The 72,089-nt window shown below is 39.6% G+C and overlaps 1 protein-coding gene across 1 annotated transcript; it reads left to right on the forward strand.

Moving 5' to 3' along the window:
• The first annotated feature begins 16,507 nt into the window (after positions 1-16,507).
• Positions 16,508-17,575, forward strand: LOC132611914 (uncharacterized). The gene is made up of 2 exons (XM_060326270.1): positions 16,508-16,745; positions 16,890-17,575. Exons 1-2 carry the CDS (start codon positions 16,508-16,510, stop codon positions 17,573-17,575), a joined length of 924 nt encoding a protein of 307 aa, XP_060182253.1.
• The last annotated feature ends 54,514 nt before the right edge of the window (positions 17,576-72,089 follow it).

The raw sequence follows: 72,089 nt of genomic DNA on the forward strand, positions 1-72,089 counted from the left end.
TCTCGCACCCCCTTCGGAGTGGTTTTGAAAATCTAATTAGTAAAATCTCACACCCCCTTCGGAGTGGTTTTGAAAATCAAACTTTATATTTCCTTTAGTATAAAACTAGTTTTCTCGAAATCATTAGTAAAATCATATGCCCAACTCAATTGGCATAACATAAACTGAGGCCATATGTTATATAGCACGCTCAGATATAAGCTGAGGCCATCGCACACTCAGGCATAAGCTGAGGCCATCGCACACTCAGGTAAAAGAAAGACCTTATGAATGTCCCCTTCGAGATTTAGGCATCATTATGGAATCGCACAACTTGAGAATGCCCCTTCAGGCTCAAGAGGTCAAAGAACTCAGGATATCCTACATCAAGGAATGGATTCATTATGGGTATCGTTACGCTTCGTACTTGTCACAGATCATAAACACGTTTCGGGTCAATCCGACTTAGTATAAGAAAGTTATGAGCGTTTGAAGTATAGAACCTTCTACGAACGTTTCAGAAGCTATTATTTTTGGAAAATTAGAGCAACAATTATACCAAGTACCTTTCAAGTATCGTTATTCATTATAGAAACCTCTACGACCATTTTCAAGCAATCCGAGACCGTCTACGAAAGTTAGGGACATTACCACTTACAGAACTCTTTAAACTTTTCTTGTTATTCAATCATACAATACGCTCGGCTATACTAAGTATACTCACATCAAGAAGTGAATAAGAAGCATTAGCAAGCTCGGAATCAAGAATAGAGTTACCCCGAGATAAGTATCATAGCTTACTTAGCTCTAGGACATGCCAAGAGAAAGAAAAGGTGAGCTTTACATACCTGTCCCACGTCCAATTAGCTACGCTCATTCGTCCAAACTTGCTAGTCTACATTCAAGAGAATTGGCATAATCATTAGACTCATCGACATATGCTTGTCTTAGTCCTTCAAATGAATTCATTTATATTCGGCCGAAATTTCGGCAGCATTTCCCCTGTAAATACACCATCCCCGAGAATCTAACTCGGCCAATTTATCAATAACAAATCCGAGAATTCAACTCGGCTATATTATCAACAACAATACCAACAATCATATCTCCAACTTCAACAATTATTTCAAATGCATTCTATCACTCGCAATCCTTTCTACACAATTCGACGGCATTCCTCTTATATTCAATTCAACCACACCTAGTCAAGCTAACATCCATGATTTCACATTCAAGTATTAATCCGAAATCATTCTAACATGATTCAAGAACACTTCAAACAATGCAACCAACATACCACTTCACCTAAAACCTTCCAAATTCAACAAGAACAATGACAACATATTTTCTTTCCTTCCAAATTCATAAACTACATCAACAATTCACATGCTAGCAACATTATTCTCCATAAATACAAGAAACTACATTCAAATCACATTAACTTCTCCAACAAACCACAAACAATTTCAATACCAATTTGAAGCATTAAACCTTCATTTGCACCATAGAATCTACAACAACAACCACTAAAATACTAAGTAAAATTAATTCATCACTTCTACACAAAACAACCATCCATACGGCTTCAACCCAACACTCATATTAACATGAATTTCATTCATTTGTACACTCTACAACACATACAAACTATCCATAACATATAAAAGAGGAGTAAACCTTACCTTTTCCACTTAATTTCCCACTTGGCTAGAATCATGGTCTTGCAACAAATAGTGGTTTACTTGCTTCAACAACTCCTCCATGTTAATAAGGACCTTCCAATTGGTAGAAAAGCTAGAAGAAAATATTTTTTTGATCAAGAGTTCAAAGAGTTCATTTTTTTGCTCCATGGCCGATTGGCCTTCTCCATTTTTCTCCAAGTTTCTCCAATCTTCTGAGGTGAAAAAGATGAGTAATATGAGTAATAAGTCATCTTTTGGGGCTATTTATTTTAATTCCTTGTGGGCCAAGGCCCACACCCTTTTGACGGCCCACTTGGCCCTTTTAGCCCCAAGACCCTTTTTTTTTTATGAATTCATGAAAAATTATTTCCAAATTCCAAATTTTCCCTTAGCCTTCCTCCATTTTTCTATTGGTCATCTTTCGAATTTCCCTTTTTTCCCCTAGTCTTTCTTAATATTTCCACATCAAAATTTTCATGAACAACTTGTGTGCTAAACAAGGTCAAAAATATAGCCCTGCCCTTAACTTCCCGCAATTATCTTGAATTATCCGAATACGCAAAATACGGGATGTAACACTTTCCAAGCGGGTTTAGGGACACAAGTGAGCCTTAGCACAGCATTTCATCCACAGACTGATGGGCAAGCCGAACGTACTATCCAAACTCTTGAAGATATGTTACGGGCATGTATGATAGATTTTGGAGGTAGTTAGGATGACCATTTGCCACTCATTGAATTTGTTTACAATAATAGTTATCATTCTAGCATTCAAATGGCACCGTATGAGGCTTTATATGGGAGAAAATATAGATCCCCAATTGGGCAGTTTGAAATAGGAGAGGCTCAGTTGATAGGGCCAGACTTGGTCCAGCAAGCCATAGAGAAAGTCAAGCTCATATAAGATCGGTTGTTAGCAGCTCAAAGTCGTCAGAAGTCCTATGTAGAAAATCGTCGAAGAGACTTAGAGTTCCAAGTTAAAGACTGGGTATTCTTGAAAGCGTCGCCAATGAAAGGCGTTATGAGATTTGACAAAAAGAGAAAGCTTAGTCCCCGGTATATTAGGCCTTATGAGATTGTGCGCAAGATAGGGAAGGTGGCCTATGAGTTAGATCTACCTCTCGATTTGGAGTCAGTTCATCCAGTTTTCCACGTCTCGATGCTCCGAAAATGTATTGGAGATCCTACCAGGATCGTCCCAGTAAATGATGTGCAAGTGACAGAGAAATTGACCTATGAAGAATTACCCATTGCCATATTAGATAGGCAAGTGCGAAGGCTTAGAAACAAAGAGGTGACCTCGGTTAAGGTACTATGGAGAAGCAGTAAACGAGAGGAAATGACGTGGGAAGCGGAAGAAAGCATGCGATCCAGATATCCGCAGTTATTTCAGCCCTTGGAAGAGGTCCAAGATGAGACGTCAAGATCATAAGGTATGTATGTTTTGCTTTTATGCTTTTGGGTCGTGTGTGGCCAAATTCTATTGCTATTATGTTGTTGCCCTATGAGGCATTGTTATTGTGGGTTGTTGTGACAGGATGGTAGTGCCATATTACATAGGAAACTCTGGCGAAATTTTTATAGAATCCCCGAAGACTTTAACATTTGAGGACGAATGTTCGTAAGGGGGGGAGAATGTTACACCTCGGAAAATCGTCCGTTGGTACGCAAGTGAATGAACTAGTGAGGAGTATGAGTATTCGATGTTTTCATGGGCGTGCGATGGCAGTCGATGATTTTAGGTGAGAGTTCAAAGATGTTAGAGATGGGGGAAGAGGATTGCCAAGAGAAGGCAAAGTATTTGATAAGCATCGGAAAGAAATTACGAGTGACGAGTTAGTAAGGGCTTAATGATGTCTCGGAGAAGAGTTATAACGTCCCTTGGATTGGTATTGAAGTGTTGAACAAGTGTTAATAATGTTCCTTAAGGATTGGAGATCCAACGAGATGACGAAACGAACTTCGGGATCACTGGGGAATATACGGCCAAACATACTGGCCGTATAATTTATTCGGCCCATATGTTTGGGACCGTATAATCAACCCAGATTGGCCAAACTCTCTGGACCAATTGTACGACCAAACATATGGCCCGTACAATTTATACGGACCGTATGTTTGTCCGTATGTTTGGTCGGGGCAGTTTTTGTCCAATAAATGTAAGGGACCAAGGTTATTTCATTTCATTTCTTCTTGACACCCCTTCTCTCTAAAAAATCTCTCTACATATATTCTACAAGTTTTCAAGAGTTTTTAGTGATCAACAACACAAAATAAGTGAATCAAGTGTAAGGAAACCCATTAAAGATCATTCAAGTCAAGAAAACCAAATGGAGAAAAACTAGGGTTTTTGCTCAAGTGGAGTATTTCGACTAAGGCTTGTTCCTACAACATCTAAGGTAAGATTTATGGTATTTATATGTTGTTTAAGGTATTTGGAAGTTGAAATGCTTGGATTTTAGAAGAGTATAGCCAAATGGGTCATGAAAGATGATTAGTGACGTTTTGAGAAATAGTTTGAATTGAATCATGATTGTTGTTGTGTTGTGACATGAATGGGTTATAAATGACGTTAAGATCATGAGATAGGCATTGTATGTGAATGGAAGAAATTGTGTGTTATGGTCTTGAATATGGAAAATTGGAAGTGAATTGAGAATATGGATAATGTAGATGACTAAAGGCTATTGTTATGATATTGTAAATGTATTATTGACGTTTGGGAGTTGAATTACGATATGGAGGAATGTTGTATAAATAAAGGAGATGCTGTCCGATTTTCCCTAGCTTTAGCCATTTATGCTAGTTGCCAATTCTAACGATAGTATGACCTTGATGAAGGTATAAACGCAAGCGTGGAAAGGAACGTGCAAGTTTTATATAGTTGAACGAAAAGGTATGTATGGCTAACCATTCTTTCATAAGGCATGGTTCTCTGGCCAAACGTCTAAACCTCCTATAAGACTATGATTCCCTTCAAACGATTTGATTCTCCGAGCTAGTAAGCTCCCGATGCTCGATGTGCTACGATTGTACTAAGTTCCTCGTATGACGAGTAAGTCTATAGGGTAGATGTAACGATAATGACAATGATAGTAATGATGATGAGAATAAAATGATGCTAAAGATGCTTATGAGCTATTATATGTATGTGTGCCTATGAAGGGCTATAATAAGACCCCGAGCTTATGACGCCGGGTAAGAATATATGTATATGAATATGTATAGAGTATGTATACGATTATGAAACGCGCGCGCACTTCTGCAGAAGGTACGGATAACCCTGAAGCCTTGGTAGGGCCAGGTATGTATGACCTTGAGCCTTGGTTGGCCAAGTATGTATGAAACACCGAACCTTTATGGTCGGGCACGCTATAGCTATATATATATATATATATATATATATATATATATATATATATATATATATATATATATGTGTGTGTGTGTGTGTGTGTGTGTGTGTGTGTGTGTGTCTGTGTGTGTCTGTGTGTGTGTGTGTGTAAATGACATCAATATGAGTACAAATATGTTATAAAAATGAATGTGAAGGTAAATAAATACGGATATGGATGTATGTATACGGATACGCAATAGAAATGGAATGTCCTTGTGGAAAGCAAGTAAGTGCTATGACGACGATATTATTATTATCTCCTATGTTATGCTATCTCATATGTTGACTCTTAATCTTTCGTATTGACATTGATCATGCTTTACATACTCAGTACATTCTTCGTACTGACATCCTTTTGTTTGTGGACGCTGCGTCATGCCCGCAAGTGCACAGGGAGGCAAGCGCGATCCATAGCTATATTTTCAGGGACTACATAGAGGAGCTCCATTTCATTCGGAGCTATAGCTTTTGGGTACTTATTCTTTTGTGTACATAATTATAGGCATAGCGTGGTCCTGTCCCGCTCATGTGATATGTTATAACCTTCGTAGAGGCTCGTAGACATGTGTATGTGGTTAGATGTGTTTGGCCTTGTCGGCCTATATTTTTTTTTTGTATGTCATTTTGTTGGCCTTGTTGGCCCATGTACATTGATGTGGCATAGATGCTTGTGATGATATAAGAAATATTGGCGTCCAATTGGGACTAGTATGATTGATGGCTAGAATGCATGATTTGGTTTATGGCTCACCTAGACATTGTGTGAAAGTATGTTAAAGGGTTGCCCGGGTGGGGTAGCGCCGGGTGCTTTTCACGGCCCTAGTCGGGTCGTGACAGTGTGTTTGTACTCATACTCTTTTGTTGCACCTTTCTTTGAGTGTAGAATTTGTCACTGGTTCAAGTTACCATCCTCGCGAGTGATCTTGAGGTTGCCGGATAGAGATTCCAGGGTGAGCTACTTGCCAAATTTGTAGCCTGGAGTCTCTTCCTTATTATATTTTTTTAATACTCTTGAGACATTATTTCTAGTACTGAGACTTTTACTATCCATCAGACTATGTATTTGTATTACTGGCTCTTGTACTAGTTTCAGACCAAGTTTGGGGTTATCTTGTAGTAGTACTTTCGCACTGATCTTATTTATATATATTAAGATTGTTAGTACAATATCTATTTCGTCAGCACTGATTGATGTTAACTAGAATGAGTTAGTTTAAGGGAAGGGTTCGCCCACTGGTGTGGGTGCCCTCACGAGCTACAAGTTGGGTTGTTACAAGATGGTATCAGAGCCCTAGGCTACCGGTCTTACAAGTAAAAGAGAAATATCTCGTAGAGTCTCGCGGATCGGTATGATGAGCTCCGTTCTTATCTGTGAAAGGCTATAGGACATTTAGGAAATTTCCATTTCTTTCACTTCTTTCGTGCTACTTTGTTAAAATTGGTATCTAGACAATTCAAATTGATATCTAGACGATTCAAATTGATATTTGACTTCTATTCCTATTCTCTCACAGATGGTGAGGACACTTGCGACGGTCGCGAGAGATGGGGTACCAGTACCGGCCGCCAGAGGCTGAGGCAGTGGCTAAGCTAGAGGCTGCGGTAGAGGAGCACCGGCCTGGGGTAGAGCACCTGTGGCTGGCCAGGCCTGAGCTAGATCTTTATCGCCCGAGCCAGAGTTCCAGCATGATGATGAGCACATAGAGGAGGATGAGCTGGGACCAGCCCAAGCTCAGCCAGTGGTCATTTCCACACCCATTCTTTAGGATGCCATGGTTCGCATCATGAGTCTATTTGAGGGGTTGACCCAAGTGGGTGCCCATCCACCTACACCACATAGTTCTCAGACCAGAGCTGGGGGATAGACCCTCGAGAAGTACCACACCAACGGGGCACAGCCTACCGCAGCTGAAGCACCCCGTATTGATGAGATTCCACCACCTGTATTTGTTCCTAGGCCCATTACTTTCCTGACTATGACTCCTGAGTAGTAGGATCTGTTTGCGAGATTTACCAAAATGAAACCTCAGGAGTTTTATAGTACCCCGGGAGAGGATGCTTACGATTTCATTGTTGATAGTCATGAGAGGCTTTACAAGTCGGGTGTGGTGGATTTGCATGAGGTTGATTATGTTTCCTTCCAGTTGCGTGGGGATGCAAAGATGTGGTAGAGGTCTTATATTGAGTGCCAACTAGCTGGGTCGCCACCTCTGACTTGGAACTATTTCCATCACTTTTCTCTAGAGAAGTACGTTCCCCGGACTCTAAGGAATAGGAGGAGAGATGATGTCAATCGCAGAGTATGAGTCCAGATTTCACTCTTTGGCCCATTATACTGTTCAATTACTCCCCACCAAGGCCGAGAGGATGAAGAGATTTGTCAAGGGGTTAGTGCTTCCATTGAAGTTGGCGACTCTACTGCTGGTAGCTTCTAGTTCCTCTTTCCAGTTTGTGGTTGATCATGCTACTGAGGTGGAATTTTTGAAGATTCAGGCTCATATGGGGGAGATGATAAGAGGATACTTTTAGGGGTGAGGGCCATGTGGGCAGGAGTCAGCAGTACCACTCTGCCCCCCCCCCCCTCCCCCCCCCCCCCCATTCAGTTGGCACTTCAGATCTCAACTGGTGGCCCTTCTGAGCGTAGTGGATTCAGTTCTGGACAGACTTCTCCAGGTTCTTAGCATCGACCTGTAGATCGTAGAGGTTATTTCTGGACTTCAGTATTAGTGACTCAGCCACGAGTCCCCATAAGTTGTTATAAGTGTGGTGACCTAGATATTTCGCGAGAGAGTGTCCTAAACCCTGATAGAGTGGAACTCAGCAGGGCTCTCGATTTCAGGCTCCCAAGACTCCAGCACCTTCAGTTAGTAGAGGTTGATGTTCAGGTAGGGGTTATGCGCATCCTAGTAGAGGCGGTTATCAGTCTGGTAGAGGTGGTAATCAATGCGACAGGGGCAGTTCTCAGTCTGGCTAGGCTAGCCGTGGAGGAACACAGTCCGAGGGTGAACAGGTTCATTGCTTTAATTTTCCTGGTAGATGAGAGGCAGAGCTTTCGATGCTGTTATCATAGGTACTATTTCAGTTTTCCATAGGGCAGCCACAATGTTATTTGATCTGGGCTCTACTTTCTCTTATGTATCCACATATTTCTCCATGGGTTTGGATATGATTTTTGATCTACTTGACGTGCCTATTCTTGTGTCTACTCCTGTCTGAGATTCTGTGGTGGTAGATCGAGTCTACCGGTCTTGTACAATTACATTCATGGTGTCGCACCCCGAACCATGGCCTGGGTGCAACACAACACTCCGTGCCTGACCGCATGTGACCAAGCGAACCACATGGCTTGCTGAATAACCATGGGATATGTACTGATACAGAATAAAAGTTAAATATTGAAAATCTGAATATATTATGAATTAAGTAATCATAATCCTGAAAATACTGTTTATATCATGAATGCGGAAATAGTTTGAAAACATAGTAAGGTAGCCAACAAGGCTAGCCCAATTGAATATCTAACATGACATAACTGAACCAGTCTATGAAACCTCTAATATGAGTCTGACTGCTAAACTATTTGCTGGGACAAGGCCCCCGGTATACCTTAACGGTATAATCTGATATAAACATGAAATAAAGCTAACACCCCAAAAAAAGTGGGGCTCACCAACAGCTGATACGATGAACCTAACGAGTAGATCCGTCGTCCGGTAAATCAATACCTGCATCGTGAAATGCAAGCCCTGGGCAATAGGGACGTCAGTGATGTTAGGTGTATTTATTCACTTAACCACCGTATTTTTCCCATGCTTTACTAAGTTTAGAGGAAGAATTAAGCTATATACAAATAACTAATCATTAATCTTGCATTATGAACTAATACGTGGGTGTTTGTTGTAATTAGGGACTTTTGTAAGGAAAATGTGGTGATTCTGAAAAAAATGGAAATTGCACGTGAAATTGTCTAAGTGTCATATGGATGTTGCACCAGGCTGAGCTCAAGCCAAAGCACAACATAGTCAAGCTATGCCTCACGCTGAGCTCAAGCCGAAGAACAACATAGTCGTGCCATGGGCTTCGCTCAGCGAGGCTAGGAGGACACAGTGTAGCTTCAAGATTTTTCTAAGTGTAAAATGCACCATTGACCATGCTGAGCTCAACCCAAAGTACGACATAGTGGTGCCTTGGACCTCGCTCAGCGAGGGTGGACGTCCAAAAGTGAAGATGTCAAGAATTTGTCTAAGGATAAAAAGGACCAGAGGCCTCGCTGAGCTTAGCTCAAAGCAGGCCCTGTCACACTTTAGGGATAGCAAAGCACATGGCTGGATCAAATTGCACTTGTGCTAATTTTTAGACCCGTTTTTTATGGGCCTTGGAAGCTGATTTCTCAACACTATAAATAGAACCGTTGGTCGTTTTTGAATGGCGAGGAACCTATTTTTTCGCACAGAGCAAGGAGTAAGGCTTATCATCGTAGGGTTTTCTCTTTTACCGTCATTATTTCATCTTTTCTTCATTCGAACATGAAATTCCATTGTTGTAATCTGAATAAGAGCGGATAAATTCCCTTGTTCTAGGGTTATGGGCAAAGTATTATTGTTGTCGTATGAACTTGATTTGACATTTATAGTATTATCAGAAGAGTTATTCATTTAATCTTGTGCTAAACTATATTACTGTTTCACGACCAGTAGGATATATCTTTGATTCTTAGAATGAAATCGGGAGAGAAATACTAAGACACAACGAAGGCTAAGTAAAGTGGGATCTAAACCCTGGGAATCAGGGAGCTGATTCACATCTTGAATAAAGATATAGCTAGTTCGCGCTATTTGGTTGATATACAGGAAATACAATTCCATTCGTGTGAATGTTCATGACCATAAAGATATAGGCATGAAAGTAATACGAATAGGTGTCTAAAGAACTCGAGATATTCATAGTCATAATATCAACCCTTTCAATCAATAACTCGACAGTGCACATGGCATCTAACAGTCTACCATCAACAGTACGAGAAGTTGCAGTGCCTCGTGTGGGTAATGTCACATCCAACATTGTCAAGCCCACCATCGAGGGGCATTTTGTACTAAAGCTCCCTACTATTCAACTCTTTCAATCCAGTGGGAAATTTGCAGGGCTGTCACATGAGGATCCTCAACAACACATTCAAACCTTCTTGTAGATTGCTGGCAATTTTGTTACCGAAAGGGTGCCTGCAGAGTATGTCCGATTGCCGTTATTTTCCTTCTCTTTGATGGGATTTCAAAGAATTGGTTACTGGCAGAGCCCGCTAAGTCTATTACCTCATGGGATGATCTGGAAAAAATTCCAGACAAGGTTCTTTCCACCAACATAGATAGCGAGACTCAGGAGGCAAATCATGTCATTCAGGTAGAAAGATGGCGGCCCTTCTGAGCGTAGTGGATTCAGTTCTGGACAGACTTCTCCAGGTTCTTAGCATCGACCTGTAGATCGTAGAGGTTATTTCTGGACTTCAGTATTAGTGACTCAGCCACGAGTCCCCATAAGTTGTTATAAGTGTGGTGACCTAGATATTTCGCGAGAGAGTGTCCTAAACCCTGATAGAGTGGAACTCAGCAGGGCTCTCGATTTCAGGCTCCCAAGACTCCAGCACCTTCAGTTAGTAGAGGTTGATGTTCAGGTAGGGGTTATGCGCATCCTAGTAGAGGCGGTTATCAGTCTGGTAGAGGTGGTAATCAATGCGACAGGGGCAGTTCTCAGTCTGGCTAGGCTAGCTGTGGAGGAACACAGTCCGAGGGTGAACAGGTTCATTGCTTTAATTTTCCTGGTAGATGAGAGGCAGAGCTTTCGATGTTGTTATCATAGGTACTATTTCAGTTTTCCATAGGGCAGCCACAATGTTATTTGATCTGGGCTCTACTTTCTCTTATGTATCCACATATTTCTCCATGGGTTTGGATATGATTTTTGATCTACTTGACGTGCCTATTCTTGTGTCTACTCCGGTCGGAGATTCTGTGGTGGTAGATCGAGTCTACCGGTCTTGTACAATTACATTCATGGTGTCGCACCCCGAACCATGGCCTGGGTGCAACACAACACTCTGTGCCTGACCGCATGTGACCAAGCGAACCACATGGCTTGCTGAATAACCATGGGATATGTACTGATACAGAATAAAAGTTAAATGTTGAAAATCTGAATATATTATGAATTAATTAATCTGTTCCTGAAAATACTGTTTATATCATGAATGCGGAAATAGTTTGAAAACATAGTAAGGTAGCCAACAAGGCTAGCCCAATTGAATATCTAACATGACATAACTGAACCAGTCTATGAAACCTCTAATATGAGTCTGACTACTAAACTATTTGCTGGGACAAGGCCCCCGGTATACCTTAACGGTATAATCTGATATAAACATGAAATAAAGCTAACACCCCAAAAAAAGTGGGGCTCACCAATAGCTGATACGATGAACCTAACGAGTAGATCCGTCGTCCGGTAAATCAATACCTGCATCGTGAAATGCAAGCCCTGGGCAATAGGGACGTCAGTGATGTTAGGTGTATTTATTCACTTAACCACCGTATTTTTCCCATGCTTTACTAAGTTTAGAGGAAGAATTAAGCTATATACAAGTAACAAATCATTAATCTTGCATTATGAACTAATACGTGGGTGTTTGTTGTAATTAGGGACTTTTGCAAGGAAAATGTGGTGATTCTGACAAAAATGGAAATTGCACGTGAAATTGTCTAAGTGTCATATGGATGTTGCATCAGGCTGAGCTCAAGCCAAAGCACAACATAGTCAAGCTATGCCTCACGCTGAGCTCAAGCCGAAGCACAACATAGTCGTGCCATGGGCTTCGCTCAGCGAGGCTAGGAGGACACAGTGTAGCTTCAAGATTTTTCTAAGTGTAAAATGCACCATTGACCATGCTGAGCTCAACCCAAAGTACGACATAGTGGTGCCTTGGACCTCGCTCAGCGAGGGTGGACGTCCAAAAGTGAAGATGTCAAGAATTTGTCTAAGGATAAAAAGGACCAGAGGCCTCGCTGAGCTTAGCTCAAAGCAGGCCCTGTCACACTTTAGGGATAGCAAAGCACATGGCTGGATCAAATTGCACTTGTGCTAATTTTTAGACCCGTTTTTTATGGGCCTTGGAAGCTGATTTCTCAACACTATAAATAGAACCGTTGGTCGTTTTTGAATGGCGAGGAACCTATTTTTTCGCACAGAGCAAGGAGTAAGGCTTATCATCGTAGGGTTTTCTCTTTTACCGTCATTATTTCATCTTTTCTTCATTCGAACATGAAATTCCATTGTTGTAATCTGAATAAGAGCGGATAAATTCCCTTGTTCTGGGGTTATGGGCAAAGTATTATTGTTGTCGTATGAACTTGATTTGACATTTATTGTATTATCAGAAGAGTTATTCATTTAATCTTGTGCTAAACTATATTACTGTTTCACGACCAGTAGGATATATCTTTGATTCTTAGAATGAAATCGGGAGAGAAATACTAAGACACAACGAAGGCTAAGTAAAGTGGGATCTAAACCCTGGGAATCAGGGAGCTGATTCACATCTTGAATAAAGATATAGCTAGTTCGCGCTATTTGGTTGATATACAGGAAATACAATTCCATTCGTGTGAATGTTCATGACCATAAAGATATAGGCATGAAAGTAATACGAATAGGTGTCTAAAGAACTCGAGATATTCATAGTCATAATATCAACCCTGTCAATCAATAACTCGACAGTGCACATGGCATCTAACAGTCTACCATCAACAGTACGAGAAGTTGCAGTGCCTCGTGTGGGTAATGTCACATCCAACATTGTCAAGCCCACCATCGAGGGGCATTTTGTACTAAAGCTCCCTACTATTCAACTCTTTCAATCCAGTGGGAAATTTGCAGGGCTGTCACATAAGGATCCTCAACAACACATTCAAACCTTCTTGTAGATTGCTGGCAATTTTGTTACCGAAAGGGTGCCTGCAGAGTATGTCCGATTGCCGTTATTTTCCTTCTCTTTGATGGGATTTCAAAGAATTGGTTACTGGCAGAGCCCGCTAAGTCTATTACCTCATGGGATGATCTGGAAAAAATTCCAGACAAGGTTCTTTCCACCAACATAGATAGCGAGACTCAGGAGGCAAATCATGTCATTCAGGTAGAAAGATGGCGGCCCTTCTGAGCGTAGTGGATTCAGTTCTGGACAGACTTCTCCAGGTTCTTAGCATCGACCTGTAGATCGTAGAGGTTATTTCTGGACTTCAGTATTAGTGACTCAGCCACGAGTCCCCATAAGTTGTTATAAGTGTGGTGACCTAGATATTTCGCGAGAGAGTGTCCTAAACCCTGATAGAGTGGAACTCAGCAGGGCTCTCGATTTCAGGCTCCCAAGACTCCAGCACCTTCAGTTAGTAGAGGTTGATGTTCAGGTAGGGGTTATGCGCATCCTAGTAGAGGCGGTTATCAGTCTGGTAGAGGTGGTAATCAATGCGACAGGGGCAGTTCTCAGTCTGGCTAGGCTAGCCGTGGAGGAACACAGTTTGAGGGTGAACAGGTTCATTGCTTTAATTTTCCTGGTAGATGAGAGGCAGAGCTTTCGATGTTGTTATCATAGGTACTATTTCAGTTTTCCATAGGGCAGCCACAATGTTATTTGATCTGGGCTCTACTTTCTCTTATGTATCCACATATTTCTCCATGGGTTTGGATATGATTTTTGATCTACTTGACGTGCCTATTCTTGTGTCTACTCCGGTCGGAGATTCTGTGGTGGTAGATCGAGTCTACCGGTCTTGTACAATTACATTCATGGTGTCGCACCCCGAACCATGGCCTGGGTGCAACACAACACTCCGTGCCTGACCGCATGTGACCAAGCGAACCACATGGCTTGCTGAATAACCATGGGATATGTACTGATACAGAATAAAAGTTAAATGTTGAAAATCTGAATATATTATGAATTAAGTAATCATAATCCTGAAAATACTGTTTATATCATGAATGCGGAAATAGTTTGAAAACATAGTAAGGTAGCCAACAAGGCTAGCCCAATTGAATATCTAACATGACATAACTGAACCAGTCTATGAAACCTCTAATATGAGTCTGACTACTAAACTATTTGCTGGGACAAGGCCCCCGGTATACCTTAACGGTATAATCTGATATAAACATGAAATAAAGCTAACACCCCAAAAAAAGTGGGGCTCACCAATAGCTGATACGATGAACCTAACGAGTAGATCCGTCGTCCGGTAAATCAATACCTGCATCGTGAAATGCAAGCCCTGGGCAATAGGGACGTCAGTGATGTTAGGTGTATTTATTCACTTAACCACCGTATTTTTCCCATGCTTTACTAAGTTTAGAGGAAGAATTAAGCTATATACAAGTAACTAATCATTAATCTTGCATTATGAACTAATACGTGGGTGTTTGTTGTAATTAGGGACTTTTGCAAGGAAAATGTGGTGATTCTGACAAAAATGGAAATTGCACGTGAAATTGTCTAAGTGTCATATGGATGTTGCATCAGGCTGAGCTCAAGCCAAAGCACAACATAGTCAAGCTATGCCTCACGCTGAGCTCAAGCCGAAGCACAACATAGTCGTGCCATGGGCTTCGCTCAGCGAGGCTAGGAGGACACAGTGTAGCTTCAAGATTTTTCTAAGTGTAAAATGCACCATTGACCATGCTGAGCTCAACCCAAAGTACGACATAGTGGTGCCTTGGACCTCGCTCAGCGAGGGTGGACGTCCAAAAGTGAAGATGTCAAGAATTTGTCTAAGGATAAAAAGGACCAGAGGCCTCGCTGAGCTTAGCTCAAAGCAGGCCCTGTCACACTTTAGGGATAGCATAGCACATGGCTGGGATCAAATTGCACTTGTGCTAATTTTTAGACCCGTTTTTTATGGGCCTTGGAAGCTGATTTCTCAACACTATAAATAGAACCGTTGGTCGTTTTTGAATGGCGAGGAACCTATTTTTTCGCACAGAGCAAGGAGTAAGGCTTATCATCGTAGGGTTTTCTCTTTTACCGTCATTATTTCATCTTTTCTTCATTCGAACATGAAATTCCATTGTTGTAATCTGAATAAGAGCGGATAAATTCCCTTGTTCTGGGGTTATGGGCAAAGTATTATTGTTGTCGTATGAACTTGATTTGACATTTATTGTATTATCAGAAGAGTTATTCATTTAATCTTGTGCTAAACTATATTACTGTTTCACGACCAGTAGGATATATCTTTGATTCTTAGAATGAAATCGGGAGAGAAATACTAAGACACAACGAAGGCTAAGTAAAGTGGGATCTAAACCCTGGGAATCAGGGAGCTGATTCACATCTTGAATAAAGATATAGCTAGTTCGCGCTATTTGGTTGATATACAGGAAATACAATTCCATTCGTGTGAATGTTCATGACCATAAAGATATAGGCATGAAAGTAATACGAATAGGTGTCTAAAGAACTCGAGATATTCATAGTCATAATATCAACCCTGTCAATCAATAACTCGACAGTGCACATGGCATCTAACAGTCTACCATCAACAGTACGAGAAGTTGCAGTGCCTCGTGTGGGTAATGTCACATCCAACATTGTCAAGCCCACCATCGAGGGGCATTTTGTACTAAAGCTCCCTACTATTCAACTCTTTCAATCCAGTGGGAAATTTGCAGGGCTGTCACATGAGGATCCTCAACAACACATTCAAACCTTCTTGTAGATTGCTGGCAATTTTGTTACCGAAAGGGTGCCTGCGGAGTATGTCCGATTGCCGTTATTTTCCTTCTCTTTGATGGGATTTCAAAGAATTGGTTACTGGCAGAGCCCGCTAATTCTATTACCTCATGGGATGATCTGGAAAAAATTCCAGACAAGGTTCTTTCCACCAACATAGATAGCGAGACTCAGGAGGCAAATCATGTCATTCAGGTAGAAAGATGGCGAGAAACTATATCAGGCTTGGGAAAGGTTCAAGGGTCTTCTCAGAGATTTTCTTTACCACTATTAATTGAATGAAGTTCTATCTAATACATTTATTGAGAGCTTGGATAATCAACACAAGATAGCCCTGGACACAGCTGCAGGAGGGAAAGCTCTTGATATGAGCTATGATGAACTTTTCAAATTGCTAAACAGGTACACTCAGAGCAGTCCTGATTGGCAAGGTGACATAAGTGTAATTGTAGCCAAGAAAGCCGCTGGAGTTGTTGAAGTTGACAGTTATACTACACTATCAGCAAAGATTGAGGCTATGCGTAACGAATTGACGAGGTTTACTACTGGGCAAGCTCAACCACAGGTGAAAGTAGTGCAACAGGCCAATATCTTTTGTGATGTCTGCGGAGAGGGTCACACTAGTGATATATAACATAGGAAGGAGCCAAGGTAACAATAACTAGTATGGAAATACGTACAATGCTAACTAGAGAAATCATCCAAACTTCAGTTGGGGAGGTAACTAGGACAACCAGAAATAGAACTATCAGTCAGCCTAATTTTGCACCTGAACCAAAGAGTAAAATGGAGGAAATGATGAAGAAAATGATGGGATATATTCAGAAGATAATGACCAATCAGCAGAATTTCAAACAAAAGATAATAGCCAAAAATCATACGCGTGACATGAACATATGTAATCTGGATAGGCTAGCTGGTTAGATGGCTGGTGCTTAGAACACAAGACCACAAGGGGGACTTCCAAGTGACACTGATACAAATCCAAAACCACATGCTGCTGCGTCTCTCAGAAAGGGGAGGTAACTAGAGGAATTACCATCGAAGAAAGTGATTCCAACAGAAGTAGAGAAAGAGGCAGTTGCAAAAGATGAGGTTATCGAGATAGAAAGGGTGGCAAAGATACCATTGATAAAGCAGCCACAGCCAGTGGTTGCCAAACCACCACCTTCATTCCCTCATAGGTTGGCAAAGAAGAAGGAAGAGGCTAAGTACAAAAAGTTTCTTGATTTACTGAAGCATTTACATGTGAATGTCCCCTTAGTGGACATGCTGCAAGGGATTTCGAAAGAAGCTAATTACATCAAGGACATCGTAGCAAAAAAGATTCATTTCACAGAGTATGCCAAAGTTGTACTTACTGAGGAGTGCACGTCTCGTATTCAAAACAAACTTACTACAAAGCTGAAAGACTCAGATAGTTTCACTATCAAAATCGCTATTGGAAAGAAATTTATTGCAGATGCATTATGTGATCTTGGGGCTAGTATCAACCTGATACCATCATTTATGTTCAGAAAATTAGAGTTGGGAAACCCAAGACCTACTACTATTGTTTTGCCGCTGGCAGCCAAATCTTTGGCCAGGCCCGAGGGTATTATTGAAGATGTTCTTGTGCAGGTTGGGTCTCTCATATTTTCGGTAGATTTTGTTATCTTGGATTTTGAACCATATTCGAAAGTCCAATTTATTTTGGGGCGTCCATTTTTTGCCACAGGAAGAGAATTGATTGATGTTGCAGCATGGTAGCTGACTATGAGGGTACATGATAAAGTTGAAGTATTTAATGTGTACAAGGCTCTCAAGTTGCCCGAAATTTATGAGAAACTTTCTGCTATCACTGTGGTAAATGAAGACACTGAGGGACCTCTCATTACTTGTCATGACTCGTTGGATAGATCTCTAGTAGGTGAAGATATTTTTGGAGATACAAAAGCGTTCGAGATGGTGTAGATTCTTGATCTGGTAGGCGTTTATATTCAACAGGGGGAGTTTGAGCCACTTCATAGAGAAATTGGGCCATCACCCAAGTTATCGATAGAGGAGCCCCCGAAGTTGGAGTTGAAGCCTTTACCCGCGCATCTCAAATAAGCATTTTTGGGTGAGGGTGAAACTCTACCAGTTATATTGGCAGCAGAGCTCCCTGATGAAGAGGTGAAACTTTCGTTGGAGATTCAAAAACATCAAAAGAAAGCACTGGGGTGGCACATATCTAATATTCAGGGAATTAATCTAGCATTTCCATGCATAAGATATTTATGGAGGATGATCACAAGTCGAGTATGTAACACCAAAGAAGATTTAATCCACCGATGAAGGGTTAAAAAAGAAGTGATAAGGTGGTTAGATTCGGGTATCATCCACCGGATTTCTGACAGCAAGTGGGAGAACCTAGTACATTATGTCACGACCCAGCTAGGGGCCGTGACGGGTACCCGGGGCTGACCACCGAGCACCGCTCATTCTACTACTCATCATACTCATTAAACCTCCTCATTTTTTTCGTTCATAAACTCATAATCATAAGAAAATCATTTTCATTGCAGAACATAAATACTTTTATATACATAAGCCCTTTTGCTATCAAAAGATAATGTACACATATCTACGTATATACAGTAGTGACCTTGTGAGACCATATAACCCACACATACGTATATACGAGCCTCTACTAGAGTACAAGACATATGGACTGGACAAGACCCCGTCGTGCCCAAAATATTTATACATATGTATATATATAAAAGTATAAGCCCGATTAGCAACTCCGGAATAACGGAGTACTTCTGCAAATCTGCTGATAGCTCCTAAAGGTCTGCACCGTCTCCCTGTCTACCTGTGGGCATGAACACAGTGTCCAAAGAAAACGGACGTCAGTACGAATATTGTACTGAGTATGTAAGGCATGAATGAAACAAACATAATACAGAAATCATAAGTCATGAGGTGAAGGCAAAACCTGCGCGACCTTTAAGGGTGAATACATTTCTTACATATATCGCACATACATAATCGTCGTACATGAACCATCATAGCGTATACATCATCATGTCATATAATTCATCATCGTGGTGCAGTAGCTTATCATACACATAAAACATTATCCGAATTCAGCCACGTAGGGCTGAACAATATCCGTATTCGGCCACGTGGTGGCTCGACAGTATCACATACATATCTTCCATATTCGGCCACGTAGTGGCTCGACCATATCACATGCATCATACAAGGATCAATATGTCTCATCATTATCATAGCCATCACATACATCTTATAAGCTTATCATAACCTTTCATTAATGTACACATTTCAGTTTAGAGACAATCTATGAAAATCACATCATATTCGTAGCATGAATTTCGTATAAATATCGCATGATAGTCTTTATAATCTTTGGGCTTAAGCTCATTATTTCCATTATCATTTCTATAGCGTATCTCTTACCTTTATCTCACATGAAATCTTTTATGAACATAGACTCGAAGTTTCTCGAAATATTGGTCATAGGACATACATTGAGGCTTATGAACAATCTTTAATAATGTCGGGGTGACGTAAGGTCGAGAGCCCCCGCGTATATTATGAACGTTTATGAGTATCGTGCCTCGCCTTGAAGGAAATAGAGCATAAGGCGAGTGTTAACAAAGATAACATCATTAGCCTTATAGGAACATCATGCCACAATTTCTTGAATCGCTATACTCTAGCTCATTATCATCACCATCATATTTTCGTATGTAATTCAATATATTGAAGAACTCATACGCTTCGTTTTACAGAAGGATTATACTAGACTTGCAGGATTCATGCCTTTTGAAAGAAAAGATAATCCTTACATACCTTTTCCTTTAGCTATTCTACCACTTGATCATTCCTCTTCAATATTCGCGTCTTTACGTTCAAGAGAATTCGCATCAACATTAGTTAATCGACTATAAGAACGCATGACTATTCTCTAAGGAAAATTGGGCAGAATTTCCTTTGTTTCTACTACTTCTCCCATGTTTCATTTCAACTACCAAACATTCACAATATCATATCAACAATCGTCATTTATCTACATTTACTACATTCCACCATTTTTCTCCAATTTCTCCACATTTACGGGTTTTAGCTCACCATCACATTTTCACATACATCACACCTATTTTATGGTCTACACGTCATTTATAACATATTTATACTCCCAACTCATCAACATTCATAATTCAATCCAACTATCATTCAACTATGGCACTATTCACATTTTATGATCATTTTTCATGTCCTTCTACAATTCAAGCATCTTACCTTTACAATACCTTAAACCACATGCTAAAGTCATAAAACTTACCTTAGATGGTGGTGGAACAAGCCTAGAGTGGAGTTCTTCCTCCTTCCTTAAAACCCTATTTTTCCTTCCTTGGGAATTTCTTGGTTTGGATGAACTTCACTTGAGTTTCACACACTTTGTTTCATGGATTTGGTGTTGTTGATCTAGATCTCCCTTTGATTCTCTTAAATTTTGTGGATGAAATGTTTGGATAAGTTCTAGAGGGTTCTTGAAGGTTTTAGATGAAATATGAATGAAAATGAATGACAAAGCCACTTATAATAATCACAAAATCTGATTTTTAATGAACAGTCGTTGGGGTGTACAGTTGTAGTAAACCACAGTTTACGGGCAGTATACCAGTTTACGGGCCGTATAACGTGGTCGTATTTAATCATATAAAAAACAAAAAGGTTTGCTGGAGGTCATGATGGTTTACGGCTACAGTTTACGGGTCGTATTTTAGTTTACGGTCCGTAAACTGGATCGTATTTTACCATTTAAACTTTGGACAGAAAGTTGAATTTTTTTGGAACGTTGGAGGACGATGGCAGTATACGGTCCGTAAATCACTTTACGGGCCGTATTAGTTTTTACGACCACCGGCTGAATTGAAATTCTACAACTTTCTTATTTCCAAAAATTCATGAATCGTCATTCCCTACTCAATAAAACATATTACACTCATACTCTTCGTTGGTCTATTCATTGTACGTTCACGGAGAAATTTCCGAGGTTTAACATTCTTCCCCCCTTTTGGAACATTGATCCTCGAATGTTAAGTCAGCGGGGATTCTACGAAAAAATCGCTAGAGTTTCCCTTGTAATATGGTACTACCACCCTATCACAACAACCCAGAATATCATTGCCTCAATGGGCCACAACATAATAGCAACATATCTATGGCCACACACGACCCAAAAGCATGAAAAGAAAACGTACATACCTTTTTCAAGCTTAGCTCTTAACTTACATCTCTCCCATTCACTTTTCATCATACAATGAATTCTTTTAGGACATCTCTCATGTCCTTTATTGATTATGCAACCTCGTACTACTAACTCCATAATCCTGTTGTGGTAACTTCTAAAGTTCTATAACTCATGTCTCGTATATTTTCCTCACACTCACATCTTCATAAAAATATATTGACAATATAGTTTGTACGATAAGGAAGCTTTCATCAATAACTAACTTGCTCGGTAACGCATGTCACTCCCTTACTTTTTCTAAATGACCCTATCTTTTCTCTATTCTTTAGCAACTGCTATCTTAGAGGTTCTACCCTTCACACCCTACTTCCTTAAGGCTTGTGAAGGATCGTCCTCACAATCCCCTTTTTGTCTTATCGGTAGTATTTCTAAAGGTATTTCATATAGATTATCAGTGGTGGAGCAGTACTATCCTCAAGGATATATATATATATATATATATAAACTGTTAATACCACATATCGTACCTTATCGATTACCGTCGCTACACAACATAAAACCTCTCAATTAATACTTGTTTAATATGATAATTATTTATTTCTCTTTTCACACATTATTAAAGGTACAGATATACCTGTGACGGCATCGGGAAATGACTCTGGATACTGTCGCTCAGCTAAAGCATATATACGGGGCTGGGTGGCACCTGAAGTACTTGCTCCCCCTCTGCCTCTACCTCGCCATGCCGGAACCGGGGAAGTCTGCCATCCTGGGCGCACCGATGAAAAACCAGCCGCTGATCCTGCGGGCTGAACCGCGTGCCTACCGCCTCGAAACGGGCACTCTCTCATAATGTGACTTGACTGGCCGCAAACATAACAAACATCCGAGCCTAATTGGCATGGTCCCCAATGTAGCTTACCGCACTGGGTACATTGTCGTATAGATGATCTCCTCTGGTCTGAATCACTCCTATACCGAGAGCCCGACTCGGCGAAACTCTGATCCGGTCCGGGATGACTAGAGAAGTCGGGCCCCTGGTCTGCAACTCGTGGAGGTATACTAGTCACCGACTGACCTGAGTGCCTAGAATACGTCTGCCTCGATCCCCTTCTATGGATCTGGTCCTCTTACTTGGCCCCTGATCCATATCACGCTCGCCCCTTGCGAATGTCGTTGCTCTTCGAGATTTTGAGCATGGGCTTGAATGCGGGAGATATCCATCCCGTCTTGTAATGAAGCCGTTAAGCAATCTTTGAACAAATGGGGCCCTAGGCCACTCACAAACCTATGCACTCTATCTCCCATATCGGACACTATAGCCGGGGCATATCTAGCCAATGAATTGAATTGAAGGCTATACTCCCAAGCACTCATATTTCCTTGTTTCAGATTCAAGAACCTATCCGTTCTAGCTCGGCGGACCTCGGGTGGTGGATGAAGGCATCTACAAATTCTTGCCAAACTGGAGGAGGCGCATTCTCTCCTCTTGATAATACCCAATTATTATACCATAAGACTACCACGTCCCGGAGTCTATAAGATGCTAACTCCATGGATTCAGTCTCGGAGGCATGGATAATTTTCAATGTCCTCAACACCTCATCAATAAAGCCTTGAGGGTCTTCGTCCGGCTTTGACCCAAAGAACTCCGGAGGATTTAAAGTCATAAAATCGCGGGCTCTAGTACTAACGACCCTGTCACTTGAACCCGAACCCTGTAGCTGTGCCTGCGCGGTAACTAGCTGTGTCAATAAGCGGATAGCCACAGTTACTTGTTGACCTGAAGCAACCGGGGGACGAATTGGAGCTGGAGCGCCTCCTTGTTCTTCCACATCAGGCGGGGCGGAGGAAGTATTAGATAGGGCCTCATTATGTGACTCGCCCTCTTCTACATACATCGGAGGTTCTCTTTCTACCCGCCTCTTTGCCGTAGTCTTTCCCTTCTGGGCGGCTGTAACTTTTTCCTTTGGCGGCATTCTAAAATCACAACACCCTATTAGGAAGGATAAAAGCTTATACACGGCTCTATCGCACGATCTCATAAGAGGAAAGATGGTCATTTTTCCTAAATGCCCTGTAGCCCCTTGTTTATTGATGTGGCGCGCAACACACCATAAACAAGACTCTACTAGACACGGCTCGTAGACACTTCCAAGGACGAACTGCTCTGATAACACTTCTGTCACGACCGAGCTAGGGGTCGTGACGGGTAGTCGAGGCGGACCTCCGAGCACCGCTCGTTCTACTACTCATCATACTCATTAAACCTTCTCTTTTTTTTTCCGTTCATAAACTCATAATCATAAGAAAATCATTTTACATTGCAGAACATAAATACTTTTATATACATAAGCCCTTTTGCTATCAAAAGATAATGTACACATATCTACGCATATACAATAGTGACCTTGTGAGACCATATAACCCACACATACGTATATACGAGCCTTCTACTATAGTACTAGACATATGGACGGGACAAGACCCCGTCGTGCCCAAAATATTTATACATATGTATATACACAAAAGTATAAGCCCGATTAGCACCTCCGGAACAATGGAGTGCTTCTGCAAATCTGCTGACAGCTCCTAAAGTTCTGCACCGTCTCCCTGTGTACCTGTGGGCATGAACACAGCGTCCAAAGAAAACGGACGTTAGTACGAATATTGTACTGAGTATGTAAGGGATGAATGAAACAAACATAATAGAGAAATCATAAGTCATGAGGTGAAGGCAAAAACCTGCGCGACCTTTAAGGGTGAATACATTTCATACATATATCGCATATACATAATCGTCGTACATGAACCATCATAGCGTATACATCATCATGTCATTTAATTCATCATCGTGGTGCAGTAGCTTATCATACACATAAAACATTATCCGAATTCGGCCACGTAGGGCTCGACAATAACCGTATTCGGCCACGTGGTGGCTCGAAAGCATCACATACATATCTTCCATATTCGACCACATAGTGGCTCGACCATATCACATGCATCATACAAGGATCAATATGTCTCATCATTATCATAGCCCTCACATACATGTTTTAAGCTTATCATAACCTTTCATTAATGCACACATTTAAGTTTAAAGACAATCTATGAAAATCACAACATATTCGTAGCATGAATTTCGTATAAATATCTCATGATAGTCTTTATAATCTTTGGGCTTAAGCACATCATTTCCATTATCATTTCAATAGCGTATCTCTTACCTTTATCTCACATGAAATCTTTTATGAACATAGACTCGCAGTTTCTCTAAATATTTGTCATAGGACATACATTGAGGCTTATGAACAATCTATAACACTGTCGGGGTGACGTAAGGTCGAGAGCTCCCGCGTATATTATGAACGTTTATGAGTATCGTGCCTCACCTTGAAGGAAACAGAGCATAAGGCGAGTGTTAACAAAGATAAAATCATTAGCCTTATAGGAACATCATTCCACAATTTCTTGAATCGCTATACTCTATCTCATTATCATCACCATCATATTTTCGTATGTAATTCAATATATTGAAGAACTCATAGGCTTCGTTTTGCAGAAGGATTATATGAGACTTGCAGGATTCAAGCCTTTTGAAAGAAAAGATAATCCTTACATACCTTTTCCTTTAGCTATTCTACCGCTTGATCGTTCCTCTTTAATATTCGCGTCTTTACCTTCAAGAGAATTCGCATCAACGTCGGTTGATCGACTATAAGAACGCGTGACTATTCTCTACGGAAAATTGGGCAGCATTTCCTTTGTTTCTACTACTTCTCCCATGTTTCATTTCAACTACCAAACATTCACAATATCATATCAACAATCGTCATTTATCTACATTTACTACATTCCACCGTTTTTCTCCAATTCTCCACATTTACGGGTTTAGCTCACCATCACATTTTCTCATACGTCACACCTATTTTATTGTCTACACGTCATTTATAACATATTTAGACTCCCAACTCATCAACATTCATAATTCAATCCAACTATCATTCAACTATGGCACTATTCACATTTTATGACCATTTTTCATGTCTTGCTACAATTCAAGCATCTTTCCTTTCCAATACCTTAAACCACATGCTAAATTCATAAATATTACCTTAGATGGTGGTGGAACAAGCCTAGAGTTGAGTTCTTCCTCCTTCCTTAAAACTCTATTTTTCCTTCCCTTGGAATTTCTTGGTTTGGATGACCTTCACTTGAGTTTCACACACTTTGTTTCATGGATTTGGTGTTTCTGATCTTGATATCCCTTTTATTCTCTTAAATTTTGTGGATGAAATGTTTGGATAAGTTCTAGAGGGTTCTTGAAGGTTTTATATGAAAGATGAATGAAAATGAATGAGAAAGCCACTTATAATAATCACAAAATCTGATTTTTAATGAACAGTCGTCGGGGTGTACAGTGGTTGTAAACCACAGTTTATGGGTCGTATAATGTGATCGTATTTAAGCATATAAAAAACAGAAAGGTTTGCTGGAGGTCATGATGGTTTACGGCTACAGTTTACGGGTCGTATTTCAGTTTACTGTCCGTAAACTGGGTCGTATTTTTCCATTTAAACTTTAGACAGAAAGTTGAATATTTTTGGAACGTTGGAGGACGATGGCAGTATACGGTCCGTAAATCACTTTACGGGTCATATTCTGTTTTACAACCACTGGCTGAATTGAAATTCTACAACTTTCTTATTTCCAAAAATTCATGAATTGTCATTCCCTAATAAGTAAAACATCGTACACTCATACTCTTCGTTGGTCAATTCATTGTACGTTCACGGAGAAATTTCTGAGGTGTAACATTCTTCCCCCCTTTTGGAACATTCGTCCTCGAATGTTAAGTCAGCGGGGATTCTACGAAAAATTTGCCAGAGTTTCCCTTGTAATATGGTACTACCACCCTGTCACAACAACCCATAATATCATTGCCTCACTGGGCCACAACATATCTATGGCCACACACGACCCAAAAGCATGAAAAGAAAACGTACATACCTTTTTCAAGCTTGGTTCTTAACTTACATCTCTCCCATTCCCTTTTCATCATACAATGAATTCTTTTAGGACATCTCTCATGTCCTTTATTGATTATGCAGCCTCGTACTACTAACTCCATAATCCTGTAGTGCTAACTTCTAAAGTTCAATAACTCATGTCTCGTATATTTTCCTCACACTCACATCTTCATAAAAATATATTGACAATATAGTCTGTACGATAAGGAAGCTTTCATCAATAACTAACTTGCTCGGTAGCGCATGTCACTCCCTTACTTTTTATAACTAACCATATCTTTTCTCTATTCTTTAGCAACTGCTATCTTAGAGGTTCTACCCTTCACACCCTATTTCCTTAAGTCTTGTGTAGCATCGTCCTCACATTCCCCTTTTTGTCTTATCGGTAGTATTTCTAAAGGTATTTCATATAGATTATCAGTGGTGGAGCAATACTATCTTCAAGGATATATATATATATATATATATATATATAAACTGTTAATACCACATATCGTACCTTATCGATTACTGTTATATCCCGTATTTTGTACACTCGGATAATTCAGGATAATTGCGAGAAGTTGAAGGCAAGGCTATATTTTGATCTTTTTTAATACAAAAGTTGTTTATGAAAAATTATTGATGTGGAAATATTAAGTAAAGCTAGGGGTAAAAAGTGAAATTTACAAGGTGGTTTATGGTAATATTGAGGAAGGCTAAGGGCAAATTTGGAATTTGGAAAATAATTTTTCATGAATTACCAAACCAAAAAAAAAAATGGTAGTCTTGAAACAAATGGGCCATGTGGCCGTCCCAAGTTGGTGTGGGCCAAGGCCCATATGGAGGCCCAATATATGCTCATAAAAGATGACAAAGTAGTCATATTTTCATCTTATTACATAGAATATTCAAGAAACTTGGAGAAGACCCAAACAAGAGCGCTATTCGGCCAAGCAAGCAAAAAATTTGAAGACTCCAATTGTGATCAAAAAATTATTTTCTTCTAGTATTCCTACTATTTGAAGGTCGTCTTTAACGTGGTATAATTGTTGGAGCAAGTAGACCCCTCTTTGTTGCAAGTTCGTAACCATAGCCAAGTGAGACGTTAAGGGAAAAAGGTAAGAATTAATCTTCTTTTATATGTTATGGATGGTTATGTATGTTGTAGTATGTAGAAATGGATGAAATTTATGAAAATATAGATGTTATGTTGTGGCCGTGTATGTATAGTATTGTGGCCGTGTGGTTGTTGTGTGGTATAGAAGAAGAATGAATCAATTTTATCTAATGTTTGGTTGTTGTTGTTGTGGATTCTATGTTGATAATGAAAGTTTGATGATTCTAGTTGAAGTTGTAAGTGTTGGAGAGTTGTTTTAGAAGCTAATGTAATTTGAATATACTCTTCTTGTATTTATGGAAGATAATGTTGTTAGTGTGTGAATTGTTGGTGTAGTTCATGAATTTGAAAGAAGGAAATGTGTTGTTATCGTTCTTGTTGAATTTGGAAGGTTTCGGGTGGAGTGGAATATCGGTTAGATTATTTTGAATATTGTGCGGACTGTTTGAAGCGTTCTTGAATATTGCTAGAATGGTTTCGGATTAGTACTTGAATATGTGAGCAAAAATGAATTGAATATAAGTGAAACGCCATTGAAGTTTGTAAAAAGAATGTTGCTAACGTTGGAATGCGTTTTGAATTGACTGTTGGTATTGTTGTTGATAATTTGGCCGAGTTGAATTCTCGGATTTGTTGTTGTATTTTTGGCCGAGTTGAATTCTCGGGGTTGTTGTATTTACAGGGGAAATGCTGCCGAAATTTCTGTAAATAAAGTGTTGGTTTAGAATTAAACTCTTAAGTGTTTATGGCTAATGTTTGGTATGTACGAATATTGTTGTAGATCTTGCGAAGCCAAAGACTTAAGTTCGGATTAGCGTAGGAAGCAGGCAAGGTATGTAAGGCTTACCCTTTCTTTCTTTTGGCATGTCCTAGAGCTAAGTAAGCTATGATACGTATCTTTGGGTAACTCTATTCTTGATTCCGAGCTTGTTAATGATTCTTATTCACTTCTTGATGTGAGTATGCTTAGTATAGTCGAGATTATCATATGATTGAATAACGAGCAAAGCATAAAGAGATTCTTGTTTTTTTTAAAGAGTTCTATAAGTGTTAATGTCCCTAACTTTCGTAGACAGTCTCGGATTGCCTTAAAACGTTCGTAGATGTTTCTATAATGAATAACGTTCCTAACTTTCATATGCTAACTCAGATTGTTTTGGAAACGTAGCGTAACGATATCCATAATGAATCCATTCCTAGATGTAGGATATCCTGAGTTCTTTGACCTCTTAAGCCCGAAGGGGCATTCTCAAGTTCTGCGACTTCATAATGCTGTCTAAATCCCGAAGGGGACATTCATAAGGTCTTTCTCTTACCTATGCATTTTACATTTAAATTTGTAAGTCTCGAAGGAGACAAATGAAAAGGGTTTGATTTCATACATGACGTCCACAATGGTTTTTTTTCTAGATGATTTCATGACGCGACTGAGCGTGCTATATAACATATGGCCTCGGCTTAAGTCCGGGTGTTCTATGGCCTCAGCTTATCTCTGAGTGTGCTATGGCCTCAGCTTATGTCTGAGCATGCTATATAACATATGACCTCAGTTTATGTTATGCCAATTGAGTTGTGCATATGGTTTCACTAATAATTTCGAGAAAAATCAGTTTTATACTAAAGAAAACATAAAGTTAGATTTTTTAAAACCACTCCGAAGGGGGTGCGAGATTTTACTATTTAGATTTTTAAAACCACTCCGAAACGGGGTGCGAGATTTTACTATTTTGTTTCATTTACGATTTATGTTTACACTCCATAGCATCATTCCTTTGTATTGATATTCGTGAATTAAGTTGTGTTGACGCCATCATTATTATTATGCCGGAAGCGGCATGCCCGAAGGGGCCGGCATCATTATTATTATGCCAGAAGCGGCATGCCAGAAGGGGCCATCATCATTATTATTATGCCGAAAGCGGCTGCCCGAAGGGGCCATCATTATTATTAAGCCGGAAGAGGCTGCCCGAAGGGGCCATCATTATTATTATGCCAGAAGCGGCCGTCCGAAGGGACTATTGTGATACTATATTTATATGGTGTATTCTAGAATTTGTGTATGTTGTATTTATATTAGGTATGCTAGAATTTGTGTAAGGTACTATATGGCAGGGATTAAAATGCCGTTCTAGGTTATTCCCGGGTTGCTTCTAATCTTATTTACTGTTATGCTTCTTCTTGTTTATGATTCAGTAATGCTTTACATATTTAGTACATATTCCGTACTGACCCCCTTTTTTCGGGGGTTGCGTTTCATGCCCGCAGGTTCAAGGACGCGGTTCAGCAATCCAGCCACCTACGAGGAGTCATCACTGAGAGTCAGACAGCTCCACTTGCGTCGGAGACTGTTCCTGTTTTGGTATAATTTTGTGTATATATTGTGGGCACGACGGGGCCCTGTCCCATCACCTTTGCACGGTCAAACTCTTTTAGTAGTCTGCAAACAGCGTGGGTGTCGTGGTTACTATTTTGCCCTGTCGGCCATTATTTTGTTGTACAAAAGTGTTAGTAGCCTCGTTGGCTTGCCTTGTCATATGTTTTGTATATATAAGTATGCTTTGGGATGTTTGAGTTACAGGTCGATTTCGGTATTTTATTTACAGCTTTCAGACTTAGTTAAAAACAAAAATAAAATAAAATTGAATGCCATATTTGAGAACAGGCAACAGAAGTTGGGTTATTGAATAGGCTAAGCTCGGTCACTCGTCATGGCCCTAGGTTGGGTCTTGACAATTACCGTCGCTACACGGCATAAAACCTCTCAATTCATACTTGTTTAATATGATAAATATTTATTTCTCTTTTCACACATTATCAAAGGTACAGATATACCTATGACGGCATCGGGAAATGACTCTGGATCTTGTCGCTCAGCTAAAGCATATATACGGGGCTGGGTGGCACCTGAAGTAGTTGCTCCCCCTCTGCCTCTACCTCGCCCTGCAGGAACCGGGGAAGTCTGCCCTCCTGGGCACACCGAAGAAGAACCAGCCACTGATCCTGCGGGCTGAACCGCGTGCCTACCGCCTCGAAACGGGTACTCTCTCATAATGTGACCCGACTGGCCGCAAACATAACAAACTTCCGAGCCCAATCGGCATGGACCCTAATGTAGCTTACTGCACTGGGTACATTGTGGTATAGATGATCGCCTCTGTCCTGAATCACTCCTATACCGAGAGCCCGACTCGGTGAAACTCTGATCCGGTCCGAGATGACTAGAGAAGTCGGGCCCCTGGTCTGCAACTCGTGGAGGTATACTAGTCACCGACTGACCTGAGTGCCTAGAATACGTCTGCCTCGATCCCATTCTATGGTCGCTATCAGCACCTATGGATCTGGCCCTCTTACTTGGCCCCTGATCCATATCACGCTCGCCCCTTTGCGGATTTCGTTGCTCTTCGAGATTTTGAGCATGGGCTTGAATGCGGGAGATATCCATCCCGTCTTGTAATGAAGTCGTTAAGCAATCTTTGAACAAATTGGGCCCTAGGCCACTCACACACCTATGCACTCTATCTCCCATATCGGACACCACAGCCGGGGCATATCTAGCCAATGAATAGAATTGAAGGCTATACTCCCGAGCACTCATATTTCCTTGTTTCAGATTTAAGAACCTATCCGCTCTAGCTCGGCGGACCTCGGGTGCCAAGTAGAGGCTGATGAAGGCATCTACAAATTCTTGCCAAACCGGAGGAGGCGCATACTCTCCTCTTGATAATACCTAATTATTATACCATAAGACTGCCACGTCCCGGAGTCTATAAGATGCTAACTCCACGGATTCAGTCTCGGAGGCATGGATGATTTTCAATGTCCTCAACACCTCATCAATAAAGCCTTGCGGGTCTTCGTCCGGCTTTGACCCAAAGAACTCCGGAGGATTTAAAGTCATAAAATCGCAGGCTCTAGTACTAACGGCCCTATCACTTGAACCCAAATCCTGTAGTTGTGCCTGGGCGGTAACTAGATGTGTCAATAAGCGGATAGCCTCGGTTACTTGTTGACCCGAAGCAACCGGGGGAGGAATTGGAGCTGGAGCTCCTCCTTGTTCTTCCACATCAGGCAGGGTAGAGGAAGTATTAGATAGGGCCTCATTATGTGACTCTCCCTCTTCTACATACATTGGAGGTTCTCTTTCTACCTTCCTCTTTTGCCATAGTCTTGCCCTTCTGGGCGGCAGTAACTTTTCCCTTTGGCGGCATTCTGAAATCACAACACCCTATTAGGGAGGATAAAATCTTATACACGGCTCTATCGCACGATCTCATAAGAGGAAAGATGGTCATTTTTCCTAAATGCCATGTAGCCCCTTATTTATTGATGTGGCGCGCAACACACCATAAACGAGACACTACTAGACACGGCTCGTAGACACTTCCAAGGACGAACTGCTCTGATACCACTTCTGTCATGACCCAGCTAGGGGTCGTGACGAGTACCCGGGGCTGACCACCGAGAACCGCTCGTTCTACTACTCATCATACTCATTAAACCTTCTCTTTTTTTTTCGTTCATAAACTCATAATCATAAGAAAATCATTTTCATTTCAGAACATAAATACTTTTATATACATAAGCCCTTTTGCTATCAAAAGATAATGTACACATATCTACGTATATACAATAGTGACCTCGTGAGACCATATAACCCACACATACGTATCTACGAGCCTCTGCTAGAGTACTAGACATATGGACGGGACAAGACCACGTCGTGCCCAAAATATTTATACATATGTATATACACAAAAGTAAAAGCCCGATTAGCACCTCCGGAATAATGGAGTGCTTCTATAAATCTGCTGATAGCTCCTAAAGGTCTGCACCGTCTCCCTGACTACCTGTGGGCAGAACACAGCGTCCAAAGAAAACGAACGTCTGTACGAATATTGTACTGAGTATGTAAGGCATGAATGAAACAAACATAATAGAGAAATCATAAGTCATGAGGTGAAGGCAAAACCTGCGCGACCTTTAAGGGTGAATACATTTCATACATATATCTCATATACATAATCGTCGTACATGAACCATCATAGCGTATACATTATCATGTCATATAATTCATCATCGTGGTGCAGTAGCTTATCATACACATAAAACATTATCCATATTCGTCCCCGTGGTGGCTCGACAGTATCCGTATTCGGCCACGTGGTGGCTCGAAAGTATCACATACATATCTTCCATATTCGGCCACGTAGTGGCTCGACCATATCACATGCATCATACAAGGATCAATATGTTTCATCATTACCATAGCCATCACATACATCTTATAAGCTTATCATAACTTTTTATTAATGCACAAGTTTAAGTTTAAAGATAATCTATTAAAATCACATCATATTCGTAGCATGAATTTCGTATAAATATCGCATGATAGTCTTTATAATCTTTGGGCTTAAGCTTATCATTTCTATAGCGTATCTCTTACCTTTATCTCACATGAAATCTTTTATGAACATAGACTCGCAGTTTCTCGAAATATTGGTCATAGGACATAAATTGAGGCTTATGAACAATCTATAACAATATCGGGGTGACGTAAGGTCGAGAGCCCCCGCGTATATTATGAACGTTTATGGGTATCGTGCCTCGCCTTGAAGGAAAAAGAGCCTAAGCAGAGTGTTAACAAAGATAACATCATTAGCCTTATAGGAACATCGTGCCACAATTTCTTGAATCGCCATACTCTAGCTCATTATCATCACCATCATATTTTCATATGTAATTCAATATAATGAAGAACTCATAGGATTAGTTTTGCAGAAGGATTATATGAGACTCGCAGGATTCATGCCTTTTGAAAGAAAAGATAATCCTAACATGCCTTTTCCTTTAGCTATTCTACCGCTTGATCGTTCCTCTTCAATATTCGCGTCTTTACCTTCAAGAGAATTCGCATCAACGTCAGTTAATCGACTATAAGAACGCGTGACTATTCTCTAGGGTAAATTGGGAAGCATTTCCTTTGTTTCTACTACATATCCCATGTTTCATTTCAACTACTAAACATTCACAATATCGTCTCAACAATCGTCATTTATCTACATTTACTACATTCCACCATTTTTCTCCAATTTCTCCACATTTACGGGTTTTATCACACCATCACATTTTCTCATACATCACACCTATTTTATGGTCTACACGTCATTTATAACATATTTATACTCCCAACTCACCAACATTCCTAATTCAATCCAACTATCATTCAACTATGGCACTATTCACATTTTATGACCATTTTTCATGTCCTTCTACAATTCAAGCATCTTACCTTTCCAATACCTTAACCCACATGCTAAAGTCATAAAAATTACCTTAGATGGTGGTGGAACAAGCCTAGAGTTGAGTTCTTCCTCCTTCCTCAAAACCCTATTTTTCCTTCCTAGGGAATTTCTTGGTTTGGATGAACTTCATTTGAGTTGCACACACTTTGTTTCATGGATTTGGTGTTGTTGATCTTGATCTCCCTTTGATTCTCTTAAATTTTGTGGATGAAATGTTTGGATAAGTTCTAGAGGATTCTTGAAGGTTTTAGATGAAATATGAATGAAAATGAATGAGAAAGCCACTTATAATAATCATCAAATCTGAGTTTTAATGAACAGTCGTCGGGGTGTACAGTGGTTGTAAACCACAGTTTACGGGCCGTATACCAGTTTACGGGCCACGTGGTCGTATTTAAGCATATCAAAAACAGAAAGGTTTGCTGGAGGTCATGATGGTTTACGGCCACAGTTTACGGGTCGTATTTCAGTTTACGGTCCGTAAACTGGGTCGTATTTTACCATTTAAAGTTTGGACAGAAAGTTGAATTTTTTTGGAACGTTGGAGGACGATGGAAGTATACGGTCCGTAAATCACTTTACGGGCCGTATTCTGTTTACGACCACTGGATGAATTGAAATTCTACAACTTTCTTATTTCCAAAAATTCATGAATCATCATTCCCTACTCAGTAAAACATCGTACACTCATACTCTTCGTTGGTCTATTCATTTTACGTTCACCGAGAAATTTCCGAGGTGTAACATTCTTCCCCCTTTTGGAAGATTCGTCCTCGAATGTTAAGTCAGCGGAGATTCTTTGAAATTTGCTAGAGTTTCCCTTGTAATATGGTACTACCACCCTGTCACAACAACCCATAATATCATTGCCTCACCGGGCCACAACATAATGGCAACATATCTATGCCCACACATGACCCAAAAGCATGAAAAGAAAATGTACATACCTTTTTCAAGTTTGGTTTTTAACTTACATCTCTCCCATTCCCTTTTCATCATACAATGAATTCTTGTTGGACATCTCTCATGTTCTTTATTGATTATGCAGCCTCGTACTACTAACTCCATAATCCTGTAGTGGTAACTTCTAAAGTGCTATAACTCATGTCTCGTATATTTTCCTCACACTCACATCGTCATAAAAATATATTGACAATATAGTCTGTACGATAAGGAAACTTTCATCAATAACTAACTTGCTCGGTAGCGCATGTCACTCCCTTACTTTTTCTAACTGACCCTATCTTTTCTCTATTCTTTAGCAACTGCTACCTTCTACCCTTCACACCCTACTTCCTTAAGGCTTGTGTAGCATCGTCCTCACAATCCCCTTTTTGTCTTATCGGTAGTATTTCTAAAGGTATTTCATATAGATTATCAGTGGTGGAGCAATACGATATATATATATATATATATATATATATATATATATATATAAACTTTTAATACCACATATAGTATCTTATCGATTACCGTCGCTACACAGCATAAAACCTCTCAATTCATACTTGTTTAATATGATAAAAATTTATTTCACTTTTCACACATTATCAAAGGTACAGATATACCCGTGACGGAATCGGGAAATGACTCTGGATCCTGTCGCTCAGCTAAAACATAAATACGGGGCTGGGTGGCACCTGAAGTAGTTGCTCCCCCTCTGCCTCTACCTCGCTCTACCGTAACCGGGGAAATCTGCCCTTCCCGGCACACCGAATAAGAACCAGCCGCTGATCCTGCGGGCTGAACCGCGTGCCTACCACCTCGAAACGGGCACTCTCTCATAATGTGACCCGACTGGCCGCAAACATAACAAACATCCGAGCCAAATCGGCATGGTCCCCAATGTAGCTTACTGCACTGGGTACATTGTGGTATAGATGATCTCATCTGGCCTCAATCACTCCTATGCCGAGAGCCCGACTCGGTGAAACTCTGATCCGGTCCGGGATGAATAGAGAAATCGGGCCCCTGGTCGGAAACTCATGGAGGTATACTAGTCACCGACTGACCTGAGTGCCTAGAATACGCCTACCTCGATCCCCTTCTATGGTCACTATCAGCACCTATGGATCTGACCCTCTTACTTGGCCCCTGATCCATATCACGCTCGCCCCTTTGTGGATGTCGTTGCTCTTTCTAGATTTTGAGCATGGGCTTGAATTCGGGAGATATCCATCCCGTCTTGTAATAAAGCCGTTAATCAATCTTTGAACAAATGGGGCCCTAGGCCACTCACAAACCTATGCACTCTATCTCCCATATTGGACACCATAGCCGTGGCATATCTAGCCAATGAATTGAATTGAAGGCTATACTCCCGAGCACTCATATTTTCTGGTTTCAGATTTAATAACCTATCCGCTCTAGCTCGGCGGACCTCGGGTGGAAAGTAGTGGCGGATGAAGGCATCTACAAATTCTTGCCAAACCGGAGGAGGCGCATTCACTCCTCTTGATAATACCCAATTATTATACCATAAGACTGCCACGTCTCGGAGTCTATAAGATGTTAACTCCACGGATTCAGTCTCGGAGGCATGGATCATTTTCAATGTCCTCAACACCTTATCAATAAAGCATTGCGGGTCTTCGTCCGGCTTTGACCCAAAGAACTCCGGAGGATTTAAGTCATAAAATCGCGGGCTCTAGTACTAACGGCCCTGTCACTTGAACCCGAACCCTGTAACTGCGCCTGGGCGGTAACTAGCTATGTCAATAAGCGGATAGCCTCGGTTACTTGTTGACCCGAAGCAACCGGGGAAGGAATTGGAGCTGGAGCTCCTCCTTGTTCTTCCACATCAGGCGGGGCGGAGGAAGTATTATATAGGTCCTCATTAAGTGACTCGCCCTCTTCTACATACATCAGAGGTTCTCTTTCTACCCGCATCTTTGCCGTAGTCTTGCCCTTCTGGGCGGCTGTAACCTTTCCCTTTGGCGGAATTCTGAAATCACAACACCCTATTAGGGAGAATAAAATCTTATACAAGGCTCTATCGCATGATCTCATAAAAGGAAAGATGGTCATTTTTCCTAAATGCCCTGTAGCCCCTTGTTTATTGATGGGGCGCGCAACACACCACAAACAAGACTCTACTAGACACGGCTCATAGACACTTCCTAGGACAAACTGCTCTGATACCACTTCTGTCACGACCCAGCTAGGGGCCGTTACGGGTACCCGGCGCTGAACACCGAGCACCGCTCATTCTACTACTCATCATACTCATTAAACCTCTTCTTTTTTTTTCGTTCATAAACTCATAATCATAAGAAAATCATTTTCATTGCAGAAAATAAATACTTTTATATACATAAGCCCTTTTGCTATCAAAAGATAATGTACACATATCTACGTATATACAGTAGTGACCTTGTGAGACCATATAACCCACACATACGTATCTACGAGCCTCTACTAGAGTACTAGACATATGGACGGGACAAGACCCCGTCGTGCCCAAAATATTTATACATATGTATATACACAAAATTATAAGCCCGATTAGCATCTCCGGAATAATGGAGTGCTTCTGCAAATCTGCTGATAGCTCCTAAAGGTCTGCACCGTCTCCCTGTCTACCTGTGGGCATGAGCACAGCGTCCAAAGAAAACGGACGTTTGTACAAATATTGTACTGAGTATGTAAGGCATGAATGAAACAAACATAATAGAGAAATCATAAGTCATGAGGTGAAGGCAAAACCTGCGCGACCTTTAAGGGTGAATACATTTCAAACATATATCGCATATACATAATTGTTGTACATCAACAATCATAGCGTATACATCATCATGTCATATAATTCATCATCGTGCTGTAGTATCTTATCATACACATAAAACATTATCCGTATTCGGCCACATAGGGCTCAACAATATCCGTATTCGGCCACGTGGTGGCTCGACAGTATCCGTATTCGGACACGTGGTGGCTCGACGGTATCACATACATATCTTCCATATTCGGCCCCGTAGTGGCTCGACCATATCACATGCATCATACAAGGATCAATATGTCTCATCATTATCATAGCCATCATATACATCTTATAAGCTTATCATAACCTTTCATTAATGCACACATTTAAGTTTAAAGACAATCTATGAAAATCACATCATATTCGTAGCATGAATTTCGTATAAATATCGCATGATAGTCTTTATAATCTTTGGGCTTAAGCTCATCATTTCCATTATCATTTCTATAGCGTATCTCTTACCTTTATCTCACATGAAATATTTTATGAACATAGACTCGCAGTTGCTCGAAATATTGGTCATAGGACATACATTGAGGCTTATGAACAATCTATGACAATGTCGGGGTGACGTAAGGTCGAGAGCCCCCACATATATTATGAACGTTTATGAGTATCGTGCCTCGCCTTGAAGGAAATAGAGCATAAGGCGAGTGTTAACAAAGATAACATCATTAGCCTTATAGGAACATCATGCCACAATTTCTTGAATCGCTATACTCTAGCTCATTATCATCACCATCATATTTTCGTATGTAATTCAATATATTGAAGAACTCATAGGCTTCGTTTTGCAGAAAGATTATATGAGACTTGCAGGATTCATGCCTTTTGAAAGAAAAGATAATCCTTACATACCTTTTCCTTTAGCTATTCTACCGCTAGATCGTTCCTCTTCAATATTCGCGTCTTTACCTTCAAGAGAATTCGCATCAACGTCCGTTGATCTACTATAAGAACGCGTGACTATTCTCTAGGGAAAATTGGGCAGCATTTCCTTTGTTTCTACTACTTCTCCCATGTTTCATTTCAACTACCAAACATTCACAATATCATATCAACATTCGTCATTTATCTACATTTACAACATTCCACCATTTTTCTCCAATTTCTCCACATTTACCGGTTTTATCTCACCATCACATTTTGTCATACATCACACCTATTTTATGGTCTACACGTCATTTATAACATATTTATACTCCCAACTCATCAACATTCATAATTCAATCCAATTATCATTCAATTATGGCACTATTCACATTTTATGACCATTTTTCATGTCTTTCTACAATTAAAGCATCTTAGCTTTCCAATACCTTAAAACACATGCTAAAGTCATAAAACTTACCTTAGATGGTGGTGTAACAAGCCTAGAGTGGGGTTCTTCCTCCTTCCTCAAAACCCTATTTTTCCTTCCCTGGGAATTTCTTGGTTTGGATGAACTTCACTTGATTTTCACACACTTTGTTTCATGGATTTGGTGTTGTTTATCTTGATCTCCCTTTGATTCTCTTAAATTTTGTGGATGAAATGTTTGGATAAGTTCTAGAGGGTTCTTGAAGGTTTTAGATGAAATATGAATGAGAAAGCCACTTATAATAATCACAAAATTTGATTTTTAATGAACAGTCGTCGGGGTGTACAGTGGTTGTAAACCACAGTTTATGGACCGTATACCAGTTTACGGGCCGTATAACGTGGTCTTATTTAAGCATATAAAAAATAGAAAGGTTTACTGGAGGTCATGATGGTTTACGGCCACAGTTTACGGGCCGTATTTCAGTTTACGGTCCGTAAACTGGGTCGTATTTTACCATTTAAACTTTGGACAGAATGTTGAATTTTTTTGGAACGTTGGGGGACGATGGCAGTATACGGTCCGTAAATCACTTTACGGGCCGTATTCTGTTTTACGACCACTTGCTGAATTGAAATTCTACAACTTTCTTATTTCCAAAAATTCATGAATCGTCATTCCATACTCAGTAAAACATCATACACTCATACTATTCGTTGGTCTATTCGTTGTACGTGCACGAAGAAATTTCCGAGGTGTAACACATTGTGTCCCGAAGAAAGGCAGGATGACATTGGTTGAAAATGACAAGAACGAGCTCATCCTAACTAGAACTGTAACAGGGTGAAGGATCTACATTTATTACCAAAAATTAATTGAAGCCATAAGAAAGGATCACTATCCTATTTCATTTATCAGTCAAATGATTGACAGATTAGTCAGGCAGGAGTATTATTGTTTCCTTGATAGGTATTTCGGCTATAATAAGATAGTAATCGGACCAGAAGATTAGGAGAAAACTACTTTTATTTGACATTACGGTATAAATGCATTCAAACGAATGTCGTTCGGGCTTTGTAATGCTCCAGCGACATTTCAAAGGTGTATGATGGCAATATTTTCTAGGATGGTGGAAGATTTCGTAGAAGTTATTTTGGATGACTTCTCTATTTTTTGGGAATTCATTCGCATCATATTTGCGCACTCTAGATCGAGTGCTCGCAAGATGTGAAGAAACCAACCTGGTACTAAATTGGGAGAAGTGTCACTTCATGATCTAAGAGGGTACTGTTATCGGTCATAAAGTGTCAAAGAAGGGCTAGGAATTTGATCAAGCGAAGGTGGCTGTTATTGAGAAACTACCACCCCCGTCTCTGTTAACGGGGTGCGCAGTTTCTTTGGTCATGCAGGGTTTTATAGGCATTTCATGAAGGACTACTCCAAAATATCTAGTCTTATGTGCAAGATACTTGAGAAGGAAGTTAAGTTTGTATTTAATGACACATTCTTGCAGGCTTTTGAAAAGTTAAAGCGGAGATTACTGACTGCACCAATAATGATAGCTTCTAATTCAAACTTGCCATTTGATTTAATGTGTGATGCTAGTGATACTGCTGTAGGAGCTGTTCCGGGCTAGAGGAAGAATAAGCTATTACACTCTATCTATTATGCCAACAAGACATTGGATGCTGCTCAGATGAATTACACTGTTACAGAAAAAGAATTGTTGGTTGTGGTGTACGCGTTTGATAAATTTTGATCTTTTCTTGTGGGGACTAGTGTTATTGTCTACACGGATCATGCTGCAGTCCGGTACTTATTCATCAAGAAAGATGTGAAACCCAGGCTTATTCAGTGGATTATCTTATTACAGGTGTTTGATGTAGAGATCAAGGACCGTAAGGGGACAGAGAATCAGGTTGCTGAACACTTATCAAGATTGGAGAGTCATGATCATGTGGCAAAAGATGGTCAAATTCGAGAAGCTTTTACTGATGAGGAACTTCTTGTTATTCTTGAGGCAGACGTACCATCGTATGTGGATATCGTGAATCTGATAGTTAGTGGGATCTATCCACCTGAAACCACTATGTAGCTGAGAAGGAATCTTTATCCTAATTTATAGTCTTACATATGGGACGAGTCGTGTTTGTTCAAACAGGGCCCTGATCAATTATTAAGAAGATGCATTCCTCAAACTGAGGTAAGACAAGTGTTAGAGAGTTGTCATTCCTCCTCATATGGAGGACATCATAGCGGAAACGGTACTGCAGTAAAAGTGTTACAATCTGGTTTTTATTGGCCCACTTTATTCAAGGATGCACATGCGTTTGCTAGAAGTTGTGACAGATGTCAACAAACTGGAACAATCTTTAAGAGGCTTGAGATGCCTTTGACCAATATTTTGGAGGTAGAGATATTTGATGTATGGGGTATTGATTTTATTGGGCCATTCCCTCCATCTTATGGGAATTAATACATTCTCGTGGCGGTTGATTATGTGTCCAAGTGGGTGGAGGCAATCGCTTTACCTACAAATGATGCAAATGTGGAGGTAAGCTTTGTGAAAAAAGAACATATTCACAAGGTTTGGGACCCCACGGGCGATGATTAGCGATGGACGAGAACACTTTTGTAATCACTTGATGAAGAATTTCTTAAATAAGTATGGGGTAAGGCACAAGGTGGTGACTACATACCACCCGCATACCAGTGGACAGGTGGAAGTATCGAATCGAGAAATAAAGCAGGTTCTTGAGAAGACTGTTAATGCACAAAGGAAAGATTGGGTTGCGAACTGGATGAGGCACTGTGGGCTTATCATACAGCTTATAAGGCACCTATTGGGACTTCTCCCTACAAGATGATCTATAGGAAAGCATGTCACTTGCCTGTTAAACTGGAGCATAAAGCGTATTGGGCGATCAAAAGGCTTAACCTTGACATGGAGCTCGCCGGAAAGAAGCGGGTGTTGCAGTTGCACAAACTTGATGAATTTTGACTGCAGGCCTACTAAAATGCCAAATTGTATAAGGAGAAAACCAAGATGACATGACAGGCACATCCAACAGCGATTATTTGAGCCTGGCCAACTAATATTTTTGTTTAATTCAAGACTCAAGATATTCCCCGAAAAGATGAGATCAATGTGGTCAGGTCCTTTTGAAGTGGTGCGAGTGACGAAGCATAGAGCTGTGGAACTTCGAAAGCCAGAGACTGAGAAAACTTTATTGGTTACTGGACAAAGAGTGAAGCATTATTTGGCTAAGGACGTGGAGACACACAAGACCTCAGTGGAGGTATCAAATGATTAGATGAACAATTTACGTCATGCTACGACATTAACTAAGGTGCTTCTTGGGAGGCAACCCGAGTTTTTAATGTAAACATTAAAAAGAAAAACACAAAAAAAGAGAAATATGCAAAAAGATGTCGTGCCACAACCTAAACTACGCTGCTGGTTGGGAGGCAACCCAATGTTTTTATTGTTTTTGTCTTTAGAATTTTTATTCATGCTAACGGGCAGTGTTGAAGGTGTATTTTACATGTACAAAGGTGGAAAATTAGACTAACAACAAGAAGAATGAAAACGGGGACAAAATATTTATCTAAGGGAAATGTGGACAGGGGTCCTCATCCAGCTTAGCTTAATGTGAGGACCCATCTCACTCTACTGTGTGCTCAGCGCGCAAGTAAGTTCAGAAAAACAAAAACAGTGAAACAAATTTCTAAGTGTAAATTTACCAACGGACCTCGCTGAGCTAAGCTCAAAGCGAGGTCCATCCACTCTATCACGCTCGCTTAGCGAGCTAGAGCAACAAGTTAACAAATCATTTTTAGTTAAGCGGGTCAAACCCGACCCGCCCCGATTTCTTTTAACACTTAAACACCTTTTCCCCTTTTATTCCCCTACTTCAACCATATAACACCCAATTTCTCTCTAAAACCCTTCAAACCAAAGAAAGAAAACAACTATAATTGCACAATCCGCCACTGTCCAACCCGGTTCTCGTCATTAATGCGGTAAGTTTTCGTGTTCTCTTCTCAATTCCTTGTTTATGGTATGTGATTATCCCATTCTCATCCTCCCACTATATCGAATGATGAAATTTCTGCTAAATCAATGCATGTGTTCTAAATTTATGAAAGATTAAAGCTTTTGAGTTTATGTTAATGGTGGAAAGTGAAGTTCTTGCTGATTGTAAATGGTGGATGTTGGATTGTAAAACCCATTACCCTTAAACCCCTTAGTGGTTGAAATCGTTGTTGGGTATTGCTTGATTGTTTGAATTCCATGCCAAAAATTGGGTTGTTCATCACCCTTAACCAACTAAAAGGGCTTTTGCACAAACTATGCACTCCAAGTGTTTGATGAAATGCCCAAAGTATAGTCATGGGAAAAATGGTCCCAACAATGGATGGATGACGACCGTCTTGGGGGAACATTAGTCGTAGGATTCTAGATTGTGTGATTTGCCTCACCAATATGCAAAAATTTAAGTATGGGGTGGTTTGTTGGATTTTCAAGCTCTGTCAGCTTTGGAAATGGATTGTAAATATGGGTGCTTCTAGTCACGTTTTAAATTGAAAAAAGTGGGAAGCCTGAGTATCATTACCTTTACTAGTTGACACCGACACTAGCGAATCTAGTGTGGGGTCGTTTTGTCATCCAAATAGCTTGGTTGGTTAGCCATGTTTAGTAGTCCACTGATTGTTGCTTTTGATTGCCACATGTAAAAAAAATGGTGAACCCGAAGCAAACAAGAAACAAAGGGAAAGAGAAAGCAGGGCCAATCTAAACCAAAAAAGGTCTTGGACGGGCCAATCTTCACGGGGCCCAATTTCTCCATCGGTTCAATCTTAAAATGTCCAAGCTCCTCACTTGGAACAATATCAAGGGAAAAAGCAAAATAAAAGAGAAAAGAAAGTAAGGCTTCAGATAGGTGAAGGACTACGGGGTGGCATGGTATAAAAAGTTCAAACCTAAGAAATACAATCTCGAGACACCGGTTGATGACGCTATACTGAAAGCCCATCATCCTGATATATGAGAGTAGGTTTATGATTTGGGTTTGCAATTTTTCTTCCAGGATCCGCAAGAATGTAATGTCCACTTAGTTCGAGAGGAGTATGCCAATTGGGAGGTGGAGGATCACGATGAGATTTATGTCAGGGGTTCTGTGGTTCCCTTTACAGATGATAATATTTGCCGGTTTCTAGGGGCACCAGTTAGTGTGAATAACAATGATTTGGAGGAGTTGTGTCTTTGGCCACCATACCGTCAGTTGAGGAATGCCTTATGTGGGCCACATTCTAATGCGAGGTGGGAGCGTAGGGCCAATAACAATAGGCACAAGTCGTTTTCCCTTGCCCATATGACTCAAAAGGCAAGGGCTTGGCTTCGGATTATCTGTGCTTGGATCATGGCAGTGGCCCATGTAACACCCTAAATTTATTATTGGCATTTAAATAATCTTGATCTTGTAGTAAATACTTTTTTATTATTTTCTTGAGTTTAAAAGTTTAGTTTTTGTTTGAAAATTAAAATTAAAATTGAGACTTGTCATGTATATTGGATGAAGCCCATTTTGTTAGACCCATTTGATAAAAAGGGGTACTAGCTTCCTATATTAAAGGGTAAAGACTATTTCTTTCACCGTTCAAAAAAAATCTCCTCTTGTTCTTCTCCTAACCCCCATTAGATACCCTAAATCTACATAAGTTACTCTCCAAATATCATCAACATCCTTCTAGTTTTCATGCTTTGAATATATTTGTGAATATTAGCACCAAGAATCAAGATAGGTTAAGCCTTGTTTTGAAAAATCTAGGTTTTGGGTTTGTGAAGAAGCTCAATCAATCTTGTGGTAACCTTTTTATTGCACATTTTTTGGGTGAAATATTCAAGTTTTTGTTAGAGATTTTGAAACCTTGAAGTAAGACAATTTAATCTTGTTTTTGGAGCCTGCAGCAGTTAGTATTTTGACCATAACTTTTTGTCTATATGTTGAAATTAGGTGTATTCAAAAGGATGTGGAAATATAAGAAAATTACCCACAACTTTCGTGTTTTGCAAAAATCCTAATTCTTCTGTTTACTATGTCAAAAATGGGCTGCAAGGCAGCACATAGCTGCTGTCCAGATATTTTTCTACTTAAAAATTAGCAATAATGGTGACCCATTTAGCTCCTTTTTGTTCATCATGATTTAGCTTCAATATCCTTAAATTCTAGTCCTTAAGTGAGTATTCCATTGTGTATTTAAGGTACAAGAGGCACTTGTAAAAGCTGAGGAAGTCGATATAATTGCTTGATTGTTGCTTTGGGGATTTATAACTACTTGGTGTTTGTTTGAGCTTTAGAGGCACTAAAGCTCCAAGGTTTGCACATATTCTTGAATTTCACATTTTATTTAGTTGAATTATTTTGAATATCTTATGCTTGGGTAAAACTTGTCTTTACTTTAATTTGCTATCCTATTCGGCTGTTTCTAGTTAAATTCTTATTTCGCTATGTTTAATTGAGTATGAATACTTGGAGTCACTCGGCAACTTTGAATATCATTGGGTATCATGTGGAATACTTTTGTAAGACAAACTAACTCGCCCACATATAGGGATTGCTTGAGCATTGTTGCATTCTTATTGGGACTTTGTCCTTCTTGTGATGGTGACTTTGTCACTTATATTGGCATGCCTCTTGAGATTATTCAGATCTTGTCCCATCTTGACTTTGGATTCACATTTCATCTTAATTATGGATCTTGTTCCATCTTAAGTATGAATAGGGAAGCCACTTTCAATATGATTCTTGATTCTCTTGATTATTAGGTGATGACCCTACTTGATTTGGGACTCCGGTCCTTCTTGTTATTCGATTATGCTTTGATGTGATTGCATGATGTATTGGGAAAAATTAACCAAATGGTGAACTTTCTTGGATTTTCTTTAGAAAGCTTCTTGATATTCGAGACTTTGAATATTGATATCTTGATCTATTTTATCATTTGATATTTTATTCTCTTAAAAGGATAGTACCTTCATTTAGTTCTTGATGGTGATTTTGACAAACTTATTCCTAGAATTTATTCTTGTACTCCTTACATAAATATTTTTATATTAAGTGTTAGTTAAGTTTATGTGCTACTAAGCTTTATGCTTAGTGATAGTTTGTTACTATCGTAGGTGATGTTCCGAGAGAACTTGAGGATGGCCCTTTGAAGTAGATTCTTTGGAACCTTAGATGAAGATCACAGCTGCCCCTCATACTCTTCTTTCCCTTTTTGGGTCGCACGGATTCACCACTACTTATGACTTCTTAATAAGAAAAGAATGAAAAAAATGATGTTTGCAGCTTCTGGTCTTTCATGAGCATGTTCATTTTGTATACTTTTGGGGACTTGTACGTGATCCATGTGATACACTTAGATATGCCCTTTTGAATGAAATTTGGGGTCATGATGCTAATATTTTGTAACTTGGTTTTGATGAATGACTTGACTATTTTGGGAGTGTCCATGCCCAAGTCTTGTAATATTTTAAATTTAGTACTTGGGTTGAACTTGGGAAACTTAACTAGTTTGTAATTGAGATTGGGAGTTGAATTTCATGCTTGGTATGAGCCTTGGATGTTTTAGCATGAAAAATATTTCTCTACTACGTGTTTGATGAATTCTAAAGTGTTGATTTAACTCATAATAGATGTTGTCCATTTTTATGATGGGATTGATCCTACTATGTTGGGATGTTGTATTTTGAAACTTGTTCACATGGGCCTATTTCCGCTACCAAATGATAAAGTCATTGTTTTAGATTTATTTCTTCTAAATTTTGTGGTACACTCGAATTACATATGTATTTATTATTTTTTCTACTCGTGAACATGTTGTCAAATATTTAAATTAGTTAGTATGGATAAATTTCGTTAAGTATCATCCTCCCTAGGGGGTTGCTACAAGTTTTGGTATCAGAGCATTAGGTTTCAGGTCTAGGACTTTTGTTGTGACTTCTTTGCATACTTGCTTTCATGAAGATTGTTTGGATAATAGCATTTACTTGCACACTTTTTAAAAAAAAATTGTAGTGTGTGTTGTGCCTACGCATCATGTACTTCTCCCTAATGCAATATGGTCTTCTCTTCTATAGGAATTAAGATATAGCCTCCTCTTCGAATAGAGCTATTGAAGATGTTAACGAAAGTCAAGCCTGTTATAATGACCCGCCTCACTTTCAAGGAGATGAGGAACATTTGCCTAATATTAATCATCCTCGTGCTAGTGAATCTGAAGTGGGGAATAATCCTAGAACAATGGGTCATGGCACTCCTATTATGACTCCTCTATTCCAGCAAATGGCTGAGTTTTTTTGTCACTTGGCTGGAACAATGTACGACCCTAATAAAATGAATTGTGAGAAGATGAGGAAAATGGGTGGAGTTGCGTTTGAAGGGACTACTGATCCTACAGAAGCTGAACAATGGCTTGAGCGCATGGAGAGAGTCTTTGATCAATTAGAGTGCTCAAATGCTGCCAAATTCAAGTATTTTGTCTCTCTTTTACAAAAAGATGCTTATGATTGGTGGATGACCGTGCCTAATGCAAAATCAAGACCCTCAGTTCTTACTTGGAATGAGTTTGTGGATGCATTCCGTATGAAATATGTCCCTCCTTTCTATAGTGATGCAAAAAAGAAAGAGTTTTTGGATCTAGAGCAAAGGAGTATGTCTATTGCAGAGTATCAACAAAAATTTCTCAGGCTTTCTCGTTATGCTAAAGGTATTATCTCTGATGAAAAAGATAAATGCAGGAGATTTGAATATGGGTTGAATGACTCCATCCGAAAACCTGTGGCAGTCCTACAACATTAGAATTTTGACAAAGTAGTTTCAGCTGCTCTTACTTGGGAAAGAATCGACAAGGAAGAAGCTAGTAGAAATAAGAACAAGTCTAGAAAACCTAATTCAGATTATGGAGGTCCATCCAAAAAGGGGAATATTCATAATTCTAGGCCTGGTAGTGTTCACAAGTCAGCTCAACATAAGCAAAGTCGATCAAAATTTTCTTCTGCTAACACTCCAAGTCATGGCCAAGGCAAAACTCATATACCCACTTGTGCTCAATGTGGGAAGAATCACTATGGTACTTGCGGGAGAGCTTCTAGTGCTTGTTTTATTGATCACAAAGTGAAGGATTGTCCTAATCCTAATCCTATGTCTTCTCCAAATTCTGAGGGCTCAGTCAAAAAACCTATTACTACTCCTTCTCAAGGGAATAGAGGTGCAAGATGTAGAAACACTCAAGCAGCGGGTTTAAGTGGAGCTAATCAGGCTAATGGGTCAAGAGCTACTGCACGATTTTATACCATGAGACAGAGATGACCAAGATGGAGCGGATGTGGTTATTGGTAAATTTCACTTATTTGGCTTATGTGTTGTTACATTGTTCGATCGTGGTTCTACTCATTCCTATGATTTCTTGTCACTTGCTTTTCCTGAAAATGTGAAATCTATAAGACTTGACTATGATGTGCTTGTCAAAAGTCTGTTAGGTCATCAAGTTTTTTGTAATCGAATGTATTGAGATTGTCCTTTCATGATTCAAAATCTGGTCTTTCCTTCGGACTTGATTGAAATGCCCTTCTAAGATTATGATGTTATTGTAGGTATGGACTGGCTCCATAGACACCATGCACTAGTTGATTATATATTAAAGCGTGTGACTTTTAAAACTCCTGAATACTCTCACATAGTTGTTCAAAGAGAAAGATCATTGACTTCTAATATTATTTCTGCGGTCTTGGAAAGAAAGATGATTCGTTAAGGTTGTGATGCCTATCTTGCTCATATAGTGGATACACGGTTGGAGAGTCCAAGTCTCAAGGACATACCCACTGTGTGTGATTTTCCTGATGTCTTCCCTAACCTCTCTGGGTTGCCTCTAGAAAGAGAGATTGGGTTTCCTGTAGATCTTTTTCCTGGAACTACTCCTATTTCTATCGATCCTTATAGGATGGCTCGAATAGAATTGAAGGAGTTGAAGGTTCAATCGCAGGAACTTCTTGAGAAAGGTTTCATTTGTCCCAGTGTTTCTCCTTAGGGAGCTCCTGTTTTATTTGTGAAGAAGAAAGATGGCACTCTTAGGCTTTGTATTGATTACCGACAATTGAACAAGGTAACAATCAAAAATAAATATCCACTGCCTAGGATCGATGACTTATTTGACCAATTGAACGGTGCTAGTGTGTTCTGAAAAATTAATTTGAGGTCTGGTTATCACCAACTACGGGTAAGTGAGCAAGATATTCCTAACACTGCTTTTAGGACTCGGTATGGCCATTCTGAATTTTTGGTGATGCCATTTGGGTTGACAAATGCTCCTATGATTTTCATGGATCTGATGAATCGTGTATTCAAGCCTTATCATGATCAATTTGTCGTGGTCTTTATAGATGATATTCTGATATGTGTCAAGAATAGGGAAGATCATGATAAACATCTCTGGATTGTCTTGCAAACTTTGAAAGAGAGGGAACTCTATGCTAAGCTTTCCAAATATGAATTTTGTCTTAGTGAAGTGGCTTTTCTAGGGCATATTGTGTCAGCTGAAGGTGTAAAGGTAGATCCTAGTAAGATCCAAGCTATTGTTTAATGGAGACCGCCTAAAAGTCCAACTGAAATTAGAAGCTTCTTGGGCTGAGCAGGTTACTATAGAAGGTTTGTCAAAGGCTTTTCCATTATAGCCTTTCCCTTGAATAAACTTTTGAGGATGGAAGTCAAGTCCGTGTGGGATGGCAAATACCAAGAGAGCTTTGAAAAGCTCAAATCCTTGTTGACACAAGCTCCTATACTTACTCTACCAACTGAAGGGAAAGAATATGTGATATATAGTAATGCATCTCATCATTGTTTGGGTTGTGTTCTTATGAACGACGAGAAAGTAATTGCTTATGCCTCTCGAAAATTAAAACCGCATGAGTTGAATTATCCTACTCATGACCTTGAGCTTGCGGCCATTGAGTTTGCTTTGAAAATTTGGAGGCATTACTTGTATGGAGAAAAGTGTCATATATTTACTGATCACCAGAGCTTAAAGTACTTGGGTGCACAAAAAGAGTTGAACTTGAGACAATGTAGGTGGCTTGAACTCATCAAATATTATGATTGCACGATTGACTATCATCCGGATAAAGCCAATGTGGTTGCAAATGCTTTAAGTCACAAATCCTTTGCAAGTTTATCTCTAAGTCCTTTGCCTTTGTTTCATGAATTAAGAGCCATGAATGCTTGTCTTGTATTTAGTTCTGATGGTTCAATTGTTGCTAGATTGCATGCCAAACCAGTTCTACTTGAGCAAGTGAAAGAAGCACAAAAGTTAGATGAACATCTCGTGAAATTAGTCAAAGAGGTTCAAGATGGGAAAAATCTTGATTTTTCATTGAGAGGAAATGGAGTACTATTTTATCAAGGTATATTATGTGTTCCTAAAGATGACAACATGAGGAAAGAAATTCTAAATGAAGCATATACTTCACCATTTGTAATGCATCCTGGAGGTACTAAAATGTACCGAACGATCAAAGAACATTATTGGTGGAATGGTATGAAGAAAGACATTGCAGAGTGCTTTTCCAAATTCTTGATTTGTCAACAAGTAAAGGTCGAGCATCAGGTCCCGGCTGGTTTGCTACAACACTTGTCGATTCCAGAGTGGAAATGGGAGAGAATTACTATGGACTTTTTTGTTGGACTTCCACGCACTTAAAGAAATCATGATGCAATTTGGGTTATAGTGGATAGGCTAACCAAGAGTGGTCACTTCTTGGCAATCAGAATGGACTACTCACTTGAACGTTTGGTATAATTGTACATTAATGAGATTGTGAGGTTGCATGGAATTGTTGCTTCTATTGTGTCTGACCAAGACCCGAGGTTTACATCCAAATTTTGGGCTAGCTTACAAGAAGCTTTAGGTACGAGGTTGAATTTTAGTACTGCTTTCCATCCACAAATAGACGGCCAGTCCGAGAGAGTCATACAAATCTTGGAGGATATGCTTCGAGAATGTGTTATTGAGTTTGAGGGTAGTTGGGACAAACTACTTGGCATTAGTGGTATTTTCTTACAATAATAGCTACCAATCAAGTATAGGCATGCCTTTTTATGAAGATTTATACGGTAGGAAATGTAGAACCCCTATTTGTCAGAGTGAAGTTGGTGAAAGGAAATTTTTAGGTCCTGATATTGTTCAACAGACTGAAGACAAGGCAAAAATAATCAAGGACTGACTAAAAATTGCTTTAGACAGACAAAAGTCATATGCAGATCTCAAAAGGCGTGAAATTGAACATCGAGAGGGAGATAAAGTATTTCTAAAGGTTTCTCCATGGAAGAAGATTATGAGATTTGTCCAAAATGGAAAACTTAGTCCTCGATGCATTAGACCTTATGAAATACTTGAACGGGTTGGCCCTGTTGCGTATTGACTAGCTCTGCCACCTGAGTTAGACAAGATCCACATCGTGTTCCAACTTTCTATGCTTAGGAAGTATCGGTCTGATCCATCTCATGTTCTTCCTATTGAATCCATAGAGGTCAATCCTGACTTGACATATGAAGAAGAACCTATCCAAATCTTGCCCATGAGGTAAAAGATCTTAAAAAGAAGAAAATCCCCTTAGTGAAAGTCCTTTGGAGAAATCATTCCGGAAAAGAAGCTACTTGGGAGCGAGAAGAGGACATGCGAATACAATATTAAGGGGGGGGGGGGGGGGGGGGGGAGTTGTAACACCCTAAATTTATTATTGGCATTTAAATAATCTTGTGCTTGTAGTAAATACTTTTTATTATTTTCTTGAGTTTAAAATTTTAGTTTTTGTTTGAAATTTTTAAGTTCAATCGTTACCATTAGTTGTGTGCTATAAAGAAGAATAAAATTATACATTAAATAGACACTGCTAACTCTTTGTCCTTACAAACAATGGGGTCTTGATTTTTACTTTGTGAATTGCTATGGACCATAGAAAATTTCTTCATCTGATTCAATATTTAATTTAAGATCAAATCTGGATTCTATGCAATGTTCCCTCTAAATAGGCCTATATCCAAAATATTTTCTTTGTTTTTTTATAAGGCTTGACTATTGAATGTTTATTTGCTTTAACTTTTTGTTTGTGTTAAGATGCAGAAACATTTTTGGTTAAGGTAACATTTTTAAAGGCTTAAGGGTGAGTTCTATTGCACATTGGCCTATCATGCCATTGGTTGATGGTAAGACTGTTGATTTAAGTCTCGTCGCACTAAGAGGGTAAGACATTGGGTTTGAGTCCCGGTGCACTATAATGATAATATAAGATTTTGGGTTCAAGTCCCATCGATTTATGGCAAATGCGCCTTTATATGGACAAGACATTGGGTCTGAGTCCCGATGCATGATTATATTGATGACTAAGGCAAACTAATGTGCATTTGATGTAAACTAGTGAATCCTGTCCCACTTGATATGCTCCATTCTCTGAGGGGAATATGGTAGCAGTGCATAATAAGTCTAAATGAAAACAAGTGGTTAAATGAATGAACATGGCTGTGACAAATGACAAAATAATGTTAATCATCATTGTGGTAATATAAGAGGAAGAACATTATGGGTTCTCAAAGTGGTTCTTCTAAAGGTGAAGGTAATTTTTGCCATCAATGTGGTATGACAGATCATTGGGCACGCGGTTGTCGTGCTACTCAATTTGATAAAATTTGATAAATCCTCCATAAAAAAAAAGGAATACAATTTCAAAGTGATGTTGAGGTGGGTCATACATATATATATGATAACTGTCAAGGCATGATAATGGGCTTTATAAGGAAAATTTAAGAAGTACGAACAAATGGTTATAGTCAATTCCTTGACGAGAATGTGACTTGTAATGATTCCGTCAAGATGCGATAAAAATTATGGATAAGGACATGCTTATGTATGGTTGAACATATACCACAACTCACCTCTATGGAAGGTTTAAGAGAAATAAAAAGAAAATATTTTGACATAAATGGTCATTCAATTTGGTCAGGTACTTTTAGTACGTCACAAATATTGTGGTGTGTTTTATCATGAATTACCAAAGGGTGAAAGCAAGAAATAAATCTTTCTTATAAAGGTTTGGCCATGACTATAATGACAATTACTCCCTAAAAGGATATGTTCACCATATGGATGGTATAATGAAATATGTGAACATAATTAATTGGGAGCTCTGGAAAAGCTAATATGTTACTACACGGAGGAATGAAATTGTACATAATATTGGTGTTGTAGTAAGTCTCAAAAGAAACTTTTTAAGTTTCAAAGGCAGTGGCCAGAAATGAATTATATTGAGACTATAAATTATGGGAAGGTTTAATATCTTCATATTACTACACCTACATCGGGGAAACAAAATGTATGTGAAATGTTGCCCGTTTTTCCTCTGAATTTGTACCACATAAATATAAGCACGATGGAATCACATGCTATGGAGGTTGGCATGACCGGTTGACCATCCCAATTCAAATGTGATGCAAAACTAATTGAGAATTCATGTTGTTATATTGTGAAGAACTAAAGAGATTCTTTAAGAATTCTCTTGTGGTGCTTGTTCTTATGATGAAAAATTGATTAATTTACCAGCTAAGGTTGGGTTGGGATTGTATCCCATGATTTTGGAACATATAAAAGGAGATATATATGGGGGCCCAGTCACTTGCCTTGTGAACCGGTTTACTATTTTATGATTTTGATAGATGCATCTATGTTACGGTCACATGTGCATATGATATCAACTTGCAATTTGATTTTTGTAAGATTGTTTGCTCAAATTCTTAAATTAAGAGAACCATTCCAAATTATGAAATGATGTTGATAACTCTGGTTTATATCAAAATTGGTTTAGCAGAAATTGTATACCTCCAATTATAGCTAAACAATTGGTTATGAGAACAAACTCCCAAAAAGAAATTTTGGGATGACATATGTTATTTAATATGTAGCAGCGCTTGTATGCATTAAGCCAACAAGTTATGATTCTCCCCTATAACAGTTGGTACAGGATCAGGAACCAAATAATTTCCATATAAAAAATTTGAATGTGCGGTATATGAATCAATTGCTCCACCTCAACGCATAGAGATGGGTACCCAAATAAGCTTGGGAGGTTAATGTTGATTTTTGCAAGTTTGTTTGCTCAAATTCTTAAATTAAGAGCACCATTCCAAATTATGAAATGATGTTGATAATGCTGGTTTATATCCAAGTTGGTTTAGCAGAAATTGTATGCCTCTAATTATAGCTAAACAATTGGTTATGAGAACAAACTCCCAAAAAGAAGGAGGAGACGAGCAAATGATTAAGATGGTCATAATAATGAGGCAAGTGTTTTGAAAGAGCACCAGGACATAACACTTCATAAAACCTTGAAAAAGGTTCGGGTACCTGAAAATGATGAAAAATGAAGAGATCTCAATAAGTTATGTCGCATTGGAACGAATATCAAATGACCGTTGACGGCATCTTTGAAATAATGTAGCACTCAAATTTATAATGGTGATGAGGATCTTGAATTCAAATTTGTCAAAGAATGTGAACAGATATAATGATTGACTAAATGAAATACGCAGTTCAAGTATATTTTGTTTCACTTGGAAAAGTGATGTTTTGGACCTTAACGAAGCTAATTCGTGTAAGGTTTTATGCTCGTACTCTGTCAAATTATAGTAAAGTTTAAGATATCATCCCACAGAGATTGGAACCACCTATGCTACAGATTTGTATTATCTTTGTTATTATTTGAGAGAATCAAATTGATGAAAGGGGATTTTTTGAAATTAAAATTACTTAAATTAAAAACAAATCACATCCGGAAATATTATATATAAAAAGAGTTGGGAACTGCTGAATTCACTTGATATATTTTTATGATAAAATCTTAGTTTCTACATTCATTTCTCTAAGGAATAATTGCTTATTTCTAATACAATTATATTTTCACACTAAGAATAAAATAAGTAATTAACACTCCGTGAGGTTATGTCAATTAATTAATTTAAAACTAGGGACGATTAAACTGAAATATTTTCTTGCTTGAATTGTGCTACAAGAGTAAAGACCTCTTGCGATTAGCCTTTAAATCAATAAAGTTATTTCATTCAATTCCTACATGAGAATTAGGACTGAAAGAAATAAAATAAAGACCATTTAAATCAATAAATTTATTTGAGTCAATCCCGCCGTGAGAATTAGGACTAGAAGAAATAAGATAAAGATTTGGAATAATAATACTAAAAATTACTCTCACTCTACTATTTTACCCATTGGTTATTATATATTAATTTTGCTCCGTGAGAATTACAAAATTGATATAAAAATAACTTAGCGATAAAATTTGTAGACGTGATAATAATGAATTGAAATTATTTGTTACACCTCGGAAAAACTTCCGTTGGTACGCAAGTGAATGAACTAGTGAGGAGTATGAGTATACGATGTTTTCATGGGCGAGCGATGACATTCGATGATTTTAGGTGAGAGTTCAAAGATGGTAGAGATAGGGGAAGAGGATTGCCAAGAGAAGGCAATGTATTTGATAAGCATCGGAAAGAAATTACGAGTAACGAGTTAGTAAGGGCTTAATGATGTCTTGGAGAAGAGTGATAACGTCCCTTGGATTGGTATTGAAGTGTTGAACAAGTGTTAAGAAGGTTCCATAAGGATTGGAGATCAAACGAGACGACGAAACGAACTTCGGGATCACTGGGATTATACGGCCAAACATACTGGCCATATAATTTATACGGTCCGTATGTTTGGGACCGTATAATCAACCCATATTGGCCAAAATCTCTAGACCAATTGTACGACCAAACATACGGCCCGTACAATTTATACGGACCGTATGTTGGTCCGTATATTTGGTCGGGACAGATTTTGGCTCAATAAATGTAAGGGACCAAGGTTAGTTCATTTCATTTCCCTTGACACCCCTTCTCTCTAAAAAATCTCTCTACATATATTATACAAGTTTTCAAGAGTTTTTAGTGATCAACAACACAAAACAAGTGAATCAAGTGTAAGCAAACCCATTAAAGATCATTCAAGTCAAGAAATCCAAATGGAGAAAAACTAGGGTTTTGGCTCAAGTGGAGTATTTCGACTAAGGCTTGTTCCTACAACATCTAAGGTAAGATTTATGGTATTTATATGTTGTTTAAGGTATTTGGAAGTTGAAATGCTTGGATTTTAGAATAGTATAGCAAAATGGGTCATGAAAGATGAATAGTGACATTTTGAGAAATAGTTTGAATTGAATCATGATTGTTGTTGTGTTGTGACATGAATGGGTTATAAATGACGTTAAGATCATGAAATAGGCATTGTATGTGAATGGACGAAATCGTGTGTTATGGTCTTGAATATGGAAAATTGGAAGTGAATTAAGAATATGGATAATGTAGATGACTAAAGGCTATTGTTATGATATTGTAAATGTATTGTTGACGTTTGGGAGATGAATTACGATATGGAGGAATGTTGTATAAATAAAGGAGATTCTGTCCTATTTTCTCTAGCTTTAGCCATTTATGCTAGTTGTCGATTCTAACAATGGTATGACCTTAATGAAGGTATAAACGCAAGTATTGAAAGAGAACGTGCAAGTGCTATATAGTCGAACGAAAGGGTATGTAAGGCTAACCCTTCTTTCATAAGGCATGGTTCTTTGTCCAAACGTCTAAACCTCCTATAAGACTATGAATCCCTTCAAAGGATTTGATTCTCCGAGCTAGTAAGCTCCCGATGCTCGATGTGCTACGATTGTACTAAGTTCCTCGTATGACGAGTAAGGCTATAGGGTAGATGTAACGATAATGACAATGATAGTAATGATGATGAGAATAAAATAATGCTAAAGATGCTTATGATCTGTTATATGTTTGTGTGCCTATGAAGGGCTATAATAAGACCCTGAGCAGATGACGCCGGGTAAGGATATATGTATATGAATATGTATAGAGTATGTATACGATTATGAAACGCGCGCGCACTTTTACAGAAGGTACGGATAACCCTGAAGCCTTGGTAGATCCAGGTATGTATGACCGTGAGCCTTGGTTGGCCAAGTATGTATGAAACACCGAACCATTATGGTCGGGCACGCTATAGCTATATATATACATATATGTGTGTGTATATGACATCAATATGAGTTCGAATATGTTATAAAAATGAATGTGAAGGTAAATAAATACGGATATGGATGTATGTTCACGGATACGCTATAGAAATGGAATGTTCTTGTGGAAAGCAAGTAAGTGCTATGACGACGATATTATTATCTCCCATGTTATGCTATCTCATATGTTGACTCTTAAGCTTTCATATTGATATTGATCATGTTTACATACTCAGTACATTCTTCGTACTGACGTCCTTTTGTTTGTGGACGCTGCGTCATGCCCGCAGGTGCACAGGGAGACAGGCTTGATCCATAGCTATATTTTCAGGGACTACATAGCAGAGCTCCATTTCATTCAGAGCTATAGCTTTTGGGTACTTATTCATTTGTGTACATAGTTATGGGCATAGCGGGGTCCTGTCTCGCTCATGTGATATGTTATAACCTTCTTAGAGGCTCATAGACATGTGTATGTGGTTAGATGCGTTTGGCCTTGTCGGCCTATATTTTTGTATGTCATTTTGTTGGTCTTGTCGGCCCATGTACATTGATGTGGCATAGATTCCTGTGATGATATAAGAGATGTTGGCGTCCAATTGGGACTAGTATGATTGATGGCTAGAATGCATGATTTGGTTTATGGCTCACCCAGACATTGTGTGAAAGTATGTTAAAGGGGTGCCCGGCTGGGGTAGCGCCGGGTGCTCGTCGCGGCCCTAGTCGGGTCGTGACAAAAGTGGTATCAGAGCAGTTCAGTCCTAAGGTGTGTGTACGAGCCGTGTCTAGTAGAGTCTTGGTTATAGGTGTGTTGCGCGCCACACTTATAAGCAGGAAGCTGCAGACATTTTAGGAATAAAAGACCTTCTTTCTTCATAAGAATCGTGCGATAGAGCTATGATATAAGAAATTCTTGTTCCTTAATCGTGTGTTGTGTATTTCAGAGAATTCCTGTAAAGAGAAAGACTATAGCAGCCCAAAAGGGCAAGACGGTGGCAGAAAAGCGGGCTGAAAGGGCACCGCCACCAGTAGTAGAGGAAAATGAGTCCCAGAGTGCGGCTCAATCTCAGTCCTCCCAGACAATGCCTATTACTGAGGAGCGTAAGGGAGCCTCAGCCCCAGCTCCAGCACTTCCAGCTCCTCCACTGGATGCTTCTGGCCAAGATGTGAAAGAGACCATACATTTGCTTACACAGTTGGTTGCTGCTCATACTCAGCGGCAAAGTACAGGGCAGGGTGACAGGGCTGTTAGTGCAAGGGCCCGTGACTTCATTACTTTAAACCCTTCAGAATTCTTTGGGTCAAAGCCGGAGGAGGACCCCGAGGACTTTATTGATGGTATGTTGAGGACGCTTCGATTGATACATGTTTCAGACACCGAGTCGGTGGAGTTAGCATCATATAGATTGAGACATGTCTCAATCCAGTGGTATACAGTCTGGATGACTTCACGGGGAGCCAATGCACCTCCCCCGGTATGGCAAGAGTTTGTTGACGCCTTTCTCCGTCATTATATGCCTCCAGAACTTCGGCGAGCTCGGGCCGATAAATTCTTAAATTTGAGGCAGGGTAGCATGAGTGCTCTAGAGTACAGTCTCTGCTTCAGTTCCTTGTCCAGGTATGCTTCGGCCATGGTAGCGGATATGGGTGACCGGGTACACCGATTTGTGAAGGGCTTAGGACCACACTTGATGGATAGATGCTTGATTGCGTCCCTTCAGGACGGTATGGATATTGCACGCATTCAGGCACATGCTCAGAACTTAGAAGAAAGCCTACAGCAGCGGAGAAGTGAACGCGAGCAGGATAGGGGTCATAGCAAGAGGGCCAGATCTTCAGGCCCGATGAGTGAGTCCAGAGGCGGATACAGGCAGCAGTTCCCTAGACATTCAGGCTATTCTATGACCAGTGCATCTCCACGGTTTTCAGGCCAGAGCCTTGATAGATCTGCTCGTTCAGGGCCGAGTCTGAGTTATTCAGGACCTCAGTTCAGAGATGATTCAGGCCAATCAAGGCCACCTGTACCACTATGTTCCCAGTGTGGGAAGTTGCATTAGGGTCGATGCCGATTGGGCTCAGATGGTTGCTATTCATATGGTCGACCAGGCCATATCATGCCTGATTGCCCCTCAGTACATAGTAGAGGTAGGACCCAGCCATCAGGGTCGGCAGCCGGATCTTCAACATCTGTATGCCTACGGGGCCAGGTTCACATGCGCTAGTCGGCAATGGTAGAGGCAGAGGGAGAGCTCCCACTTCTAGCGGTCCTCAGCACCGTATTTATGCTTTGGCTGGACGCCAAGATCTTGAGTCTTCTCCTGACATGGTCACAGTTATATTATCGGTATTCTCTCATGATGTATATGCTTTGATTGATCTGGGCTCCACATTGTCATATGTTACTCCCTATATAGCGGGTCGATTTAAAATTGAGCCGGAGTCGATCAAACCTTTTGAGGTGTCTACACCCGTGGGTGAATCGGTAATAGCTAGCCGAGTATATAGAGATTATGTAGTTGTGATATGTGACAGCCGTACTATAGTTGACTTGCATGAACTAAAGATGGTAGATTTTGATGTCATTATGGGTATGGATTGGTTGGCTTCTTGTTATGCCAATGTTGATTGCCGGATGAAGATGGTTCGTTTCTAGTTTCCGGGAGAACCAGTTTGAGAATGGAAAGGAAATATGGTATCACCAAAAGGTAGGTTTATTTCCTATCTAAAGGCAAGGAAAATGATCACAAAAGGGTGTATTTATCATCTAGTACGAGTTCAAGATGTAGAAGCTGAGTCGCCGACTCTACAGTCAGTTCCAGTGGTGAATGAATTCCCGGATGTGTTCCTGGAAGAGCTTCCAGGACTTCCTCCCGAGCGGGAGATTGATTTTGCTATTGAGGTGTTGCCAGACACTAAGCCTATATCTATTCCTCCCTATAGAATGGCTCCCGCAGAATTGAATGAGTTGAAGGAGCAATTGAAAGATTTGCTTGATAAAGGCTTCATTAGGCCTAGTTCATCCCCGTGGGGAGCACCCGTATTGTTTGTCCGAAAGAAAGATGGCTCGTTGAGACTGTGCATTGATTATCGGCAATTGAATAAAGTGATGATTAAGAACAAATATCCTCTTTCGAGGATTGATGATTTATTTGATCAGTTGAAAGGCGCCAAATGGTTTTCAAAGATCGATTTGAGGTCCGGGTATCACCAAGTGACAGTTAGGGAGAAAGATATCCCTAAGACAGCCTTCAGAACAAGATACGACCATTTTGAGTTCCGAGTATTGTCATTTGGGCTAACCAATGCGCCGGCAGTGTTCATGGAATTGATGAACGATGTGTTCAAGCCCTTTCTGGATTTGTTCGTGATTGTATTCATCGACGATATCTTGGTGTATTCTAGATCTGATGCAGAACATGCTGATCATTTGCGTATTTTCCTTGGAGTTCTTCGAACTCGAGAGTTGTTTGCAAAGTTTTCCAAATGCGAGTTTTGGTTGAACTCAGTGGCATTCCTAGGGCATATTGTTGCAGCCGATGGTATTCGAGTGGATAGCCAAAAGATTGAGGCTGTGAAGACTTGGCCACAGCCCACAAATCCTACGGAGGTACGTAGCTTTCTGGGCTTAGCAGGTTATTACAGGAGATTCGTTGAGGGTTTTTCTTCTATTTCTGCACCACTTACAAAATTGACCTAGAAATCGGCAAAGTTTCAGTGGACGGATGCTTGCGAGTGTAGTTTCCAAGAGTTGAATGATAGGTTAACTTCTGCACTAGTCTTGACACTTCCAGAGGGATTGGAAGGATATGTCGTTTATTGCGATGCTTCAGGTGTTGGGCTAGGCTGTGTATTGATGCAACATGGCAAGGTGATTGCGTATGCTTCAAGGCAATTGCGGAAACATGAGCAGAATTATCCTACTCACGATCTAGAATTGGCCGCAGTGGCTCATGTTTTAAAGATATGGAGACATTATTTATATGGTGTCCATGTGGATATTTATACCGATCATAAGAGCATTCAGTATGTTTTCAGGCAGAAAGAGTTGAATTTGCGGCAACGACGATGTCTAGAATTGCTAAAAGATTATGATGTTGATATCTTGTATCACCCTGGAAAGGCGAATATTGTAGCTGATGCTCTTAGCCGCAGGTCTATGGGAAGTTTATGTGATGTACGACCGGATAAGAGAGAAATGACTCGTGAGCTTCAACAATTAGCTAGCCTAGGAGTCCGAGTAGTGGACTCAGGTAACAAGGGAACTACTATTCAGAATTCAACAGTTTCATCGCTAGTCGAGGAGGTGAAAGAACGGCAATACGAAGATCCCATGCTAATGCAGTACAGAGATACACTCCCCCAGAAAGAGGAGTCATCATTTGATATTTCAGGAGACGGAGTCCTTCGATGGCGAGGCAGATTATGTGTTCCCGATGTGGCGAGGCTACGCCACCAAATATTGAGAGAAGCTCATTGTTCCCGTTATTCTTTCCACCCCGGAGCGACAAAAATGTTTCATGATCTCAAGTCTTTATATTGGTGGAATGGGATGAAGAAAGATGTAGCGGAATTTGTGGCTCAATGTCCTAATTGCCAACAAGTGAAAATCGAGCACCAAAAGTCGGGCGGATTGTTGCAAGCTATAGAAATCCCAACTATGAAGTGGGAAGTAATTAACATGGATTTCATTACAGGCTTACCCAGTTCCCGACGTAAGTATGATTCCATATGGTTGATTGTTGATAGACTCACAAAGTCAGCACACTTCTTGCCAGTCAGGACGACATATGTGGCTGAAGATTATGCAAAACTGTATGTTAAAGAGATAGTGAGACTCCATGGTGTTCCAGTATCGATTATCTCAGACAGAGGAACTCAGTTTACAACTAAATTATGGGAGACTTTCCAAGCGGGTTTAGGGACCCAAGTGAGGCTTAGCTCGGCATTTCATCCAGAGACAGATGGGCAAGCCGAACATACTATCCAGACTCTTGAATATATGTTACGGGCATGTATGATAGATTTTGGAGGTAGTCGGGATGATCATTTTCCACTCATTGAATTTGCTTACAATAATAGTTATCATTCTAGCATTCAAATGGCACCATATGAGGCTTTATATGGGCAAAAATGTAGATCCCCAATTGGGTGGTTTGAAATAGGAGAGGCTCAGTTGATAGGGCCAGACTTGGTCCAGCAAGCCATAGAGAAAGTCAAGCTCATACAAGATCGGTTGTTAGCGGCTCAAAGTCGTCAGAAGTCCTATGCAGATAATCGTCGAAGAGACTTAGAGTTCGAAGTTAAGGACTGGGTATTCTTGAAAGGGTCGCCAATGAAGGGCATTATGAGATTTGACAAAAAAGGAAAGCTTAGTCCCCGGTATGTTGGGCCTTATGAGATTGTGCACAAGATAGGCAAGGTGGCCTATGAGTTAGATCTACCTCCCGATTTGGAGTCAGTTCATCCAGTTTTCCACGTCTCGATGCTCAGGAAATGTATTGGAGATCCTACCAGGATCATCCCAGTAAATGATGTGCAAGTGACAGAGAAATTGACCTATGAAGAAGTACCCATTGCCATACTAGATAGGCAAGTATGGAGGCTTAGAAACAAAGAGGTGGCCTCGGTTAAAGTTCTATGGAGAAGCAGTAAACGAAAGGAAATGACGTGGGAAGCGGAAGAAAGCATGCGATCCAGATACCCGCAGTTATTTCAGCCCTTGGAAGAGGTCCAAGATGAGACGTCAAGATTATAAGGTATGTATGTTTTGCTTTTATGCTTTTAGGTCGTGTGTGGCCAAATTCTATTGCTATTATGTTGTTGCCCTGTGAGGCATTGTTATTGGTGGCTGTTGTGACAAGATGGTAGTGCCATATTACAGAGGAAACTCTGGCGAAATTTTTATAGAATCCCCGAAGATTTTAACATTCGAGGACAAATGTTCTTAAGGGGGGAGAATGTTACACCTCGAAAAATCTTCTGTTGGTACGCAAGTGAATGAACTAGTGAGGAGTATGAGTATACGATGTTTTCATGGGCGAGCGATGACATTCAATGATTCTAGGTGAGAGTTCAAAGATGTTAAAGATGGGGGAAGAGGATTGCCAAGAGAAGGCAAAGTATTTTATAAGCATCGGAAAGAAATTAAAAGTAACAAGTTAGTAAGGGCTTAATGATGTCTTGGAGGAGAGTGCTAACGTCCCTTGGATTGGTATTGAAGTGTTGAACAAGTGTTAAGAAGGTTCCATAAGGATTGCAGATCAAACGAGACGACGAAACGAACTTCGGGATCACTGGGGATTATACGGCCAAACATACTGGCCGTATAATTTATATGGGCCGTATGTTTGGGACTGTATAATCAACCCAGATTGGCCAAACTCTCTGGACCAATTGTACGACCAAACTGTTATATCCCGCATTTTGTACGTTCGGATAATTCAAGATAATGGTGCGAAGTTAAGGGTGAGGCTATATTTCGATCTTGTTAATATGCAAGTTGTTTATGAATATTATTGGCATGAAAAATATTGAGAAAGGCAAAGCGTAAAAAAGGAAATTCGTAAGACGACTCATAGAAATACGGAAGAAGGCTAAGGGCAAATTTGGAATTTGGAAAATTATTTTTCATGAATTGCAAGACAAAAAAAAAGGGCTTGGAAATGTAAGGGGGCCACTTGGGTCGTCCATAATAAATGGGCCAAAGCCCATATGGGGACAAAATAAATAAGTCCAAAAAGATGACTTATTAGTCATCTTATTCATTTCACTCCTAGAAATTTCAAGAAACATGAAGAACAAAAGAGAAGGAGAAAAACACCAAAGGCCATTCGGCCATACTTGGAAAAAGAATAACCTTGAGAAAAAAAATTCAAAAAATTATTTTCCTACTAATTGGAAGGTCCCTAGCAAAGTGAAGTACTTGTTGGAGCAAGAGAAACATCTACTCTTGCAAGTTCACAACCCTAGCTAAGTGAGGAGTTGAAGGAAAAGGTAAGATTTAATCTTCATTTATATATTATGGATGGTTTTGTATGTTGTAGTGTGTAGAAAGGGATGAAATTCATGAAAATATGTGTGTTGGGGTATGGCCGAATGGGATTGTGTTGAGTAGAAAATATGAATTGATTTTACTTAGTAGTTTGATTGTTGTTGTTGTGAATTCCATAATAAAAATGAAAGTTTGATGGCTTAAAATGAAGTTTTAATCGTTTGTGGATTATGGAAGAAGTTAATGTGATATTAGCATGGTTTCTTGGGATTACAAGAATGAATGATATTGCTAAAGTATAGATTGTCGATGTAGTCTATGAATTTGGAAGAAAGGAAATGTGTTGTAATTGTTCTTGTTGAATTTGGAAGAATTCGGGTAGTGTATGTGTTGGTTGGGCCGTTTGAAATGTTGTGCGGGTTGTTGGAGTGTTCTTGAATATTGTTGAATGGTTTCGGATTAGTATTTGAATATGTGAACAATTATGAATTGAATATAAAGGAAATGTTATTGTATTATGTAAAGGAGCTACTAATGTTGGAATGTATTTTGAATAAATTGTTGAAGTTGGAAGATATGATTGTTGGTATTGTTATTGATAATTTTGGCGAGTTGCATTCTCGGGTTTGTTGTTGTTAAATTGGCCGAGTTAGATTCTCGGGGATGTTGTATTTACAGGGGAAGTGCTGCCGAAATTTCGGTAGAATATAAGTGAATTCTTTTGGAAGACTAAGGCAAGTGAATGGCAATGAATCTAATGATTATGTAAATTCTTTTGTATGTAGACCAGCAAGTTTTGACAAATAAGCGTAGCTAGTTGGTGGTGGGACAGGTATATAAGGCTTACCCTTTCTTTCCTTTGGCATGTCCTAGAGCTAAGTAAGGTATGACATGACATGCACCTTGGGGTAACTCTACTCTTTGATTCCGAGCTTGGTTATGATGTTTATTTTCTTATGTCATGAGCATGTTTCGTATGGTAGAGTCTATTGTATGATTAATAAATGAATAAGCTACTTCATATGGTTTTGATATGTAGCCATGATTCCGAAGCTCTGTTTGATCTGCTTCCGAGGTTGCCTATGATTCTGATTCACTTCTGATATAAGTATGTCTAATATGATTGAGTTAACTATATGATTGAATGATGAGATGAGTATAAATAGTTTTGCTTCTGAAAGAGTTCTGTAAGTTTTAATGTCCCTAACTTTCGTAAAAGATATTGGATTTGCTTGAAACGTTCGTAAAAGTTCTGTGGTAAAAATGTCTGTAACTTTCACATACTAACTCCGATTGACTTGAAACATGTTTATGATCCTTCAAAGGTTGGTATGCGTACGTATATATCGAGTCTTGATTTATGTGCATATGGTTTCGCACTGCTCTCTTCGTGCAAGTCTCAGTATGTCCTCCACTGCGTCCCGGGCCAGGGTATGTTCTCGTGCGTATTACTCTGCATTGTTCACCGCGTCCCTCTCACTTGCGGGCAGGGGCATGTTATGTATATGATATGATGACATTATGATGTGATGACGGGGTGGTGTCCAGGATGGCACATGATTTATTCACCGCGTCCCGCAAAAGAGGGCCGGGGCACGTTACATGCATACATGGTACATGATGTGGACATATATGATTCTACTTACCGCGTCCCTCACCGAGGGTCGGGGCACGTTATATGCATACATGATATATGATTCACTGCGTCCCTCACCGAGGGCCGGGGCACGTTATATGTTCACATGATATATGATCTACCGCGCCCCTCACGGGAGGGCCGGGGTACGTTATATGCATATATGATACATGATTCACCGCGTCCCTCACGGGAGGGCCGGGGCACGTTATATACATATATGATATATGACTCTGTTATGCATGATTTGTGTTTGGAAAGTAAGCATTTTGGCATTCGGTACCTTCTGTACTTCTTCTGGCATAAGATATCGGCATACATGATCTGTGTCTGGCAATCAAACATTCTGATATTCTGGATCTGCACCATTTCTGACATATGACCTCTGCATACACGATTTATGATTGGAAAATAAGCGCTTTGGTAATCTGGATAATGTACTCACTCTTGTACTGTTTGCTTCGGATATGGTTCTGTTTTCTGTGTTTCATGCTTTACATACTCAGTACATATTCCGTACTGACCCCCTTTCTTCGGGCGCTGCATTTCATGCCGCACAGGTACACCCAGATGAGTTAAAGCTAGTATAGAAGATGATCCAGCGAAGTCGGCAGGCTCCATCTGTTCCTGGAGTGCTGCCTAGTCAGAGTATATGTGCTATGATGTTTGTTCGAAGATAGAGACATTGCAGACAGAGTCGTGGGTATAGTATGTCAGTTTTGTAAGCGGCTCCATCAGCTGATATGTCGTTCTGTATTATGTGATAAACTCTATATGATTAAAGATTTTGTCTGATTTGAAAACAACAATAAAAGGAAGATTTTGAAAGCTTTCTATGTATTTCACTTTTACTTGATTTCAGAGTCCGAAGAAATTATGTGTGTAATAAGAGTCTGTGGGTTCGCTCAGCTCCGGATATGGGGTCGGGTGCCCATCACACCCAAGGGATATTAGGGTGTGACACAAACGTACGGCCCGTACAATTTATACGGACCGTATGTTGGTCCGTATATTTGGTCGGGACAGATTTTGGCTCAACAAATGTAAGGGACCAAGGTTAGTTCATTTCATTTCCCTTGACACCCCTTCTCTCTAAAACATCTCTCTACATATATTATACAAGTTTTCAAGAGTTTTTAGTGATAAACAACACAAAACAAGTGAATCAAGTGTAAGCAAACCCATTAAAGATCATTCAAGTCAAGAAATCCAAATGGAGAAAAACTAGGGTTTTTGCTCAAGTGGAGTATTTCGACTAAGGCTTGTTCCTACAACATCTAAGGTAAGATTTATGGTATTTATATGTTGTTTAAGGTATTTGGAAGTTGAAATGCTTGGATTTTAGAAGAGTATAGCAAAATGGGTCATGAAAGATGAATAGTGACGTTTTGAGAAATAGTTTGAATTGAATCATGATTGTTGTTGTGTTGTGACATGAATAGGTTATAAATGACGTTAAGATCATGAAATATGCATTGTATGTGAATGGAAGAAATCGTGTGTTATGGTCTTGCATATGGAAAATTTGAAGTGAATTAAGAATATGGATAATGTAGATGACTAAAGGCTTTAACCATTTATGCTAGTTGTCGATTCTAACGATGGTATGACCATAATGAAGGTATAAACGCAAGTATTGAAAGAGAACGTGCAAGTACTATATAGTCGAACGAAAAGGTATGTAAGGCTAACCCTTCTTTCATAAGGCATGGTTCTTTGTCCAAACGTCTAAACCTCCTATAAGACTATGACTCCCTTCAAACGATTTGATTCTCCGAGCTAGTAAGCTCCCGATGCTCGATGTTCTACGATTGTACTAAGTTCCTCGTATGACGAGTAAGGCTATAGGGTAGATGTAACGATAATGACAATGATAGTAATGATGATGAGAATAAAATGATGCTAAAGATGCTTATGATCTATTATATGTTTGTGTGCCTATGAAGGGCTATAATAAGACCCTGAGCTGATGACGCCGGGTAAGGATATATGTATATGAAACGCGCGCGCACTTCTGCAGAAGGTACGGATAACCCTGAAGCCTTGGTCGGGCCAGGTATGTATGACCTTGAGCCTTGGTTGGCCAAGTATGTATGAAACACCGAACCTTTATGGTCGGGCACGCTATAGCTATATGTATACATATATATGTGTGTATATGACATCAATATGAGTACGAATATGTTATAAAAATGAATGTAAATGTAAATAAATACGGATATGGATGTATGTACACGGATACGCTATAGAAATGGAATGTCCTTGTGGAAAGCAAGTAAGTGCTATGACGACGATATTATTATCTCCCATGTTATGCTATCTCATATGTTGACTCTTAAGCTTTCATATTGATATTGATCATGCTTTACATACTCAGTACATTCTTCGTACTGACGTCCTTTTGTTTGTGGACGCTGCGTCATGCCCGCAGGTGCACAGGGAGACAGGCTTGATCCATAGCTATATTTTTAGGGACTACATAGCGGAGCTCCATTTCATTCGGAGCTATAGCTTTTGGGTACTTATTCATTTGTGTACATAATTATGGGGATAGCGGGGTCCTGTCCCGCTCATGTGATATGTTATAACCTTCTTAGAGGCTCATAGACATGTGTATGTGGTTAGATGTGTTTGGCCTTGTCGGCCTATATTTTTGTATGTCATTTTGTTGGCCTTGTCGGCCCATGTACATTGATGTGGCATAGATGCCTGTGATGATATAAGAGATGTTGGCGTCCAATTGGGACTAGTATGATTGATGGCTAGAATGCATGATTTGGTTTATGGCTCACCCAGACATTGTGTGAAAGTATGTTAAAGGGTTGCCCGGGTGGGGTAGCGCCGGGTGCTCGTCGCGGCCCTAGTCGGGTTGTGACATTATCATTCCAGCACAGTTTGAAAAATAAATAAAAAGTTTCAAGCCAAGACCATATAAAAACTGAGATAGTATCATATCAAACTTCATCAACTATCCCAACAGAAAGAAATTACTCTATTATGGAGTATGAAAAACTAAAAAAAAAAAATAGAAAATGTTATCCTACAGCGACAAAAAGAAGAGAAATGGACCAAGATTAATTCTTCTATCTCCTTCTATCAGAGTTTGCCAATGTCCATTATATAGCCATAAGGTGACTTGGTTATAACCGTTTTGCTTGTTGGTAACGGTTTTGGCATGACAACATGTTATGACTTCTTGTAACCATTTTGCTTGTTGGTAACAGTTTTTGCATGACAAAATACAACAAAATACACTCATCAAATTTTCTCACACTTAAACCTTTGCTCGTCCCGAGGAATGAAAAATAAGAGATAATAGCTTTTATATATATATATATATATATTGATATTTGTACATTCATAAAGAAACAAAATTCGAAGACTACACCTGATACTCCAAATTCTACAGATCTTTTAAGAACTTGCTTTGTTTATACCTTCACTTTTACTATGTAACGTCACTGTAAAAAAAATCCTTGATTTAAGAAAAATATCGAGAACATTGCATCTTTCAAGATAAGTACAATAAACCATAGGCTTGTCTTTCTGGTCAATCTCCACTAATGTAAATCAATGCTGACTTTAGAATCTTTAGGACTTTTATTGTCTTGTAATGATAGGCTGAGGGCTGGTATTGTTGGGATATATACTATTAACCATGTGTTTGGATATAGTATTTATTATAGAACAATTATATATTAATTGTTTAATAAAGAGTTAAATAGATCATGTACTAGTATTTGTGTCCTTTACTTATATAGTAGATAATTTAGTGTATAGAGTTTAGCTTATACACGGACGATTAAATCGTCGGTTCATATAAGTATAAAATTTATGTTACCAATCTAAGATGGAAATTGGACAAAGCCATCGGTATGATTGTAGCACAAGATTAATATAATGTATCTTCATTATGGGAACGATATAGTTCCGTCTTCTTGTGCTAGTACATTTTGTATGTATTGTACAGATCAAGTAAAGATAAGTGTTTTTGTGCTGAATATATAAAACAAATTCTCTAGTTCATTAAATGTACTTATATTCCTAGTAAATTGGATAATGAAAAAATACATTTGTGAAATAATAATTAGTTGATAGAATCCATGTCTCAGCTTTGAGATTGATGATACCCCTTTATAAATGCTTATAAGTCTCATGTGAAAACCCTGCAGGTAGATTTGGTATCCGCCACATGTAAGTTAAGCGGAAATAGAAAGGACTCAATTAGTCAATGAATTAAATTGTAAGTAATTTAATTTAATTGATTGGAATCTATTGTTACACCTCTCATTTTGTTTCAAGGAAATTTTGGCTTAGTGGTGGTGTATACCGTCGGTACGGTAGCCCGCACCAAAGTCTTGGTTATGAGATATTTTTCTTGGTATGTGTATAGGTGTATAAGTATGTATTTTGGACATTTCGAAGGAATTGGAAGTGAAACGAATTGAATCGGAGCAGTTCAGCAAATAGCTGACACCAATCAGCGTCGACGGCCCAAGGGACGGACCGTCGACACGTCGACGAATCATCGCCTGGCACCGTCGATGAGGTTCTGTGATCAGACATCTCAGGCGGAGGATCAACGGCGCTGGTCGACGAGCCGTCGACCCGCCGATCTGGAAGTTTCCAACCCTTTCTATAAATATAAGAACCCACGTTTTATTTCATTATTTTTCACAAAAAGTAGATTCTATATCTCTCTAGAACCCTCCAAAAACCCTCCCTCCATTTTCATAACAATCTATACCAAGAAGCCAAGATCAATGCCAAGAATTAAGAGATTCAAATACTAGGAAGCCTATTAGGGTTTGTAAAGGGTAAGAATTTCTTGGGCACGCAAGTGGAGGATTTCATTCTAATTGAGTGGGGTAACTCAAGGCTTATTTCCAAGTGATTAAGGTAAATTTTATGATTCTTCCATGTTATTTAAACTATTGAAGGGTTAAAAGACTTGAATTATGGAGAAGAAGGGAACATGAGGTGCAAGTATGAAAATAATGATATTTTGAAATCATGACTTGACTTGAATCATAGTTCTTGATATGTAATGAGTGCAATCTTGCTATGAATGGTGGTAAAGATGTTGTAGAGGCATTGTATGAGAATGGACACGGATGGTGCCATAGCTAGGGTTATAAAGGAGTGATAGGGAATGTTGGGATTGATAATTTCTAGCTTGATGAAATTATGGATTAAGATATGGTGGTTGTTGTTGTGATATTGGGAATTATTATTATCATCAATATTATTATTTTGTGGAGGAAATTATCGAAATAAAGGAAGATGTTAACCGATTTTCGTTAGATTTAGTTAGGCATAAGTATGTCTTCGATTATCTAATTTTTGTACAAATTTCCTTGAAGGTAGAAACTTGAGCATTGGAGAGAAGCAACCAATTGATAGATTTAACGAATCATTAAGGTATGAAAGGCTAGTCGCTTCCTTCTAAGACATGATTCTCATGAAACGAATTCCCTTTTTCCTTCCACGACTTTCTTACATTCCGGGAAATATGAGTCAACATTATATAGAGATTCTAAATCCCATGGTATGACATTAATTATTATTGATAGACCCATTTTAAGATACTAGTTCCTTCAAGGTGAGGTAAGATGATTATGATTTCCCCATAATAGAATCGGGGATTCTCGACCTTACGTCACCCCGATATGGTTATAGATTATCTTGGGAGTCTAATGTATGTTTTATGACAAGCTTATGAGATGTATGCGATGATAGGATTCTACCGCGCCTAGATGGCCGGACATGTCACCGCGAATGCGGGCTGCATATGATTCTACCACACCTAGATGACCGGACATGTCACCGCTAATGCGGGCTGCTTGTGATTTTACCGTGCCTAGAGGGCCGGACATGACACCACTAGTGGGCGGCGTATGATGGTACCCGGACGCGGGTAAATGAGGATTATATACGTGATAGGTTGATATATGTGAAATGTTTAAAATGCATTTACTCTTAAAGGCTAAGCAGGTTATGTTTTCACCTTATGTTTCAGGATTTCTTTATTATGCTCATTTTATTTAAGCCTTACATACTCAGTACAATACTCGTACTGACGTCCTTTTATTTGAACGCTGTGTTCATGCCCACAGGTAGACAGGGAGGTGATCCAGACTCATAGGAGCTATCAGCAAACTTGAGAGCACTCCATTGTTCTGGAGGTGCCATTGCTTATGATTTTGTGTATATATCTATTTTGGGCACGACGGGGTCCTGTCCCGTCCATATGTCTAGTACTCTAGTAGAGGCTCGTAGATACGCATGTGTGGGTAGTATGGTCTCACGATTTTTCCCATGTGTACATACGTATTATTATTTTGATAGCCAGAGGGCTTATATATATAAAAGTAATTATGTTTCAAATGAAAATGGTTTCCCTATGATTATAAGCAGGTTATTAACTAATGATCGCAGAATGAGTATGATTACGAGTAATATGAGTGGTGCCCGGTGGTTAGCCCCGGGTACCCGTCATGGCCCTTAGTCAGGTCGTGACATCTAATCTTAACATGGGGAGTTAAATAAGATTTAATAAAAGATTTCGAAATTGAATTGAGGAGCGCAGTTACGATTTTTTAGTGGAACAATTAATAATTTATTAATGTAGTATTAATTCAGATATTTCGAATTAATTCCATAATAGGAAGCCTCGTTAATTAAATTATGTGGTCCATGATGTGCACGAA

The sequence above is a fragment of the Lycium barbarum genome, chromosome 9, assembly GCF_019175385.1.
Source record: "Lycium barbarum isolate Lr01 chromosome 9, ASM1917538v2, whole genome shotgun sequence".
In the NCBI taxonomy this organism is placed as follows: Eukaryota; Viridiplantae; Streptophyta; class Magnoliopsida; order Solanales; family Solanaceae; genus Lycium; species Lycium barbarum.

Excerpts from the sequence above, each read along its gene's own strand:
- LOC132611914 (XM_060326270.1), top strand. The coding sequence starts at position 16,508 with ATGCTAACTAGAGAAATCATCCAAACTTCAGTTGGGGAGGTAACTAGG. Across the intron at positions 16,746-16,889 it reads TAATCTGGATAGGCTAGCTG|AAGTAGAGAAAGAGGCAGTT; the intron begins GTTAGATGGCTG and ends TGATTCCAACAG.